This window comes from Blennius ocellaris (assembly GCF_963422515.1).
Source record: "Blennius ocellaris genome assembly, chromosome: 18".
NCBI classification, from domain to species: domain Eukaryota; kingdom Metazoa; phylum Chordata; class Actinopteri; order Blenniiformes; family Blenniidae; genus Blennius; species Blennius ocellaris.
Window position 1 is genome coordinate 10,742,197 of NC_137667.1, and position 72,089 is coordinate 10,814,285.

At 40.9% G+C, this 72,089-nt stretch overlaps 2 protein-coding genes across 2 annotated transcripts; one reads left to right on the forward strand and one right to left on the reverse strand.

The window, feature by feature from the left end:
* Nucleotides 1-10,222: 10,222 nt before the first annotated feature.
* Nucleotides 10,223-49,115, forward strand: slc24a4b (solute carrier family 24 member 4b; the record flags this gene model as incomplete). The annotated part of the gene is made up of 17 exons (XM_080513655.1): nucleotides 10,223-10,379; nucleotides 17,327-17,431; nucleotides 30,752-30,828; nucleotides 33,178-33,252; nucleotides 33,334-33,418; nucleotides 33,514-33,617; nucleotides 34,973-35,047; nucleotides 35,148-35,173; nucleotides 35,731-35,784; nucleotides 38,157-38,308; nucleotides 42,803-42,972; nucleotides 43,225-43,366; nucleotides 44,409-44,575; nucleotides 45,912-46,026; nucleotides 46,647-46,759; nucleotides 48,012-48,077; nucleotides 48,966-49,115. 17 exons carry the CDS (start codon nucleotides 10,223-10,225, stop codon nucleotides 49,113-49,115), a joined length of 1,833 nt encoding a protein of 610 aa, XP_080369781.1.
* A 21,172-nt stretch (nucleotides 49,116-70,287) lies between these two features.
* On the reverse strand, nucleotides 70,288-71,232 carry tmem121ab (transmembrane protein 121Ab; the record flags this gene model as incomplete). The annotated part of the gene is made up of 1 exon (XM_080514473.1): nucleotides 70,288-71,232. The coding sequence occupies one exon, from the start codon at nucleotides 71,230-71,232 to the stop codon at nucleotides 70,288-70,290; it is 945 nt and encodes a 314-aa protein (XP_080370599.1).
* Between the last annotated feature and the right edge of the window lie 857 nt (nucleotides 71,233-72,089).

Here is a 72,089-nt window from a genome sequence, read left to right on the forward strand (position 1 = left end):
CTGGAAGTTCATTTTGTCCCTGGTGAAATGCTGTGTGAAAAAATTATGTTCTTCATTTGGAACTACATCCCACAGTCATCATTAACAAATAGGTAAGTGGGGAAGTTTCCCTTTTTCCCTGATAAAATAAGACTTGCTTTATTCTGGAAAAGGTCCCAACCATCATGATCGAGTTAGCAACACAACATAACTTTGTAACAACAACAACAACAACAACAACACTAAAGATGGGACTCTATTTCACATCTCGTTCTTGTTTATTAGATATGTATGTTATACATTTACTTAGGAAATGCGCAATTAGGGCTAAGACCTTTCTTGTTCCTTGACCCAAGGCTTTTCTTAGAGTATTCCAGATTTCTCTCCGCAACCTTGTGAGGTTGTTTTTGTTGACTCTTAATGGACTCGAGGTGTGATGCACCTATGGATGATTGACGGTCTCTATATGACAGCCTTGGATGGACTTGCAACCTGTACCCCGTTTGTCCTCCTTTTAGTCTAACACCATCTTGGATAGGTTTGAGCTCTCCATGACCCCTAGTCTGGAAGAACCAGTTGAAATGGATGGAAAATCCAATAAATCAAACTCTTACAAGGTTCTGATGATCAAGTTGGCTGTTGCATACTTGACCGTGGCTTTCCATTCACCTTTTTGTTTCGGGAATCGAAGTAAGCTCTACTTACACTGGAAGGGTTTTGGAGATTGGAATGAAGTCCTTTGTCTTTACTGGGATTGTATGTGGCCAGAATGATGAGAAGGTTGAGTCAGAAATACCAAAGTAATCTTGCTCTCAACTTTCCCCATTTTGGTGACACAGTGAAAATGAAACTGATCGGTGAGGCAAACACTCCTCAATTCAAAGCTATGAAAAGGATGCCTACGATGATATGCCAAAATGAAGCAAACAAAGCAGCTTAGTCTTTGGTGTGTGAAGAAGTGGTCCATCATGTCTCCTGAACAGTGTCCCATTCTGATTATTCATGCATCGTGAACGTTGTTGCACCAGGACACAGTAATGAATTTAGTAACAGTGTGTTCTGTCTTGTGCCTTTGTGTATGCTGGTTAAAACCCCCCATGAAATAAAAAATAGACCTCTCGGTTTTTTATTATATGATGGTCTGACAAATAAATTCCAACATATCAATAAACATATTTTTCTCCTTTTCTCCTCCTGTCAGGTGGTGTTAAATATCAGATGACTCGTCTTGTACTCAAAGACATTCATTCATTCTGCATCCAATAGAAATGCTTATGCAGCCTTGTTGCCCCTCTTTGCACCAACAGCAGCCTCAAACTAGCAAAACTATGTATGTTACTGCACAAACAGCCTAGTTGGGTAATTTAGAACATATCCACTGTTCTATAACACATTTTGACCAGCGAGTAGTTAGCCCACATGTATGGAAATGAAATTGGTCATAGATAGTTTTATAAAGTCAATGTGATGGTCTTGGTGTGTGTCTTGTTTCTAGTTTTTCGTAATGGCTTTGTTCGTGCCAAGCTTTATTATCACGGCCCCTGTTGGTGTTCTTGTGTATCCATGAGTCATCTCTCATCTCTAATGTATGAGACCCTTGTGAGTCCTCTGTTCTCCTGTGTTTGTTGTTTCTGCTTTCTTGTTAGAGGGGCCACGAGTTTTTGCATTATCTGTAACATTAAAGACCCTAAAGGCCCCGGATCCATTTTTTTTTCTACACCAGAAAACACGTACACCACAATAGCAAACTTATTTTATTTTAATTTCAATTATCATTCCTTTTATGTTGGTTTTTTTTTAAATATAATTATTTTTCAATCAAATATTGAAGGAGATTGTTTGGCGAACTGTCCAGAGTGTACAATACTTTTCAACAAATATTGGCTGGCATCAGCTCAAGATATCTGCCAGCCTATATTGGATAAAGTGGGTGTAGTTGATGGATGGATGGACGGACACATTGTAGGAGGCATTATTCAGTCACTCAATATGTCTGTTTTCTGGGATATAATGACATGTGTGTGAGTAAAAATATGTCCTGCACCTTATACCATAAAATGGGATTTAGAAGAAAAAGCTACGCAGGAGATCTTTCATGTAAAATGCATGATATGTTGGCATAGCAAATACTCTCAACAGTGAGACATGGAACAGCTGCCTCATTTTAAAAGTTGCCAAGTAATAGAATCAACGGCCTCAAAACCCTACAAGGAAATAACCAGCAGTATGTGATCACACGCGACTTCACTTTGACTTTCTTTCATAGGTCAAGCTTGATTTTAAAGACTCACTGCCTAATATTTGATTCCACTTGGGTCTTAAATGGCACTCCAAGAACTGAAACAATGCAGCAGTAATTAAAACATCTTGACAAGTTGCACAAGATTGAGAAAAAAAAACAAAAAACAGGTTTGTGCCATTCCCACAATGCAGAGGCAATGTTCCTAACCCTTTTTTGTAACACCGTGGCGAAGAAACATAAATTCTATCATCGGGGATATTTGCTGAGACTTTTAAAACTCTCCCCTCACAGCCACAGTAGAAATTATAGCTAAATGTGCGCTGAGTGCTCTCCATGATGAGTAGGCTGATTATCAAGAGTAAAATTGGTCAAGAGCTCCTTTAAAAAGAAACTTTTTTTTATGCCAAAAAGCACATTGCACCACTCAGTGCCTGCCTGAATAATAAGACTATGACATTAACAACTCCTACTCATTCTCCTCCTACACTGTGCCTATAACTTTTGTGTCCAGTACGGAGGTGTGCAGGGTGATGAAATCACACAGCAGGGAAATCTACTGGCTCATTGACTTTATTGAACCCCCCCCCCCATCCACCCTAGCAATGACTGAATGAATTGGAAGAACTCACCCTCACTTGTCCTCTGTTTCAGAGTACTGCTGCCTGCATTAATATAGACTTTGGAGTCTGTCTCCACAGCTCTGATGCTATCTTGTCAGAATGAATGGGCTGCATGTTTCTGCTGGCATAACCTCTGTGGTCCGACTGAATGGGACTCTCCACTCTTTTTTGCAAGGGGAAAAGGTTGCTCTTTGCCTGCCTACCCATCCTTTTCTGCTCTGCAGACAAAAGAATAATGAAGTTATTTATGTGCAGCTCATTACTAAAAGGTTGAGTCTCTCCAAGATACAGCCAGCCTGTTTCCTCTGGCCACTGCGCTTTGGACTGCGATACCTTCATCCAATTTCACGCTACTGTGATGCTTATTTTAAAAGGAAGGAGCTGGATTGAGGTCTTAGACTGAGAGGATGTGGTTCCCATTTTAATAGATAAACAGCAGATTGTATGTATGAGTTTAGTAAGACAGGTGGAAAACAAGGAGCTTGCCACAAAAAAGGTAAGAAAACATGAGAGAGAATAATTATCATAACCCTTTAACATTCCCTCTCAAAATCCAGACTCTTAAAAAAAAAAAAGACTTTTGACTGTTTAAACACATGGATGCATGGACGGAAGACTTGAAAGTAATTATAAACAACTTCATATGCTATTCATATATAACATAGTCTGACAAACATGTACCACTTTCTCAATTGGAAACAATTCTCAGTGAATTACTGTTAAATAATGACTTCATACCTTTGAATGCAACTATCCTACTGTGGATTGGGCTTTTTTTTTAAAGAATTACTTACATCAGTCATTAGAAGTAATCAATGTATCCTAGGAAATTGGCACATTAATGACAATATTGTCACTTGCCCTGCTTTTCTGTGGACGATGCAAATGTTTTATTTTGAAAAATAAATCACATTTTGAATGTGGCAGGAAGGGATGTTTGCCATAGCTAGGGGTCAAAACATCAACACATCACTCAGTTTGATGCTTCTCCTCACCATTCAATCATGTTTTCAAGGATCACTATTATTTTACAATGAATACTTTGGAAGAAACAGAAGTGACTAAATATGATCATTGGCCCTATAAAGGAGTTAAGAGTAAACCCGATGTTTTTGAGAGAGTTAAAAAAAATATGGGTAATATTATGTAAAGTTATGCTCATCATATAAAAGGGTAATTTCCGATCTGACTTTACTTTTAGCTCAGTGCCGCCTCACAAGCTGTTTTGGTTCTTTTGTACTACCTCACAGGAGTTTCCTCAGAATATGGGCGAGTTCACTGGATTGAAATTTCTTTCACTCTGCTCAGCTATCAGATTAATACAATAAAATCAAGGTTTTTCTTCAATACGTAAAAAACAAGTCAGAAGTCACCTTCTGTCCATGACTTTGGCACCCATTACGTGTTACGTAACAGATATTTTTCAAAAGATAGAGAAATAAGCTGGGCTCAGCAGGCATGGAATACACATAAATGATCAATTAGCTGTTTTCTAGAGCATATGACCTCCCTGTATGCAGTATATGAATCATTATGTTTGGTACTGATGTTGTCCGGGGGTTGGCTGAGTTGCCTCATGTTGCTGACAGCTGTACATGTGAGTTTTCATGTCCTGGTAGATGAAGAGAGCAGCACAGGAGATGACTGCCGCCTCCAGAATACACAGATTAGACTCTCTGTTGCTCATCTCTGCCCTGTTTACTCTTCACACCTGAGCAAGCATACAAATAAACCTGCGGTGCTGCCACAGAATGCTCAAGACTCATGATGAATATTTTATTTTTCCTGCAGCTGGCTGAGGAGCCTTTGTAAGGAGTAAAATCAGCAGCTCTCCAGGGACTCTCTCTCTCTCTCCCTCTGTGTGTTTGTGTGTGTGTGTGTGTGTGTGTGTGTGTGTGTGTGTGTGTGTGTGTGTGTGTGTGTGTGTGTGTGTGTGTGTGTGTGTGTGTGTGTGTGTGTGTGTGTGTGTGTGTGTGTGTGCGCGCGGGCGTGCGCACGCATGTGCACCCACACCAAGCTTGTACTGTACTGTTAGTACCAGCCGTTGGCTAAAGTGGGCTCAGTGGTTGGCAGGTTGTGTAAAATGACAAAAAAGAAGGGTTCAGAGCTGCAGATATTCATCCCTCCATCTGTCTACTAGCTTCCGATAATTAGTAAAATAAGAGTAACAATGCCAGGAAATGCTTCACTGGAAGGTGCAGGGACATCCTTCTTTGGCAAAGTGTCAGTTGGTCATTTCTGTCCACCATATGCACGAAAACACTTCAGCAGAGTCAGCTCGGCGAGTCCATGGGACATCCCAACACAGTGCAGCCATTGTGCAAAACACTGTAAAGGACATACTGTATTCCAACCGCCCTTCTCTGTAGTGTATTGTATTGCATGGAAAAGGTTGGAGGAGGGGTATATTTAAAGATACATACAAAAAAGGAATGCATGCCTTTGATAGACATAGAGATAACATAAATGTTTTTCACCCGTACTTATCAGAGAGACCATGATAACTGGAGGAAACAAAGTCTGCTTAGTGATAGTTCTGAAGTTGTTAAATCATCTCACTCAATCATTGATGAATCAAATGTCTAAGTCCTCATAATTGAATTCTAGTAATATTAAATTACCCTGATTATAGGACGACCACCCTTTTACGGGGCTCATATTTGGAAACAGATCCTGTAAAAAGCAAATCTTGTTTTTATGAAGGAAAACATTTAGTTTTCACCAAATGCAGATGATAAAAGCTCATCAAATTAAACCATATATGGCACATTTATAAATACCTCTAAAGAGACACAGACACACGCACAGACTTGCACAACTTTGCCAAAGTTCTCAGATGTTAGTAGTATACAGGTATCTTGCACAGATCCTCGATCTTTCTTGTTTCTCTCCTGTTATCTTTGCTCTCATGATCTGGTCCTACCTACTTTTCCCATAGTTACCCTTTTCCCCTCATGCAAAAAAAATCGAAACACAGCATTTTAAAACTTTAATATGGCTTACTAACAACAGCTGTAGCTGACTTGTCATCACCACCAAGTCACTTTGGGCTTGACTGGCCCAGGCATGTGGATAACAACTAACACACTTAACACCATGGAGAAAAGTTGGAGTAATGAAAATCTGATTGAAAACTGAAAAACGTATTACTGAGAATATACAAGTGAACTAGTCCATTTTAAGTGCAATGAAGGGGCAAGTAAAGGACAATATATCATAACAGGAAGTGTAAAAATGGGCTTTGAAAGAACGATTTGATTGTGCGAGCCTTATGTCCTTAGGCAGGTCGTTCCAAAGTCAAAAAGTCCTGATGGCAAGAAGCTGTATTTACTATATCCTCTGCTCCATTCAGTCTCTATTATTGTATATAAATTGTTTTTGATTGTCCATACAGTGCCTTTAAATGATCTTGTGTTTTTCCTCTGTAGTTAAATGACTGAAATGCTGGATTACATTAACTCTCACATAGAAGAGATGGAAGGACAAAAACAAAAGCAGCTCCATAAGTCACACATTTACCTGAGCTCGGAGACATTAGCAGCCAAGATAAGGTTAGGTGAAAGAAAGCTCTAGTTGATGTTTCATTCAGAAGAGAAACATTGAATTATCCAATTTTTTCTAAATGCATGTCTTACAATCTGGAAATGACTATCAATGTGATCTGATCAAAAGAGATGGAAATGCTTCTAAAAGGCCCTCTTGGTGAGGTCAGCTTTCAACATCAAAGACGAAACTGTTTCATTTCACATCTCTTATTCCCATATCAGCATGTAGAGGTACTCTAATGGGACTTGGGTAATTTTGGTTTCTCAGATCTTTGAAAACTCACAACATGTTACTATTACATACAGCATGAGATGATAAACTGTTTAATGCTATAAACTCAAAATTTGGCTCTTGACAGCTTTGGGAAAGTACATTTACCGTACATGCAGTGGTGATTTGCAACAATGAACTGGAGGCTCTGTCTTTAAAACAGCTTCATGGTTACAAACACATTATGTAAAGTGTGCTTCGGGTGTATTGCGCTAACGGTGTGGATCTTAATCACTGCGTTAAACTAGTCAATAGACTGCATGAATCACTCCTGCAATAACAGCTGAGAGCTGAAATGAGCAACACAGAGGCAAATGACTATTGTTGTGCAACAAAAAAACACAGTTCATTGTGAACACACTTGACACAAAGTCATTAGTGATCTGCAGTGCAAGGACACGACTCATGTTTGGCATTTATATCAAACAGCACATTTACATTACTCTGACTGCTCCTTTTGACATCTGCCCACATTAAAACACTCCCACAAAGCCAATCTCTGACGGTCTCCCCTGCAGCTAAGACCACAGTTCTCACTCGTCATTATCTCAGCTGATCAGCCGCCATTCACTGGGACCTGCAAAAAAGGCAAAGGAGGCCGTGTGTATGTTTGACCGAGTAAAGCAGTGGCTAAATCTCCGTAAGCAGGGCCTGGCACTGCTCTCCCATTGCCTGCCTGCTGTGTGGGCAGGGGCCTGGAGGGGACTAATCCCTTGGCATGGGCACGAGTCACACATGGTGTGTATGTTTCTCTGTGCGTGCATGCATGTGTTTGTGTGTGTATGCAGACGACCCAAGCTCCGGGATGAAAACGCGACCTGGCGACAGTCGTAAAGACAAAAACTAACAACCCACAACGCCTTCCCCATTTAAATAGCAGCCTTCATACAAGCGCCTTGGAGGCTTCTTAAGGAGGACGGGTTAATGCTTTTGGAGGACTGCCGCACTCTGTACCGACAGCACTGATCTTACATAACTTTTCAGTCTGCTGGAGATTGCATCGGACTATGGCACCTTTGACCCCAACATGATGCTCAGTTTTTGCTTAAGTGGGCAGCAGAGGCGATGGTAGAAAGAAGACATGCTGTTTCAGTCTCGTCAACCTGGGCATAAATATGGCTCTGAGGGCACGGCAGCTTTCCTGTCTGTTATCCTGGCAGCCAGGATGACCTGCAGCGGGCCCGGAGGCAGTAAGGGCAGTCTGTAGCCACACAAGTCCTCCAATGTGGCTCTGCTCTTGATAATTGCAAGGTACTCAAGTGTCAAAGCAGGATCTTCACATTATCGGCGCTGCCCTTATTTTCAATCTTTCTTTGAGAAGGTTGCCACGTCCTCTCTCATTCAATTTATTTGACTTTTTTTGGAAGCAGCTACAGTGCTTCAGACCTCTATCACAACAGACAAAGGTTACTTCATAAAAATTGATTAGGCTTGTAAATTACTCGGGTTTTTGTGGGCTCACGGTCATGATCATTAAGTATTTTACACATCTCATAAGCAAAGCATGCATGGAAGAGTGCATCTGTGAAAATGCTGTTTAGCAGAGGCCCAATTTCACTTGATATATGTTTTCTGTTTTAACAAAGGCAACTGTAACCTCTGGATTAGAACCACCACTTTCACAGTACCAAGCCAATGACATTGTATGACCTTGATGCATTATAATCAGGGTAATCTAGTTCTTACTCGAAAAGTTGAAATTCTTGCATAAAACCACCAACAAGAGCACTTGTAGAGCTGACGGAAAAAAGCCCCAAGCAACAATAGTGGTGGGATTAAATTGGATAAGCTAATTTTTTAGATGTTTTCCTCATCAATCTACTGTAGAAAAGCAAAAAGGCATATTGTTGAAAGTTAGGAAGTGCTATAATTTATGAAAGATGTTGCTGAATGGCTTTCAATCCAACACATTTTGAAAAATAATTAACTGTTCTTTTTCTTGAAAGAGAATAACTCTGGGAAATAGTGTGGCGCATTATCCCAGCCACAACATTAAATTACATATTGATCTGCCCATGCAATGTACACTTCAGAGTCCAGAGAATAACTGTCTTCAATTATTTCCCATAACACAAAATGACAGCTCCAGGTGAGACAGCTAACACCAAATAGGTGTTGGGCAAAACCTGACCTTCACCACCAATTGCCTTGCAGGACTCTGCAAGTCTTCAGTTGGCCCATGTGAGTGACATAAGTTGCAAAATATCACACACTAATTAGAGGTGAAGCTGCAGACAAATCCAGTTGAACTTTGTGTTGTCTATCTTCCCTGCTTTGGTTTCATCCAATTCAGAGTTGGAACCCAGTGTACCCTGCCATGACAGGGTACGCTCAGGACATCACTGGGAAAACAGACATACATACTCATACAGGAAAGTTAGGGTCAATGATCAGCTTCAAATTCATGTTTTGGACTGTGAACACACAGGGAGAACCTGCAAACTCTGCACAGAAAGGCCCAATACCCTCTTTCTATGACATGAGAAACACTTCATTATCAATCATAAGCCAAAAACAAATTGTTTCATTATTGTAGAATTGGAGAATGCGTGCACTGATGCAGCATGGCAGGTGACTGGCAGACCACTGAGCAGAACGACTGCCCTCCGCAAAGATGTTGAGAGATGGTTTCGTAACAACAGCAACGTGGTGGCATCACAGGTTCGCTTGTATTTGGAGAAGCGTGATCAGGCTTATTAGGTCACTGGGTGTTGGAAAAAGAAGTAAAATATCGCACGAGTCCAGGGTCCAGATCGATGCGCAGCTGCGAGCCACCCCGGGGAAAGTTAAAAAGGAGTGCGGATTCATCGGAGAGGGACGAGGAGGGCAGCTGGCTGAGCAGCGAGCGGACTGTCCGCTTATCGTCAGCTCGGCTTTTCTGCACCGAGAGAGGGATTCACGTGAAGGGGGAGGCGCCCGAGCGAGGCACGACCGCCATCCCAATCCAACAATTAACCTTGATGAACACAGATTGGTTTCACTTATCCGGCGCAGGTGCGCGTAAGGGGGGGTGAGGAGGGGGGTGTTTGCGCAACGACGCAGCTGGGCGACTCCACGTTTGTGACCGGACTCTGACGCATTTTATGCAAAACAGAGAAACTACTGCTTACTAGAGAGAGAGAGAGGGAGAGAGATAGAGGGAGGGAGTGGAAGAGAGCGAGGGAGAAATATTGCAGCTGATCTTTATTCACGGGACAGGGTGGTTTTTGAAATGGGAGCGTATCCGGCACTCTCCTCCATCTGAATTCAGGAGCGTCGCGGAATTGATTTAGGGAACTACATCGGAATTTGACCGCTGTGTCATTGCCTAATTCACCAGTCCCGGCAGCTGCAAGGCATCTCCTTTAAGCACCGAGGAGGAGAAGAGGACGAAGGAGGAGGTAAAAGTGTCCTCTTTGCGCACTGGACGGCTTGAAATGAGGACCATATCCCGGTTGTGTTCCGCGTGAAGAGACACAAACGGGGCGGCAGTTTTTTTTTTTTTTTTTTTAGTTTTTTTTTTTACTCCTTCTCCCGGCTCTCAAGGACGTATAAAAAAAGTGGCCCGCCGGCCGAACTGTGGAGCATGGACCGGGACGACACCGTGAGCCCGTCCAAAAAGACAGTCATGTCTAAGATATTTAAAGTTCGCAAGAGGAGGGAGATGCTATTCGTCCAGGTGTGCTTCATCTGCAGTGTCCTCTTCGTGGTGTGGAGCATGTCGGCGGTGTTGACCAAAACAGGTGAGTGTAAAGGGGGGAGTGAGGGAGGAGGAGCGGGGTGGTGGTGGGGGTGTGTGAGAGGCGATCCACCGGAGGACGGACAGAGTCGCTCGCAGATCTGCAGTGGAATCACGCACCCACATGCACAGCAATTATTGTAATCACTGGAAATCTATGTATCGATCAGAAAGGCTCCAACGACACGCTTTAATGTCAAGGGCATCGCATTTAAACAGAGGAGGATCAGCTCCATTGGAGGCAGCGGCTGTTTCCCCCTCTGTTGGTGAAGTGTGCAGCATTTTCCATCAATCTGAATTGTACGCTGCGTTTCTGGCCCAGTTCACTTCTAGAAGTCGGCTGCACGTGTTTTTATTTTTTATTTTTAATTCTCCATTGGAGTATAGGGTTTATATGCGTCTCTTTGACCGTGACTGCCGCAGTGTGCGCGCCGTTGTCGCTGCACGTTTTTTTTTTTTCTTCCCCCAAATTGATGCCCAGAATTACTGCACAGCACATGCCCCACTTGCAACAAGATGGATCAGGTGTAGCTTGGCACGCAAACGGGCTGCGGGGTGAGCTCGCACCAAGTCAGGGATCCTTTTCTCGTTTTGCCTTGCAAAGCCTGGCTGTTTGACGCCGGGCGCGTTGTCAGCCATACATTGGAGCTCGGGATCGTGGCTTGATGCTGGAATCATCGCGTCTGGCCCGGGGCTGCTCTCTCTCTCTCTCTCTCTCTCTCTCACACACACACACACACACACAAGCGAATGTAGGCACACTGGATCACGAGCATCATTACGCTCGCAATTATAATTTTTTTGCCTGGCGATCGAGGGATGCCGATTTTTACGCAGAGGCCACCGAGGATGATTTGGGGGGTGGGGGGGTGTAACCACTGGGTAGCATTCGCTCGCGGGATGCTGAAATATTCATAGACAATGTTCGAGTTTTGCGCGACTCTGGTGATCGATCATGCATGATGCGTGCGATGCTCCCGTGCGCGCGCCCTTGCGCGCACACACACTTCAAACAACATGCACACATGTGAAAACTCTCACCGCCGGCCCGTGCAAACACTGACACGCAGAGCATCCCACACAGGCTCACACACCGTTATGTAATCTAGCGGCCAACCTTGACATTTTGCTGCTGAAGAATGATATCTGACACACCACTGGGATCACAGGTTAACTGCACAAATCACATCCTCGGGACAGTGGTGCTTCATGTGAGGGGACTGTACAGGGCCTAAATGAATGTTAACACTCAAGAGACATGGTGCCGCATCCAAAGGTGCGTGTTCTTTCTCATGACGAGGGCTCGAGTGTTTGCCTCCTATAACCAACCTATGACTCAACCCCAGACCCAGTTGTGGAATCTGTCCATCTGTACCCACTTAGGCTTCAAGCTTGAAAGCAGCTGTAAATTCACTACCGCTACTGCTTGACTGTAGATCTCCAACAGACGTATTGGGAGTTTTATTAATTACATTAAAAACAACAAGAGGCTTAAAAGATTATTCTGGAATGATATCATACAGGCCAGTACAAACCTCTTATCTCCAAAGGCAAGCTGTGGAAGCCAAAGTACCTCCACCCCTCCCCATGGTCACTAATAGCTTGCCTTTTTTTTTTCTCATTTAATCAAGTTTTCCTGACCCACACTGTCATGTGAAGGCATTTGACAGAAGGCTTTCTCATGAGTTTCAGCTGGTTTGACCACCGGCTGCAGTACTGGTGGGATTTCAAGGTGACATGCATGAAAGGGAAAACCAGAAATCCCCTTTGAACCACGAGACCCAAAGCTGAGTATAATCAAATCTAATTGAATAGCTGTAACCTTCTCATTTTTCAACCATCATAACGGGCAAGCATTTGTCATGTCAAAGTAGAAAAAAAAAAAAGGCCAAACTGTGGCCTGTGCTTGCTACTCATTTGATTGATAGTAGTCTGGAGAGGGAGGGGGGGGGCAATGATGTGCTGAATGGTCCAGATGGATGGGATTTGATGTACTACTGCTGGGTTACGTCTCCATGAAGAGGGGTGGGGCGCAGCATGCTGTCATGCATGCTGATAAGGCTGTGCGTATGTGATGGAGCTCCACACGGGAGATGAGAACAGGTGTTTTTGGAAGCGGGGCAGGGCCGAGCTCTGACAGGTAGCTGCAGCAGGCTGGCTGTGACGATGAAGGGTGGCTGTGGGTATGCGTGAGGGGACGGAACGAGCTGGAGGAGATCTGTTTGACAAAAGGAAAGTGAATACTCGGGGCTTGTTCACAGTGCGGAGGGACTGATGGATGGTTGTCCTTGGTCCATCTCCCTCCTGAACAGTGCTGGAGGATGACATTACCACTGTGCTGTTATTGCGTGCCCACTCTGCTGCTCAGTGTTGCCAGCGAGACATGGAGTTTCAGCCGTTTATAAACCTAGTCTTCCTTTTGTTTTGTTAAAAAAATAAATAAACGGGACAACCACAGTTTGTGCATGTGCTTGATTCTCTTTAGATTGCAGTGAGTTTTGCACATTTGCATTAAACTCCTCCCTCCCTGTGCACTAAAATATGAACACATGCTAAGATGTCCTCACCCACAAGACTGTAATCTCTCTACCAAACGGCCACTGTTTCCGCACGCTAATTGTGGGGACACATGCATGTTTTTATTTCCTCCAACACACCCTTTTCAAATGAACTGAGGGTTATCAAGCTTCAGCAGTGCTTGCTGGTCATTCAGTTGAATCATTTGTGTTTGAGCAGGAAGACGCAGAGACGTGCAGAGCAGGGGCACCTCTGGAATCTGTATTAAGAAACACAGATGTAAGCTGTCTCTTGCTACCTACAGGGTTGTACAAACAGAACATGTGCGGCTGAGGTGTTAGGGTATTTTGTTGAAAAGGTAACAGTGCCAAGGTTGGCAAATGTAAAAAGAATCGATGCAGACTGTCACTTAAAAAAAAAAAAGACCCTCAAAATTCAGCATTTTGTTGACCCTACCATCCACCCTAATGATGACACTCGGTCTTCAGAAGAAAGTAATATTGACTATGCTAATGCCAATATTACAATCTGGAGAAAATAAACAGAAGTTGTTATGAAACGACAAGGTCAGTCTTTACAACATGATTAATGAACAAACTGTAGCCAATTGATAAGGGATATCTTCAAATTTACAATAGATAACTCTTAAAGTCTTGGACCATTGGTGTAAAACATCTTTATTCCAGCAAATATGAATGACCTTCAAGAAATCTGTGGTGTTAATTCATCTTCCTTCTGTTCAGAACTACTATAGCCAGAAGAGGAAGCTGTATACATGTCTGGCTCCTCTGGATTTTGCTATTTCACTTTAAGTTCACTAATGAATAGGCCCTTCAGAATAAACCTCTTTATTTGTAACTCCTGTTTCCATTTACAGATCAGACGGGGGTTCTTGAACAGTGCACAGTAACTATGGCTGAATGTTTTGTACAAACAACTTAGGGGCTTTTCTTAAAATGATCATACTTGTAATTTGTGAGAACTGTTGCCTTCATCAAAATAGTTTTCAGTGCTTCAGTTAAAATCCTTCATTCCCTTAAGAAATGCCTTATTTTTTTGGTCAATAATAGACAGAAGAAGGAATGAATTGTAATCTTACTACAGGGCTCAAACTAATTGTCTTTAATCATGCATTTTTCAAATTTAAATGCCAAAATGAATAGCAAATGTGGTTTAGCCTTTTCTTGTATTCCAAAGTGACCACTTGTTTGAAAGATCAGTATTTCTCACAAACAGAAACGGGACAACTTGTAGTTCACTTTGTGAAGGTGAGAAAGAGGATGCAGAAGTGTGAAAAACACATCCTTGTAAATTGTTGCATGAATAAAGCAGTTGATAATTGATTTCACCTCAAGACTGTCATCAACGACAAATCAAATTAATACCAGTTTTATTTCTCTGTCCACAAAAAAAAAAAAAAAAAAAAATCTGAAATTAAATTTCCCTAAGCAGGGGAAGTGTGTGCCTTCAAAATCTTTATAACACCAAAAATGAATTTCTGGACATGAAAGATGGAGATGATTAATCAAAACAAGTCATCTGGGAAAAGAGTGTGGATGGTTGAGCCAGCAGCATCATGCCCACAACAGACTGAGGCTCTTATTTTACCCGCGGTCTGCAGCGTAGTTCGGACAGCATCATGTCTTCATTGTTTTTTCTCTTTTTGGATGCTTGGCAGCGGGAGCGCGGTATCCTCATGGGCACGTGTAGTCATCCTGCAGCGTGAAGCCTTCCAGGAAATGTTTGACTCACCCCCCAAAAAAATTAAATTTTCATAGTTGTGGTCAAGTGATTCCACTCATAACTGCCTGTATAAATTGTATTTAGAGGGACTGTCATGCACAATTTCCGCCTAAAAGTTTATTCTCCCCTCTCTCATCCAGTTATTGTACGGATGTGAAAGGTCAGCCCATGTGACTTGAACAATCCCTTCGTTGTTGGTCACGGTAAAAGCAGCACAAAGTCATCGCGGTCCACAAAACAGTCACATGTCTGATGTTTACAAAGTGGACTTTTTGCCCTCTTCTTGACATCAGATGGGGCGGCACCATGTTGTGAGCTCACGATTAAACTGAAGAAGGTGAAACAAGAGGCGGTGGAGGAGTGAAACGGAGCTGGTGTGTGAGATGGAACAGGTTGGAGTGATGACTGGAGGGTTTGGTCTTTATGGAGTGAAGAACTGTGGGAAGCAGCTGCAGTCTCCTTGCATGCAATCTGTTTATCCAGTGCCTGCTGATCTTCAGGCTGTCTATAGCGAAGGCCCTTTTTTGTGGAAATGTTCCTGTGACCGTTTGCATTGAAAATCCAACCTGTGCCACGTAGCAGGTTTGGGAAAAAAACAACAAACAACAAACATGAGATTGATGTCACTGGAGTAGAAGATGAGTAACGGTGCATAAAAGAAGAAAATTCAGCATGAAAAATTACTCCGGTTAATTGCGGAGTTTATGAAACTAAACCTTTTTATTCTTTCCAGACGACAACCGACAGACACTGAATTGTAGTGTCGGTGCAGTTTCCCGTAGCTCCAGAGAACATTTTAGCTTCTGTTTCCATTTTCCAGCTCACAACCTTTAATGTTTCGATGCTATCGTGTGTGTCTCTTCTCCTCTGAGGCAGATGTTTTGGGCTTAAACTGCTTTAATAAACAGACTGCATGCAACCTGTCGTACACCTGAAGTTAAACTAAAATGGCAAGTAAATCCCAGAGTTCCTGAAATTTTGACGTCCTCTTGGTGGAGACCTCACCTGGAGGTGAATGGGTTAATGAATGATGCATCTCTAAATAAATGTATACGTTTCTTTGCTGGCATCAGCTACAGATTCACTAAACATTTGACATTAATGATATTTCACAGCTTGTTCCACTCCAGCATGACCAGAATAATCAGTTTTTGCAGCGTTCAAACATTGCAGGATATAAGTTGGACCGCCTCTATATGCACATTCTCATTTTCTTTGATGTAACGTCGGTGTGAATAATCAGTTTAAATCCATTAACTGCTTACTTGATAAGGAAAGGAGAACACCATCTATGCCCCTTCATTGAATTCACACTGTCTGTTTTGATATTACACTAGATTTCTTTCCAACAGTGTTTTGATAAATTTTCTTTGGGTAACTTAATGAGAAATGCATGGAAGGCCAAACTGTGGTTTACATTTTTATGAACCCGCGATGGTGCTTTTTATTTCAAATGCCTGTTGGAAATAATGCGATTTCAAGCTGAATGTGGACTTGCAACTTCTTTATGAAAAACATTGGAGATCACAACCTGCTGAAGTAGTCAAAACTACAGCTCCAGATGTAAATAAAAAGCACCTTTTTTTGGTTGTGCAGACCTGGGATTCTTCCTAAATTTTGACGCGTCTACCTTTTTTATGCTGAAGAGCGTTTGTCTACCAGAATTTGACACTTTATAGGTCTGCAGCCTTTCTCGGAGGCACACTGGGGGGGGGGGGGGCTTGCCAAAAATATTGGGGAAACGCTTGATTATTCCATAATTCAATCAAGTGTAAAAACTATATTCAACTAAAATGAAAAACATAACATGTTTATTGGTTGGAAAAGTACAATATTTCTATCAACTACCAAGTATTTTTAAACCTTTTCTTTGAGGCTAACAAAACTATCTTCAGAGTCGCACTCGGCTCCGTGTTTGTCTCCATATTACTTCCCCGACATTCCCACTGTCGAGGGAAATTGTGAATTTACTGCTGCGATAAGTCTTCCACAATCATAAATGTGTAATCCATATCTTTAAGCCAGACAGTGGTGGCCCAATAATAAACGACCTGTATATGGATTAAACTCAGACCATTGGTCCTCTGGGTATTCTCAAGTGCCCGCTCATAACTGTGCATACAGCAGCGCTGATTAATCATGCTGCTGTGATTTGCTGCTTCCTTGCCTTGACATTGTGCTTGTTTGGCAGCATTTTATGAAAAGTGAAAGTTTCCTCCTCTTAACGGTGTAAACTTTTTTTTTTTTCCTCCATAATTTGGGAGTGCTGTTTTGCCATTTTTTTCTGTCATTAGAGGCTTAAGAGCAGTTTAATGGGGGAAAAAAAAAAGAAACTCTCACCACAAAAACATAATGGCACAGCTGCATTTTCATATCGCATTGCTGCTGCAGGATGAGAACGTCATATCTACATAAATGAAAACTTTTAAGGGATTAAAGGCAAGCAACGATTAATAATCGTGATCATGGATGTTTTGGGTCACAAAACATAACAAGTCTGTGCAGCCATGTTAGCCGTGATTGCAATTTCTGAAAATGTGCAAAATGGAGTTTCGGCAAAAGAAAAGGCTTTCAGGACTGTTCCAGGAGCTTTAACCTCCAGCATGTTGTGTTCTGTGGATTTGGCTACAAGCTTAGCGGCTGTATTTATGTAAATGTTTGATAATAAAAGCTGTTTATATTCTGTTTCAGGACATGGGATGATGGTGGAGGGACATCCGGACGTTGAACGCTGGGGGAGGCGGCTCATGGCGTCCACGTTGGAAAACGGAACTGACAAGAACTGCTCAGAACCAGGTATGCCGTTTCCAATAACATGCTCTTCACTTTAGTTTTTTTTTTTAATTAATGACTTACCTTTTTGTCATGAGTTAGAAGTTTGGACAAAAAAAGCATAAAAATCAGGTCAAAGCTTCCTGTTTATTGCCAAATCATTGAAAGAAATTGCCCATTAGTTATTGTCTTTCGTTGAGCTCTTACTTCCAATAGTGTGGGCCGGGAACCTCAAGGGTAGATGAAGCAAGACGAAATGTAAACCATGGAAAAAAAGGATAGCAGAACTCCTTAGTGTGTAAACAATCTTGTCGAGGTTCAGATAATGTTTTTTTGCTAGAAATCCTGAAATGGATTTTGGGCAGTTGTATACGCCTTTAAATTGATTTTTGTATGTATAAATAACTTGTCAAGCTGTACCTTTGAGTCAAATAACTGTCTGGGGTTCAGTGAGTGCCAATAAAGGGTAAAATGACCAAAGAATGGAGGAAGTGTGAAAATTACTTTATATTCAGCATCAGGACCAAATCACAAAAATCCAAACTGCCACAGTGATTTGAAAGGGACGTCTTGCTTAAGGGTCTGCAGCTCCAGAGTGTCTTTGTAGTGTCTTCTCATCAAATGACATGCATATGGTTGTTTTTATTTAACTGCACAACAATTCTTTGTAAAAATCTCTGATCAGATGGTTTGAGGTGACAAATAGGACATATAAAAAGTATGCGACTACTTTTCATTGCAGGGGATTAATGTCTATTGGACCAAAGTCCTCAAAACACTAACCACAGAAACTTGTTTAATTTCATGTGGCGTTTCACTGCCAGTCATACCCCATTGCCTGGGTGTTTAATGTGTGAATAAAAATTAACAAAGAAACAATAAATGCATATGAGCTAAAAATGGGAATCCTAATAAATTCTTTTGGTCTGTGGTGTTGTCTACTCTGGTCCTAGTCATTGAGTTTTTTAGAGGGAGCTACACTCCAGAAAACTGTTTAGACTTTTATTAACGAAATTAGCAAGTGGGGCATTGGGTTGTATTTAACTGCACGTAGGTGTTGGAGTGACATGGGTTAGAATCCAGGATTCGGCAGGAAGGACATCTGGTGTAAAAACTTGCAGTCTGTGCTGCAGTGTTTATGACTTTCAGTGGCAAACACTGTAAAAGGGACAGCTGAACAGACATTGACTAAAAAGAGAAGGTAAACTAAAGCATTGTGCCATGTTGTCTTCTCGGTTATAAATGAAAATGAATCCCACAACACTGGCAGATTACTGCACTCCTTCTCCCTGATGCTAATGATCTGTTTGTAATGGTGGCACTGCCAAACTCAACTCAATCCCACTGTATGTCAATGCTATGCAAAGCCTCATGTCAGACATGGATATCTTATCAATGCCACCCAGATACTAATGGATTATATGATCTCATTCAGTCAGTCATAATAATTGGAGGCAGGGGACGCACAGTCTTTCATGCTCAGACCTGTAATCGAACATTTACCTTTTTTAAAAAGTGCAGAATATTTCAAACACTCCTTCAAATGAATCCTAATGTTGCTTCTTTGTTGTAAACCAAGAACTGTTGGCAGACTGCTGTTAATGCCTTCTCCTGCTATAACCAAGCAGCTCCCCAAAAATCAGCCAGTACTCATGATTTGCATTTTTCTACAATTATACTGTCTGCCAAGATCTCTTTGTGTTTGGACAAAGTGGAACCATACAAAGTCCTTATTCAAACAAATTCAACACTTTCCACATGCAAGTTTGACATTGTCAAAAGAATAATTGTCCTCTCTGCAGCAGCTCTGATTGGAGACATTTCACTGGGTATGACTAATACAGTCTGAAGATAAATACCTTAATTCCTGTCTGTAATTAAAATATTTTTACAAGGAATATTAAAATGGTGGGGAAATGTTGGGGAGGTGGTGGCATTTTAGCTAATTTATTGTATAAATTCCATAGTTGATTTAAAAAAAAAAAAAAAAAAATGTGTGACTCAGTTTAGATCATAAATAGGGATATTGATTATGTTATTGCCCCTTAATGCATGCCATTCTCTGTAATTAGTTATATAGGACTGACGCTGCTGACATCTGCATCAGGGCCCAGAAAACATAAAAAATATTATCCTTCATGGCATTATTGATTTGGTGCACATGCGGCAGTGGAGGAAAAGTTGCGTTAAGCCATAATGTGTATTTTCATATCATTTGAATGGCCTCAGCCTGACGAGTTTCCTTTTTTCCAAACACTGACTCACATGGGCTCTCTGGGATCCTGCATGACTCAGTTTAAGAGCTCCAGAGCTGCCAGAGATAGTTCAGTCCCATTTGACCGTGTCTTATAAAATATATATACATGTGCCACTGTGATATTGCCAGCTGTACAGAATTTAGGCGTTGCCTACATGTCAACTTGTGGCTTTTCTACGTAGAGGGTTATTCTGCTAAATATGAGGATTTGTAATGGCATATGTATTTGACAAGCGCGTGGAGGATGAAAACCAGGACACGGACAATTTAGAAGTAATTTCATGTGTTAAATTTACTCTTTACTCTGCTGCATCACAAATGACTCAGTGAGGACGACGAGGCTATTACTTCATTACTGGTCACAGCAGGCAGAATCCCTCGGGGATTAGTGAAATCATCAGTATTGCAACCTGTTATTTTATATGTAAACAAGCATTTATGCACCACTCGTGCTGCACTTTTCAGTCAGACTGGGCCCTTTTTTTTTTTTTTTTCAGTGTGAACTTATTTCAAGTGCCAAATGAGAAGATTGGGTGCTGGAAGTTTTCCTCCTAATCCCTTAAGAGATTTTTTTCCTTTTTTTTTTTTTTTTAAACATTTAAACGTCTTCCACAGTGAAGTCATCAGACAACACTTGACGTCCCTCACATTTTTCATGGACGACACACTCCTCTTATCCCACCCGGGTTCTGCCTCGTCAGTGTAAGCTGATCATATGACCCTTTGTTCTTGGGTCTTGGTCTCGACATAATCCTGTCATAGTTGCACCTCAGCTGACACTCCACACTAATTTGGACCTCTGAGGGCAGTTTGTGCCGTTCCCAATGTAGTTGTGAGAGACTTTTGTCCTTGAGTGCACTTTCAAATTAGGTCAGCAAAAAGAGGCTTTTCTGGAGGTCTTAAGTTACACCTTTTTTTGGACACTTGGCAGTGCTATTTTTACGACGCTTGCAGGTTCTTCACCAACAATTCAACCTTGGTCTAAAAAGCTGGTTCTCTTTAGTGTTGGAGTGTCAAGATGAACTGAAGCGACTTGTCGTGCACAGCATTATGGTTAACTCAAGCTCTTGGTGCAGGACTTTTGCTTTTATTCAAAGCCTGTTGTCCATTTAGTGTCGACTCAGCTTTTAACCCACATTCACGAAGTGTAATTACATCATTTTATTCATAGGCACTTTAACTGTGGACTCATAAATGTCTAAACTCCTTGAGATGATGTAACACATCCGTTTTAAGTACATGAAGTATTCCTCATTGTATGCCCGTAGGGATTCTTTTTTTTAAAGCACCTTTCATATTATCAGAGGATTTTTGTGAACAGGGAACTTGAGGAACTTGATAAATTAGGCCAGCGTAACTCCCAAGTTGCCCATGCCACGTTTTTTTTCTGTGATTTTGTTCCATGCCCGTGAACATCTGACTCTCCGTCTGTATAAAACTGCAGTCAGTGGCTGAATTTACACAATTAAACACAAATGCAGTTTTTTAAAGGTTCGCTGGATTTTTTTTCTTCCTGGTACATTTACAGGGCATCCGTAATTACTCATATTTGTTGAACTTGCTCCTGGTTTATTGAAAGGTGATGTACAATATTTATATATATTGTAATGATGACACATCGGTTGCAAAAATCAGGAATAAAAGTGCTATGGACGTATATTCAAATCACACATGATTACGATCTTGGGTTAAAGTAAAAGTGCTTTAGTTGCACTTAAGAACAAGTGTTCATGTCCAGGAGGAAAGCCAAGAAGGTGTATTCTGAGTTGTTTGAAATGATCAACGTTGAGAAAGCGTAATGTATTTAATTTCCCATTTTCTGATGAGGTCACGAGCAAGCAGAGACTGATTCCACTCAAGGTCTCTGACTACTTGTGTGGTGCTCATGTGTGCATCATGTGGCTATGGAATGTTTTTCATAAAAAAATTTTGTACACTGCATTTTCTATTTGAATTGATCAAAACATGTTGACCGGGGGAGTGTTGTACTTCATTTTTCTTTTTTCCTCTTTTATTTAATTCAAATTTGTTTCTATTTCTGTGGGTTTTTTGTCATATGCCGTTTTATTTGACACTATTTTTTGAAATACCACTATTTGTAATAATTATGTCTGTAAAAACTCAAACTTAAGCCAAAAATAAAATCTGTAGGTTATGCTGAAGCATTTATGCATATAGAATATAAACTGTTTTCAAATAGTGTTTTTTTTTCTGCCCCCTGTGCAGCTAGTTTTTGTCAGCTGGAAGTATCGCTAACTTACTCTGGTTTAAGAATCAAATCTTAAGCAGTTTGATTATTGAATCTTCGCTAATCAACACATTTCTGACCTGGAGCACCATCTTGATTCATGTTGAAGGCAATCTTTTAGATGAGGCTGCAGTTCCTTTAATTAGTGAGTCTCCTATCACCGAGTCATGTGTTTTTCTTGATTCCCAGAGTAGTAGTTTGTTCACTGCTGAGGATCCAGCAGCAGGCCGGTGATGACACCGGTTCACAGCCCTGCGGGGGCCAGTCATGAGTGGAACTGGACTAGGCTGGTTGAGCATTATTATCAGAGGCTTACTCTTTATGCTGAGTGTGTGCAACATCTGAAGCTTCGGTTTAATTAGGACCCAGTTTGAGGGCTGCATAGATTACACTCGGCCAGCTTTGGTCTGTTTCCCCCCCCCCCGCCTCATTATTTCTGTAATCAGCGAGGGAGCCCTTTTCTGGATTCGTGGGGTGCTAATGTTGTTTTGCTTGTCCTGAGACTTGCGCTGCTCAGGCAGCCATTCATCAAAAGCAAGGCACTTTTATTAGCCAATCAGTAATAACTCTGAGAAAACATAAGGTGTAGTGCACCCTGCTTTGTGCTTTTGCTTGATCATAAACTTATGCTTCCTGTCTACAGTGAATTACATCACACGCTGTGGCTGGGACCATGTCTGAATACTCTTTAGTGAAGTATCACATGCATGCTTGGAGTCATACCACCCGGTGAGATCTTGCCTTCAAGCAGTGCCATAGTAAAAGGAACAAATTCACTCTTATTTCCCTCCCAAGTTTAGCAACTTGCACAAAAGTATTGGTTTGTTTAGTGTTGGACTGCAAATGCTTTGAAGCTGTTCCATGCTCTGTGCAAGGGACCTGATCAGACTTGTCACCTGAGAAATAACTCGATACTTTCTCGGAGGGCACAGAATATTAGATTATTACCTCTGATGTATTCCCTTCTTGTGTGGGATGGACTGATGCCAACTGTAGTGCACATAAAACTGTAGAGGGGGCAGAGCGCCGCGGTTAATGTTGTGTAGGACGAACAATTTTCCTTTTGATAAATGCTGTTAATAATGTATTGAAAACTCCCACTTGAGTGGCGTAATTGTTCTGATGGAAGCAGATGAGATTGTAGTGCAACTAAAGTGAACAACTATGGAAAGGGGTTTAGAACAGCTTGGATTGTACTATGATTTAATCGGATGGGATTTCATTATAGTTGTTTTAGATATGCCACTAATCTGCTCACAGGCAGGGGATGCGCATGTTTTTATGTATGGCATAAGATGTAGACGTGACATTTGTTAGCTTGAATATTTTGTTCCTGGCAGAACAAAAGGCAAGATTTCAGGATTCTGCTATTGGGCGATGTGGGCAAGGAATTTGGCGGCAGTGTTGACGGGTTTAGCAGTCCATCCATGTTGGAATGCAGGTTCGTCAACTCGAGGGAAACACCAGAAGGAGGCTTTTTAAAAGGGAATTACACAAGCTGGGATTATGCTGCTGTGCATAATGGAAACTGACCTCGCTTTGCTTCTCGCTTGCATGCCAACGATGGAACAATGCAGCAGAGAGACACGAGCACCTGCACTGAGCACTTTCCTGCATCTGACCTCTTTTAATTCATTCACATCCTGTTCTCTGTCAGCTTCACATTCGCACTGTCCTGCTTTTGGCAAACAACTGGCACTTTCATTAAAACCAAGGCTAGAAATGGGGGGGGGGTGGGAAGAAGAAAAAACACACTTGGCCAGCTTGCAATGCGCATGATTTTCGCAGAGCCGCGTCTCACCTCGGGGGAGATGTTTACCTATTTGTCTTGTGCACAGCTGAACGCATATGCTTCACAGCGGTGTCCCCTTTAGGTTATTGAACCAACAGCAAACTCTTGCATGTAGTTGCGTTCAAAACGATTGGAATTCATGCTTAAATCACAAGTGTAATCGGTATATATGCGAGTGTGTTCATGCAGGTGAAATTGTCTGCGTGTTTAAGAGCTTACATGAGCATGTGAGATCACTTGAACATGTGACGTGTGAGCATGTGAGTGTTGCCCCACAAGAGGATAACCATGCGTTTTGGGTTAGCAGCCCCGCTGCAATCTTTACAACTTATTGTTTGACGTGGAGACCCCCCCCCTCCCCAAATAAGATGACTCGTGATGTTTTTCATCATGTTTACAAGAATGGCTTTTAGTCCTAGCCGAGTCATGTGGCCCACTGTCTGCTGAAGCAAGCTAATTATCTAATAGGCTAATAATGACCCAGAGGAATCATTCTGCTCTGAAGAGTCTCTTGACTGCTGTACTGGAGTGTCAATTGTACTCGGTTAATGACCTGGCTGGTCTGTGGGTCGGTGCGCAGGCTGTGGCAGAAGGTAGCACCAGGCGCTCTGCCAAAACATCTTGCTCATGTCACATTTTTATTCAGTTGTGTAACTCTATAAACTGTAAATTCATCGCATCAGTCCATGACCCTTTTATCAGATTAATGTGTGTAACTACATACCCTTGGTGTGCCTCCATCTTGGGGGGGTAAATTGTGATTTGCCAAAGCCATCCCAGCAGGGGTCTTGGGTAAAAACTGCTATTCTCTGTGCACCATCCTGCCAGTCATCCGCTCTCCAGTGACAGAAGGCACCTGATACTGAGCGCAGTTGCATAACGCCACCATGGCATCTGGAACTGAACCAGATAGTGAAATAATTATTGCAAAAAAATTAAAGACTGACTTTAGTACATCAATAAAGGTTATCAGATGGAATGCATTTTTGTTTTAAGCTGTGGATAATTGCCTTTGTACAAACATGGCAGGAGTTCAGCCCTGACATTATGAACTGAATTAGTTTTTAAAGGTTACTTTAGCCAAGGAAGTAAATACCCTTGGAGCAAAATCGATAAGGAGAGCCTACATAAGTCGAAGAGCTGCTGTTTACAGGTGTTGCTTGTTGATAGTCTGTGACTAACCTACAAGCCAACTACTAATCTAGAGGAAGTATGGTGCTTTAACTCTCCTCTGAACTCTGTTCTGCTCTTCAGACTTGTGTGATAACATTCTTTTTCAGTGGAGAATTGGTCAAGTACTTCTTTCAAAAAGATCTGTGATTTAACAGGTTTGTCCTATTAAACCACATTAGCTACATGGAGGAATCTGTGGTTCAAGCTCTATAAGGTGGAGGCTCATCCTTTCATGCTTGAAAACAAACCAAATAAAACATTACCCTGCTTTATTAGATGTTGTTGAAAATCAGCTCTTTGGAGTTTTTCTAGCCCAAGTACAATTGTCAGAGCATGAGGCTAATACTAGTCTAAAAATAAGGCACAGCAAAGCTTCCAACCTGTGCTTTGATTTCTACAAAACACTCTCCTTGTGGTGTGACCCTGAACGCATAATAAACCTGAAATATTTCGTGTGGTACTTGGAATACTATGAAAAGGCTTTCTCTGTGGGGGCAAACATCAGACTGCCTCCATTGTCCCTGTTGGCCACTTGTTGGCACTCAGCCTTAAAAACCAGTCTTGGTGGGTTTCCTGTCTTATCAGATACATTTTGAAAGTGACCTCATGAAAACTCCACAAGCTTTGATGCAAAGATACTGTGAAAAGTGCAAGAAAAATTTATTATTCCTGGGTTTTGGACTAAATCCTGTGGCTAAATTGGTGAACCTTCAGTTAATTGTGTTTTTATAATAAGCTAATCATTTCTGAGCCAATCGGTTGTGCTGACATTTAATTGTATAATAGGCTATACATAAATGCATACATATCCCCGAACAAACTGCCCTTAATTTAGGTGATGCCCTTGAAAGCATCCGTATGCACTGGAGCGGCAATGTCTCTCAGAAACTCCCTCAACACATATTGTGGGGACCCTTTGTGAATTTGTAATTACTTGTGGGGTTGACAAGAGGAAGGCTGTGGACACTGAACAAAGATGTTGCCAGTAATTTTTTTGCATAAGCAGCACAATCAGGTGTCCAAACAGTTTATTTATAGATTGTTAGCCTCGCTTCTGAAGAGGACTTTTTTTTTTATTAGTTTCCCGCCCGCAGCGCAGGTCCAGAAGTCATCTGTTCACGCTGCCCCTCCCTTAGCTGCCTTGAAATACACAATAGTACTATGCAGACACATGAGCTGCAGGACAAGTTTTGGTTATTTCTTCATATTTGTACAATGCCCAAACCTTTGTTCAGCAGACTTGATTGACCTTTGACAGCTGAAATGATTCAATCATAATTGTCCCAGGTATGATGATCAATCACTAAAAGCTATTGCTGGGCTCAGCCCTAAACGGTTAGCCTTCATGAAGCTGTAATCTGTGAATACGCAGCTCCTTTTGCTTGATAAATCATTCAAATGGTTTCCAAGAAATATATAGGCCGTTTATTTCTGCAGTAAAACGCCATGCTTGCAGTGTATCAAAACACAACGCCATCTCCATTTTATTTATTCAGCCTCTGTGAAAGAAGGCTTCAGCCGAAGTGCGGAGTATTTATCACTCCATTTATGAGCCTCAGTTCAGATGCATCACTTAAGCAATCTGCCTGTGGTCCCGCTTGCACATCCTGTCCCCCTCCTGCCCTTGTGTGGGAATTGGCTGTGGAAGCATGCCCATGTCCGGGGTGACCTCTGCCGCGAGGAGACACAGATGAACCCTGCAGACACTGTCTGGTTGAATGTTTACAGCACGTGGAGGTGACCCCTTCCTACCTGTCACCACTCTGCTGTCCCAGTGCTGCTGTCCTTTAAACACCTTTTTGTTGTCGCCTATTTTTAACGCCCTCTCAGTCCAAGCTGATTGCATACAGTGGCAAGGGACATGCCAAGTAACTAAAGAACTGGAATGGCTATGGCATTTAATTATTGATTAATGGACGACCTCCAGGGCAGTTAACCGAACATGAAGGTAGGAGGGAAAGAAAAGGCTTGGACCGCAGGAAACTTACACCTGATCCCTTTTCCACATTTTCTCGGCGCTTAACAAGTAACCTTCTGCAGCTGCAGGGATGTACCTTAGCGGGACTGTTTGGCCATAAGGTATCAGTGGGAGTTTAGCCTTCTGTATTGGCATCGGTTTGTTTTCAATCACCTCTGAGGGCACAGCTGACAAATCCTGTAATTGATTGTGCCTTCACCTCGGGCCGTCGGCTTTGCGAAACGTTTCATTCAGCAAATAAACCTGTCAAAAATGAAATGAGCTAAAGTCGCCTGCCACAGTCAATGTTGCTGTAAGATTTCAATGTCAGCCAGGTGTTCCTCCCTTTCTCCTTGCACATCGAGGTCGCAGACTGTGTACCCGTATTCAGCTTTTTTATTATTCTGCTCCTTAATCTAATCAGGTGCATTTACCATGTCAGGAAGTGCAGTCGGGGTACTGCTGTGTTGCGAGACATTAAAACTCAAATTAAGCTCATAGTAATTCATGTCCCACAGCCAGAAAGCGTTGCACTTTGTTTTTGCTGCTTTTGGTAACGCATTGAGTGACACGGTGATACACAATGTACCATATTTCCATTTGTTTGATGTAATTGAGTGAAATCCAGGGGGCATGCAGTTGATTAAGTGGTATTGGGTTACATCCTGTGGAGTGTTTGATTTGCCTGTGCTGGGTTTTGTAAAATGCCCTGACTCCACAACATCAAATATTAAAACAGACTTTGAGGATGAGATGAGGGTAGTTGGAAGGCTCAGATGAGGTACCCATAGATGTATAATATATATTGTTATTGTATAGCTTTGAATTAGTTTTCTGCAGAATTGCACAACTTATCATTCTATGTGCAAAAACCACCTGTACACCTCAGTAATTCATTTAAAAGTGTTAAAAATGCATCTCAAACTCTGCAAGCTGTATTTATGTATACAATTGTTTTCAGGTGCAATGAAACAACATGCCAACATAAGAAGCCGAACTACCACCTCCCCTTTCTCTGCTTGTCTTGATGTGATGAGTGGAGAGATGGAGGAGGAACAGTGTTTGAAAGTCCAACTGTAAACCCTCATCCAAAATGTGGGCAGCATTTTTTTTTTTATCCCTCCATATTCTCATTTTCTTTTTCATCTTTCCATGCTTACAGGCTTTCTCATGGTGTCTGGCAGAGGGAACTATCACAAATGCCTCAAATCAATGTTTTCTTTATAGTGGGGAACGGATATGATTTCGATATGAGTAATGGAATTGAACGATGGCTTGCAAACTATTGAGCAAGTTGGTGTGAGGCAACTGATGCATTTATGAGTTAGGAAGTTTGTTTGTTAATAAATTTGTTAAAGGAGAAGTTTGAAAACAAGATTTTGACTGAATCATAACGTGTAATGCAACTCGGCAGTTCTTGGTTGTTCTTTTGCCTCGTTGTTTTCGTGGCATGACTGAGAGATGCCTGTCCAAACTAAACAGATCCTGAGCAATATCAAAATTTTGGACACACATTAGCAATGGGTTCGATCCAGTATCGGGTTCCGATACAATGTAATTCACGGATCGAAAATTTCCGATGCAACCGACAGAGATTTCCATTCCATGAAGCCGTGTCTGTGGTTTTCTGTTGCTAAAATGACTCTACAAAGTGTTTCCGTGCCGGCTGCTCTGCTCGCTGGCTGCGATATGTGGAATGGATTTACTGACGGAAGGCGGGTCTCAATGAGATGCAGGGGAATGATTCAGGAGATCCATTCCACAGTTTGCAGCCAGCGAGTAGGCTAGCGTAGCAGCACTGCGGCTATTCAACCTTTCATGACATGTCCGCTGTTTGGACATGTTTTACACTCAGAACACCGCAAAGCATCGACGTTGATGGTGCATCCTAATGCGTGGCTCTTTTAGTGCACGTGATGCATATTTCATTAAGCACCTCTTGATAAATGCAAATAAAGAGAAGTCATTGTGGACAGGCTCTTTTGTTCTCACTGTGGGAGGTGCTGTTTTACATGTGACTGTTGTGGGAAACTAAAAAAAAAAATGTTTCAAGGCTTGACCTAAAATATCTAAGATTGTGACTGTAACTGTATTATCATTATTGACAGAATATATTTATTTGGAGAGTGGACAAATAGCTAAATTGGTTTTAAAGGTTTCAGACCCCTGCAGTGGCAAATTGAATTCCAAGTATATGCAGTTAAATGAGTCCAATATTATTTAGATAAATCTAGAAACAATTTTGCCCCAAATTTTTAAAGTACGTTTTGCTGGTCCGGCCTCTTCAAGGTACAATAAGGCTGTGCGACAACCCTGATCTAAAATTAATTTGCAGACCAAACCTTGTTTTTAAATGCCAATAATGGATCACGGATGCATCCACACTTAACAGTTGAACTTTCCTAAAATTCTCAGATGTTCACATTTTGTACATATTTATGTACAGTCTTACAGCAGAGATTGACTGTCTTGATCATGCCAAGTGCGACAAAAATTAAATGGGGTTACATGACTTTCCTTCCATCTCCATTTTGCGACTGGAAGGCAGCAGAGAAGGCAGATGTGGGGCTGCAGACTGCTGGTTGATGCTCTTCAGTGTCCTCGGTCTATTCCTCTCACAGTTCTCCAGCTTTGCTTATTTCCCTCTAGCTATTGTCTCTCATGCTCTGGTTCCACCTGCTCCACCCAAAGCACATCAACCGTATGACTGGCCTAGTTAGGTATCTGCGGATTACATCAAATATATTCCTCTCGTTTCTGAAGCCCCCCACCCCCTTATGAAGTGTGTACTCTGCATACAACTGGGATACAAAGATAATATGACCCCACTGAAACACGCTCTGATGGTTTTCAGTGTAGTGTCATTGTTTTTTTTCAGAGCTGTACAACTTGTAATGCCTGAGTGTTACTGTGATCATTCACATGAATCTTACCATAACTTGAGTCCCTGGAAGCTCACGAGAAATAGGTCCTGTAAATAAAGTAGTAACTTTCTTCCTTTGAGTTAGTGTTTACGGAAGAAAAAAAGTGTAGCATAAACAACTCTTTATGAGAAGCAATTCTGAAAAATATGGTTTTCATCAATATTTTTGTATCGACCTGCACAACACTGCAGTGCACCAGTGTAGTCTCACAGAGCTGCTGGTGGAACTGCTGCAGTACATGTCGAACCAAACCTCTAACTACATGTATCTTAAGTAATACAGGTGTAATGCTGCAGCCTTGTTACAAGGGGAGTTGAGCTGTGGGCCTGCAGCTCGGGCGCAGCAGGAGCAGGTCGTGCAGAGGCCGCTCCCCACAAGTGCCGCGTCTTGTCAGGGGGACGGCCGGTTTCTGTCCCCAGCCAGGTGCACCGTGGAATGGCTGTGCTCACCGAGATCCGAGCCGTATGGTGGTATCGTGATAACGGAGAGTTCCAGCTGGAGCTATGGGTGATGACTTCTCAGCATGGGAGACGTTTCTGCCTGCTTGCTTTAATCCTGTTTGACATCAGATTCCTAATGTAACCCACGATTTTTACATCTGCTTTTGAGATGACGTGATAGCTGCCGTCCTTGTTCATTGTTTGCTCGCGGTGTCACATACTGCAGTTTGAATATGAGAGTTGGAAGAATTTCTTTAACCTTCGACCTCCAAATTTTTTCCCTTTTTGGCTCCGTGGCATGCTGCAGTTTAACCACATTGAATGTGACATTTTTACCATGTTAGATAACGTAGAGAGGAAAAAGATGGAATAGAAATAACACAACTAAACTAATTAGCGTAAACTCTGTGAACCAATGGGGCTGCCTGAGGCTGCGCCTAGAAGACTGATACCCATCATGGAGTCACTCGGTGCTCTGTGGGTGGGGTGGGGACGTGTACCTCGCAGTCATGCTGCTCGTGTGTGGTGACCGTGACATTTCCTCTCTCCTCAGCAATACACGAGTTCCCCGATGACCTTTTCACCAACAGTGAGCGCAAGAGTGGAGCCGTTATGCTGCACATTGTAGCGGTAAGAGCACTTTTTTTTTTTTTTTTTTATTATTTTGCACCTATTAGTCAAATAACATGGCTCTCTTAATCTTAAGAAAAGCGGCATAGGACAATTTGTGTTCTCCAATTATATATATATATAAAAAAAAATTCTAGTCAAATTAGTGCAATAATGGATACACATGAGAATAGGAAAATAAATCTCTTTAAACAATATGGACCATGGAATTTCTTTTTGTTTGAGCATGGCGCATCCCTCTGAACATTTTGTCCATCTCTCGAGTTTATTCCCTACTTGTGCAGAGGAGTAAGAACACAAATCGATAGATGGTACAATACAACACTGCAAGTGAAGGGAACACAAGTAAACCCCTTTGAACCATGTACTAAACTCCATATATATTTTAATCCTAAACAACCAACAGGAAGAAATGTCAGAAATCTGTGCTGGTCTATTATGTTTGCCACAACTGTCAAATGTGACGGCAGATGTCCGACACTCAAGTCTTCTAAAATGTTTCTTTTTCCCAGACAGACTTGCATTTTATAGTTATTGTAATGTTGTAAACAAAAAGACTCGCAGGCTTACCGGCTAATGATCAAACATAACGTATATGTGCAGGGATCAGCCTCTCTCTCTTTAAATGTGTCAGATGCACAACAAGAACCAGAATTAATGTCATTTCAGTGTTTCCCCATGTCATAAAACTGTCTTTCAAAGGAGATAATTTGTTGAAATCGTCATTAATATGCTAATAAAGTCCCAGTTTAATGTCACTGTGATTCATCGTAATGACGCTAACTTTTTTCCCCCTCCATTGTCTGAGTTTATTTTCCAAATTACAAACCATTAAGGCCATTTGTGTTAAGCGTCATTGACTTGACAGCACTAAGTTGTTATTGTTGGTTATATTGCAGCTTTGCGAAAAACTCTCCATGCAGGATTTTTTGAAATCCAATGAAGTTGTAGGAGTTGTGGCTGAAGTAAGATTTCAACCTGCTGGGTACTAAATTGAGGAGCATCTGAAGTGTTTGTGGCAGGACCTTGTTGCCATTAGCTAAAGTTATGACTCATTGGGTTTTTATCGATTCAAAAACTTCACAAGTGGAGAAAAAATATTCTGGACTGTTTACGCTGTAAGCTCAACTGTGGCACAATCACATTTTAATGTTTTGGAAACTTTAAACCTATACATTGCGCCATACAAAGACTACACAAATCAATGAATGCTATACCAGTCTACTCATTTGTATCCTTTATTACATTTAAAAAAACAAAATAGGACAGTTGAGCAATGATAAAAATATGTCACAATGAATAAAACAAATTTTAGCATGGAACTTCTTAAATCTTATTGTTCTGCCTCCTGTGTTCTTCTTCCTCAGAGTAAACTTACTGCATCCATGCACCTCCTCATTGGTCTTCATCTTCTCTCACCTGGCATCCTTTTCCCTACATTCATGAGAAAACCATCTTGTCTCTCTCGATTTCCCTTCAAAGTGTCCAACATATGCTGTCCCACTTATGTACTCATTCTCAACTGTCCAGTCGGCTCATTCTCGGTGAAAACGTCAACATCCTCCGCTGTCACGTCCAGCTTCCTGTTTTTCTGTCAGGGCCTCGGTCTCTAAACGATGCATCAGAGCCGGTTTCACCATCCTGTAGACCCTGTCTCTTTGAACCTCTTTTATCTGGGAACCGTTCATCGCAGATCTCTCCTGAGCATCGTCTCCATCCATCTATCCCTCCCTGCCTGCAGTCTTTTCACCTTTCTTTCACAGTTCCAACAAGAGAAATGCATATCTGAAATCCAACCAGACCTGATGTTTGTGTCGAGCGCCTGTAAACTACACCCACACTCCTTAACCGTGTGCTCAGTTGTATGCTCCACTTGTGACTTAATCTTGTCCTGGATTCATGGCTGAGGAGAGGCCACAATGCTTGCGGGTTTGGTGTGCTTTCACTGTGGTCCTGCACTGCCCCCTGTGGATAGCATAGAGAAGAGCATGCCTGTCAGGACTGTTGGGCCCTGGTGATGTCACATCTGATCTATAATTTATAGATCTCTCTTCAGCTGCTGAAATAAGCTTCCTCCTCCACAGCGACTGGAGTATGCAGATCTTAGATTTACCACACTGTAAGGGGAAAGTGCTCGCTACTAAATTTGAATTTAATGCAGGTTCAGTTTCAAATGGGCACTGGGGTGCGAGGAGAATCCCCTTCACGTGTCCTTTTAGCTCTACTGAGGCACATTTAACTCACATTTCTGCTGATTTAGAATGTATTCATACAGGAACCCGCACTTGTGTATTTCCCTCGTCCTTGTTGCAAACCCTACTGACAAGTAACCTCTGATTCTGTCCGTAGACACTCTACATGTTTCTGGCCCTCGCCATAACATGTGACGAATACTTTGTGACATCGCTGGAGAAAATCTGTGAGGTACTGCAAAGGTCCAATCTTTTTGAGCTACACCCAAAGTGTTGTTTTTGTCTAAGAAGCTTTGCTGTATTTTTTTTGCAGAAATTGGATTTGAGTGAAGATGTTGCAGGAGCAACCTTTATGGCAGCTGGCAGTTCTGCACCAGAGCTTTTTGCATCCGTCATTGGTACACACTCGCACAAACACACTTGCACGTGTGCAAACATTTCCCAGATGGTTGGTGTCACTGCTGATTCTGACTGCTTGCCTCCTCCTGTGCAGGTGTCTTCATCACACACGGAGATGTGGGGGTGGGGACCATCGTGGGCTCCGCCGTCTTCAACATCCTATGCATCATTGGGGTCTGTGGGATCTTTGCTGGACAGGTGTGTGAGAGTGTGAGAGGGAGTGATGCTCTGCTGCGGCTGCATCATTCTTTTTATTTATAGACCGCGGAGCAGCACATGTGTGCCTGAAGTTTTTCGCTGTGGGGAAACAAAGCCATCTGCTTCAATTAGTTTTCTCAAAACTGGTTTGAGTGAAAATGGAGACGTAAACTCTTGAGGTGTCAACAAATCATGATTCATGTTCTCAACGCTTTTGCAGCCAGTTCAATTTGCATATTAAGTGCTTTTAATGATGCGCATTAACAAAAACACCCTATAAAATTCTCTGCAGATACAAAATAACTCCTAAATGTTTACTATGGTTTCATCCAATTTTAACTCATTAAATATGTACCAACTATTTCAGGTGTGTGTGTAAACTACGTGTAAACACTCATCAAGCGAAAAAGACGATAACGATCGGTGATATCGATTAAAATCTGTCGTCTTGAGTAGTGTAGGCTGAGGTTTGCAGACGACGGTATGTCTACAAACAGCCCGAGATTAATTTCTGACCACTGCAAAAATGTCTCACTGCATTTGAATGCTGTTACCAGCTACGGTGAACAACCAATCAAAATCCAGCAGAAAACCATGATCAAAACACCTGAACAATAGAAACTGCATTAGATTCCCAAGAATGTAAAATTCTTGCTCATAAATATTAATATAACAACTTGTTTGTCTTTGCTTACTGGCAGCACATGTAGATGATTTACATGATGATCCATATTGGTAAAAATGTTAACATCTGGCATTCAGGGGCCATTAAAACAATATAATATTGAAATAACAACTCAAAATGCTTTTGTTTGAGTGCAAATAAATAAAGAGTACATTCTGAAATGTTCACGGTTGATGCACATTTCAAAACCTGTCATGAATAACCTGAAACAGTGATACCTTTCAGACTTATGTTCGAATGAATGGGATGCTCCTCTAGTTTGGTGCAAAACTGCAGTTCAACTTTGAGCTCTTAGTTTATGAGATCGTATTAACGGTGTGTCCCATGGTGGACATATTAGAAATAGCAGGCTTTTTTTTGTTGTTGTTGCAGTATTATCACTCTGCAGCGTTATCCTCTTGGCTGAATTGCAGTGGTGGAGCATATGTTCGACATCCCAGGCTGTAGGGCAAACAGTATTTCACACAGAGAATACCTGTGATGTAATGACTGAAGAAACTCTGACATTGTGTTGAACATTTAACATTTTTTGCAGGTTATGGCTCTCTTAAAGTCCCTATATGTAAAGTTAATGATGCACCATTGCTTCTTGGGTTTCCAACATTATTTACACATTTTTAACAAATCCAGGAAAGGATGGAAACGTAACCATTTCCTGTGAATTTCTCAGGTGGTGGTGTTGACCTGGTGGGCTGTGTTTAGGGACTCCTTCTACTACATCCTCTCTGTTCTGGCTTTGATTGCAGTAAGTTTGCCAAATTCACCAAGTACATTTAATGGCTATCAGTTATCTTTTGTCATCCCAATTATGCTTTTTTTTTTTTTTTTTACTTGAAATTTTTCAGTTCATATACGACGAGAAGATTGTTTGGTAAGTTTCAAGTCCACTTCCACTCTAGCCGTATTTCACGTCGAGACTGTTTAACCTTCTAATGAAAACATGATAGTATTTTGTCACTCATGTTTGAGAAAAACAAATCACTAAACGGGTTGAATTGGTTAAATGATTTTCCTGAGGTGGTCTACCTGCATGTGATAGTGTTTAGCATAGTTCTGCTTGAAGCTGACCTTGCGCCGTACGTCTCTGCTGCGGTAATTTTCCATTATTCAGTAACTGGCTCATGGCCACATACTAATGGTCACTTTACAAGAAAAATTATTGTCTCCGCTTTAAATATGAAATATGCAACCTTGAAAAGACTTGCAATTTGGAAAATGATCATTTTATGGTCAAGCTTTGTTGGTTCCTTATTGCAGATGCACGGTAGCTTCTGCTTTACATTCTTTCATCAGCTGCTGCCAATGCTCCCTCACAAGGTTTATCATTTGCAGACAGGACCTTGAGTCTGAAGCTGAAATATTCAGAAAAGTTTTAAACTTGCCTGTGAGGACTTGAATTTGTTGTTACCGTGTGTTTCTCTGTACCAGGTGGGAGAGTCTGGTGCTGGTGGTCATGTATGCAGGATACATTCTCGTCATGAAGTAAGTTGTGCACGCTCTTTTTCCAACTCTGTTTAATCAACCATGATGGCACATTTGGCTTTACACTCTCCCACGCGGCCACCTGTGAGCAGATGAGTATCCACGACTCGCGGCGCTCACAAGAAGACTGGTGGGTTTCCAGCTGGAGGGGAGTGTCTCGCTCAGGTCGCCGGCCCAGATGTTAACGGCTGAGTCAACGCAGGATGCTCCTGCTGGGAAATCTTGGTCAAACGGCTAATTAAACTACAGCAAAGTGCACTTTTAAACTGTAATTCTGGGTTGTTTTATCTTCTGGCTGCCGGTATCCAGTGCTGTAGTGATTACGTTGAAACAAATGCATCATGTACGTTATGTTCTTACAATATTTTAGTCTTTTATTGTAAAAGGATTGTAGTGGGTGTGTCTGTAATCTTTTTACCGAAGGCCTGTCCATCAACTTTTAGTCCAGCCACACAGACTCCATTAAGACCACATTTGTGTCTTTACAGCCCAAACGGAATAATACTGACCGCGTTGCCCCGTACTGATGCTGCTGTGTCTGTCCAGCTGGTAATCTGTGTTACACTCAGCAGCAGTCTGCTCTCTCCCCGCCATAAGGGTTTAATCTTTTTCCCTCTGCAGTGGCTAAGAGCACAGGCTTAACTGGATCACTCCTCTCCTTTCTCATTTGGAGGGAAGAAGTGCTTACTGTAGGATATGCTGTCATATGTCTCCCTTCTCCCAAAAATATCCGCTGACCATTTCGGGCTGTTCCAGTCAAAATGGAGTAGAGTGGGTTTTGTATGACCCCCATCAGTGCTCCCGCGGTGACCTTCCAGGGCTCAGACCAGATATATTTTTTCTCCCTAGCAAAACAATCTAATCACGAGGAAATATGTAATAATCCTTGAATGACTTTTTTGTCGTCTTTTTTTCAATTCTTTGGATTAGTGAGTTTTGGATTTGGTCCTGATTAGTCACAAATTTATAAAAATGTGTTATTTCTACATTTATTTATTACACTTTGATGCATGTCTGGGCTTGGTCCAGTGAAATTTACACAGTGCTAACCACTACGTTATCGGTTTTAGATTTTGGAATTTAGACTTGCCTTTTTTCGTTGAATTTTTTTGATGGAAAGTTGAAGTACATATTTTGTAATTGTCTTGCTCGCCATTAGTCTGATCAGCCATGTTGGTCATTGATGTTGCTTCGGATCTTTTAATTATAATTCTGCTCTTGGCTGCACAATTTAGTCAAATCTGCCTCAAGCAGATCTATATACAGTGTGTTCGAAGTGAATTTGGCGGTCTTGGATGAAAGAAGGGCAGTAGTGATGAAATCTTTACTCAAGGCCTAAAATCAGTGTTCCCATGTTGTACAGTGTGAGGGGGTTGAGGACGTTTTTGCTGTCGTGCGACCACAGTCCGCCAGAAATAATCGGACGGCACCAGGAATCAAGTTGAGAACAGCATTGCACCAAATTGTTAGTGTGCACATTCTCAAATAGCTGAAATGTTCTTCACTGAGCGTTTGCCTTGCATTACAACACCCTGATTGTGTTTTTTTTTAGCTTTTATTAATCCCTAAAGGTAGTAATGGGTAGACAATGTACTGCATGAATTCCTTCTTGCACATAGATGTACGTTTTTACCTTTGTCGAGAGAGATTGTGTAGTCAGACCTACTGTCATGCCCAAGTTTATCCATGTCGCACAGGCTAGCAGCTGCTAGATTTTAAAACGCTACTAAAATCTTCTGTTGAAGCCTTTATTCTTCAATCAGATGAGAAAAGAAAAATCAAGCCAAACGGTGAGACTGAAAACCGGAATGAAGTGAACTGTACCCCATCAAAAAGCTGTTTTTGAAGTTGAATGTTGGTGCATTGAAAGGTGCTGAGGGGATAGAGTTGGCTCTTGCTCAGCTGAAATCACCATGTTCAAAGGCAGTGCCGGTGTTTGCAGCATTTGGTCCATTTTCACGTAATGGCACTCAGATGGTCTCACTGAAGGTCTGTGTGGCTGATGAAAGCTTTGTGATTGCCTTCTGGGAACTTTTTAAAATGTATTTCTTTACTTTCTCCTCCTTTCTGCTCTGATGCAGAAGAGTACACCCCAGCCAATTTAATATAGTGTAATGCTGATGCAGTTTTTTTTTTTTTCTTCGTAAAGTAGGCCACCTGAACTGTAAATTCTATAGAAGTAATAAGAGGAAGCAGGTTCTTTTGGCTAATTATGCAATATTTTAAACGTACTGCAGCCTTTGATCTAAAGCGTGTTCGGAAATATGAATCCCGACACTGAATGTCCCCTCTTGTTTGTTCTTATTTTGCCCAGTTTGGTCTCCAAACTACTGGAGTACCTCGAATTTAATTATCTTCCATCTGTTCACTAGGTTCAACTCCAGCATGCAGAAATTTTTCATGGGGAAATCGAATAAAAACGTGGCCAATGGTAACGCTGCTGCCAGCAGTGAGATGGAGGACGGTAATACTAGTTATGATCATGTCTGGGATGACGACCCGTCATCACCTTTACTCTCGGCAGGTAAGGTTAATCAGACAGGCTGGTGCCCCGTGAATACTCACTGCCAGGAAATGCAGATAATGTGTTGAAAGGAGGTCCTGAGCCATGAGATAGCTGATCCCAGTCTAATTCTGTGGAAAGATGGATATTTCCTCCTGCTGAAGGGTCGGTGGCTTTGCTTCTTTCTGCTTAACTAACTCAAACTGCTTTGACTTTCACTTTTTGCTGAGAAATCACCTGAAAACAATAGTTGAACATTTTTGGCAACATTTTGCTCTCTCTCAGCCATAATATCACCATATCCTCATGTGAAAACTGTTTACAGGTTGCATTTATAATTGGATAAACATATGCATTTAACTAAAGAGTGGCATGTTAAATTTAGTTGCCTACCTATGGTGGGAACAGAAGTGTTCTTTTGCGTAATGCCATTTGGGGCGACTTCCCAGTCCTTCAGATGGTGCAAGCAGTGTTTTTGGATCAATAGTATTCTCATATCTAAATATGTACTGTTGAATACAGTCACAGTTCACATAGGGGAGAAAACCTAATTTCTTATGTGGCTTTATACTGAGCTTGCTGTTTGTTGTTTTTCTAGATATTAATATACCACAAAATCCCCACGTTTGCTAAGTTGGAGAACGCTAAGCTGTATATTTATCTGTAAATATTGCATCACATTTATATCTGAATAGTTGGCTGTAAATAAATCTTTGAAGCACCATGTTTTGCCTGCAACAGTGTGCTAAGCTTGCTAATTTGTAGCTGTAGATTCACATTGAGCAGTAAATATAGCTGTCAAACGTTTGGACGCACCTTTTCATCCATTGTTTTATTTTCATGACTGTTTACATTATAGATTCTCAATGAAGGCAACAAAACTATGAATGGACATATGGAATTATGTGGTAAACAAAAAGGTGTAAAATAACTCGACAAGTTTTATATTTCCTCAAAGTAGCCACCCTTTGGTTTATTGACAGCGCTGCAAACCCTCGGCCTTCTCTCAATGAGCTTCATGAGGTTGTCCCTTGAAATGGATTTCACTTCACAGCTGTGCATTGTCAGATTTAATTTGTGGAGTTTCCTGCCTTAATGGGGTCGGGACCATCAGTTGTGCTGTGCAGAAGTCGTATCGCTACCCAGCTGACAGCCCTATTTGACAAGTTAGAATTCATAAAATTGCAAGAACCAATCAAGTTGGTAAAGAGAAGCGACCGTCTATTACTTTAAGAACTGAAGGTCAGTCAGTCCAGAAAATTGCAAAAACTTTGTCTCCGATTGCAGTCGCAAAACCCATCAAGTGCTACAGTGTAACTGGTTCACATGAGACCAGGAGTCACCTCTGCTGCCGAGGATCCGTTCTTTTCTGGTGACACTGTCAGGGATTTGTTCAAAATTGAAGTCATTGAACCAGCACGTGCCATCCCATTCGGTTTGTGTTTATTTGCACCATCATTTATTTTTCTGAAGGACAATGAGCCCAAATACACCTCCAGGTTGTGTAAAGACTGTTTGACCAGGAAGAAGTGTTATAAAGTGCTGCGAGAAGACCTGGCCTCTACAGTCACCTGACCTAATGGAGATGGTCTGGGACGAGGCGGACTGCAGAGTGAAGGCAAAAGGGCCAACAGGTGCTCGGCATCTCCCCTTGGAACATTTCAGGTGACCCTCCTCAGGAAGCTCCTCCAGAGTGAATGCCGAAAGTGTGCCAATCAGCAATCAAAGCCAGTTCTGAAGAATCTTGACTATAGATGTTCGAAGTTATTTCACACTTTTTTGTTTACTGCATAATAAGAAGGTGTGTCCAAGTTTTGACAAGTAGGGACTGTTTATATCCCCATTACTTCTCTTGCCACAGTATGCTGAGCTTGGTAGCTATCTATAGCTGTATATGTAGCTTTATATATAGCTGTACAACTGTTTCTCCTGCTGCAGTATGAAAAAGCTCCTGGTTGCTCACTGTAGATATTTGACATGAGGATGAGAGTGGCATTGGAAGCAAAAATATTTCCGAAAATGTCAAACTATGTGTTGGATATAATTATGGAGAAACACAAAAAGATCAAGAAAACATGGGTCCTTTGATCTGGGTGAACTGCACTACCCAAAAAGACACTTTGACAGATTTCCTTTTGACATTTTTCTTTTTCTTATGGTAATTTCACAAAGTTATGACCCTCGCTTCCTTTTCGAAGCACCAGTGCCTCTGTAGGTGATAAGCAACTGCAGCTTGTCTGGGAACAAGAAATGCTCTGTTTAATATTGGAGTGGCATAATGAAGATATTCTTTAATCTTTTGTGGTAATGCAGTTTTATACCAAGGGACTTTGTTGTCTTGGGTCTAAAATTTATTAAAAACTCAAACAACAACAAAAAAAAAATACCATCTTTCAGTGTTTGAAATTTCTTCATTGCCACAGTACTGCCCTATTGCCTTTCTTGCATTTTTGAGCTTTCGTAATCTTTTCTATAATCGACATTGAATCCTCCTGACAAATTTAACCCTTTCCACTCTGGCTGCATTAGTATTAAGTGTGCCTGTCTGTTTAGCCTTACTAAACGTATTCTTGCTTATTGTCAACAGTGTTGTGCTGCTGTGTGCCAGTTCTTTCTGCTTGCATACTACTTTTCTCCTGCCGGTCTCTGGGGAGTAGACCCACTCCTGAAGTGGTAATGAATTTCACAAGAGGAAATGTTTATACCAGCTCTGTTTACGCAGTTAATTTATGTGCATTCTTGCATGCATAATAAATAAAATTAAGGCCGAGTTAAACTAATAAGTGTAGGGTACAACTTTCCTTTTCCCCCATGCGCTGCATCTTATAGCTAAGCAAAGAGAAAATGAGGAGCTGGAAGCTGCCGATAAGGCTTTTTATAACCGCCGTCGATGGTTCAGTATGTGACCATCGATACGAAGGTACCAGAGGTTATATCTTCTAAGTTGCAGATTTTGAAATTGATCTCAGTAGGTCCATAAATATTCACAACTGGTAGGCAAACTTCAAAGCTGCTACAGGCAATTTGGGGAAAGCTATTTGAAGCCCATGTGTGAAGTGTGTGCAAAACCCTCGTATTGACCAACTCTGCTAGAGTTTTCTGCTTTTTACCCAACGGATGAGGAGCGTTGGCGGCACACAGATTTTTTTCCCCCCCATTATATATTCCTCTATTCCTCCTCCATAATTGACCACTTGTCTTTTACCAGCAAGTAACTGTAAAGGTTGTGGCCTCAACTTACATTTTAACGTCAAGTTGTAGAACAGACAATCTTTTGTTGATGTGTACTACAAATAAAATGAGGCTTTTGAGATTTTTATCCTCATGATTACTATTTTTTCTTATTAGACTAAAAAATGAGAGCTTTAATCTGTCCAGATTGTGGGCATTGGATGCTGACGCGTTGATAGAACTGTTCCATACCAAGTGTGTTTATGCTTATTCTCATTTGCCTCGGTCGGAGTCGGCTCAAAGCAAATGGATCATGATAAAGTTACTTGGATAAGGGGAGAAATGTCTTCCAAGACAAATAAAATCCACTGGTCCTGTTTCAATTGCTTTAAGATGTTTTCAAAGTGTTGGGCAGCCTTCCACCCACTACTGAGACCTCTCGGAAATATTGATCAAATGACTGGATGACACAAATCATAACTGTATCTAACAGTTTTGAGAACTGACTTAATCTTAAATATAACTCTAACAATATAGATCTTCTTTCCCAGATATTTCAATTAAAAGCTAGCGGGAAATGAGTTGAGCTGAGTTTTGCTAAAGAAATTCACAAGTTAAATAAAGATACCTTGTGATGATAATGAAATGACATTTTGCCAATTGATATTATAAAGCTTCAAGTGTGTTTGCACGCGTAAACTTTCAGTTGCAGTTTCTATTGTGTATGGAAAACGGCTACTGTTGAAAATGTTTCATCACTGTTGTCAAACATACGGCCCTTGGGCCAGACTTACTCGTCTAAAGTGATCCACTGCTGGTAATGCATTTTGAGCGAGATTAGCAGACACAGCAAGGCAGTCCTGAACTGCAGCATCAAGCTTTTTGTGAGAGAAATGGCCTTTGTGTCAAACCCAAACTCTGAGGGCAAGTCATGCAGCCTGTGAAGTGGCAGGCTTTATCAAACTTAAACTTCTAACAGAATTTCTTGTGACATCATTTTTCTGATCTGGACTAATTGCGATCAAGTCGCACATTATATATGGCCCCCTGAACTAAAATTTTACCTTGCGTTTTGTAATGTGAAAAATGTTAGGAAGTCTAACTTTCAATTGGAAAATCTGTTTTGTTTCGGGGTAGTGTGTGGTGCAAAGTGGTCAAGCTGGAAGGGCTAATGCTTCTACACTTTGAAAACTCCTGGTCTAAAGCAATAATTGGAACAATATGTTCCATAACTTCAGACTTCTACCCCTTTTAAGAGCTGTTTTGCATTCGAGCATGCTCGTATGAGACTGTAAGGACCAACTCATTAGGATATGTGGTAATTATGTGTAATTATCCCTTCAGTCAAGCCCACAAAACCTTACAGCCGTGGCTCGGTGGTGATGGTGGACGAGATCATGAACGCCAGTCCTTCAAAGTTCAGGTTTCCCGAAGCTGGACTCCGCGTTATGGTCACTAGTCATTTTGGACCCAAGACACGTCTTCGTATGGCCAGTCGGCTCATCATCACAGAGGTACAGCACCCCGTTTCTGCTCCACTAACCGTGCTTCCTCTATATGAAGTGTGCGGAGTGTGTTCAGCTTTGTTTGAGTGTGGACTGTGGATAGGAGTTCAGAAGTATTCAAGGGTTTCCTTATCTTCCTCACACATGTACCATTTCTATTTTTGTTGTTGCATTTAGAACTGCAGAAGTGAATCAGCAGTCACAAGCAGTGCTGGTGTGTCTGCTCATGTGCTCTTTGACTTAGTTTATTTTTTCTGAAAGCGTCAGAAGTTGGTGCAAGCTGCCAATGGAGTGGAGACACAAGTGATTGATGGGAAAGTCGAAATCGAGAATGGAAACGTGCCAGAGGACAAGCCCACTGAGGCCAAGGAGAACGACACCATCTCTCCGTTTCATCTTCCAAGTACGTGACTCGCACAGCTCCATGGTGAATGTGTACAATTTGACATGCATGGATGCAAGACCTAATCTTGACCCGTCGGTCATATTGCACATGTTTACACCCTCCTGTAGGTGCTGATTTTTAGGAAATGGTTTCATTAGTGCTGAATAGAGTTTGCAGCTGATCAGTTCTGTTCCAGAATTTTAATTCCTCTTCACAAGTTATTGATGTCCTCACTCGAGTTACTCACTGCCTTCTGATATACTAGCTAATGATCCACCCTCTTTGACAGCTCGGAGCGAGCCTGCCCTTTTATCGTTCAGAGACTACTGATGTGAAATGTCTCTGAATCCGAGTAGTCTGATTGATCATGAAGTAGACCACGTCCTCTCAGTGGCTTGAAGTGTTTTTCAGCCAAAACCGACACGTAAATGAAAAAAGATTTTGGTGTTGGAGGTTCTATGTGAAATTTTCACAAACAGGCTAAAAGTGATGCCTGTTAAAAAGTTTCAGTGCAAGAAGAGGGGGGAAAATCTTTGTGTTGGTAGCAAATGACAGATGGAGGGATGTTTTTTCCTTTACAGTAAAGAGGATGTCATTGCAAATGGAGTCATGATTCAGACACAAGCTGTAATCTCTTGATTGACCCTAAAGTTGATACGAGTGGATTCATTTACTTGGCCTTTTTTTTCTTTTTTTTTTAAACAAAACTGCATCAACAGTACTGCCACACAATATACATTTCACTGATGGAACTGCAATAAGTTATTTATATGCCCTGTGTATTTATCTTCTGAAAGTCCAAAATGACTGTTTTAAAAATGGAAGAAAAGTGTGAAGGATTTGCGATTATTTCATAAAAATTATACAATCATTTAAGTTTCAATTGATTGCCAGCCTAAATTATTTCATAATCGTGAGATCCATTATGCATCTGTACTTTAATTACTGTTACTGGAAAATGTGATTAGGAATCCCAAGTTATTTTGAAGCAGATTTTCAGCTCTCAAATTATAATTTTTTTCTATGTGATGTGTGTTGTGCTCCTCTCTTGTGACTGCAGAAGGCACCGGCAGCAAGATCAAGTGGCTCATCTCATGGCCTCTGCTCCTCTTGCTGTTCTTAACCGTGCCAAACTGTGCCAAGCCTCGGTGGGAAAAATTCTTCATGCTCTCCTTCCTGCTGTCAACTGTCTGGATTGCAGTCTTCTCCTACTTGATGGTGTGGATGGTGAGTGTATTATGTTGATACTTTTTTGTTGTTGGTGCAACATTTAGATTGGCTTCAACCCTCCAGGGTGGTGTTTAATTTTTACTGTCAAAAAAGTGAGAAATGTTGAATTTTTGGAATAATTACTTGAAGCACCGAAGGTCAAACATTTTTAATGAGGTGAAAATTGTGTTTTATTTCCTTTTGTCATTCCAAATTTGATACTAAAGGGTTGTGGCCGCAGGGAAATATTACACACTATTTATCGATAATTACAATGGGTATTATTTACTCTTTTGCGAGAGTTAATTGTGAAAGTGAACTGTGGTATCTAATGGTCTTTGTTAGTATTAGTGGACAAATGAAGTCTAAAGCTACATTTGATGATGGGGCTGAATGATGCATGAGGTAACGCATAAAAAAACTGATATACACACATTAATGTCAATGTACAAAATACAGGAATTCAACATCCTCAGTTGTGTAAAAATGGTTATACCAACTCTAAAATGCACTTGAAGTATAAATGTAAAAAGCAGTTATTTTGAAGGACATTTCTGTCACTTTTCCTCAAGCATTTATTTAAATGAGGACATGGATGAGGAGAGTGTTGCTGCTCCACATAACTGCGAGTTCTCAATGTTCAATATTACATTCAATTCATTCCCTTTCCTGTCTAAGTAATAGTTGCACCTTTGATGCCCCTTTTGTGCTTCTGCATCCTTTTTGCGAGAATGAAATCCAGCTAAATTGGCAGAAAAATTTATATTTGTGGTTTAAAATGTGAAGAAAAGGTACAGATATCTGTAATGGCATGTTGATCAGGTATAGAAACTATCAGGAAGTATTTGAGCTGGCTGACAGCCATGTTGTGAGATTGGTGAAAGTAAAAAGAATGTGTGGACTCCCGACGTTAGCTGCTCATACTGGAAGAATAAGAATCCAGCTGCAGGAGCAAGGTGTTAACAAGCTGTAAGAGCGATTATAGCTGAAACAAAAACCTGCAAGATGGGCGATCTATGCAAATAACAGACTACGCAAGACAGAAGTTCAGTAAAACTGTACTTGTACTTCCTGGCCTTCCATTTGTCAGTCTGTGCGCTCCTGTCCCATTATGCCGTATAATTCCAGCTGTTTTCTCTTTATGATAGAAAATAAAAATTAGGATACGAGTTGGTTTGCAAATTTTTCTTTTCCCCGTCAAAACGGAACCTTGTAAAAAGGTTGGCGGCGTCTCATATCCGGACCCATTCTGTATTCTCTGAAAACGCATAAATAAAGAGTATTTAACATAAATGTTTCTTTTCTCATTTCCTAAGTGCAGTTTCTGAGCTCTGACCTTCCCCTCTGCTTTCAGGTGACTATAATTGGCTACACTCTGGGAATCCCTGATGTCATCATGGGCATTACTTTCCTGGCAGCTGGAACCAGCGTCCCCGACTGCATAGCCAGTCTCATTGTGGCTCGGCAAGGTACACCTTTCCCTTTATAGCATTATTCAATTCCACATTTAGATGATGTGGTTACATGATGTGCTTTTGATAACTCAAGTCCACCCCAACATCCTCCTTTTATTCTCCTAACTTTGATGTTCCCTGATGGTTAGTTGTACAAGCTTTTCACATAAACAGTCAGTCTTGTAGTTTGAAGTGAAATCAATTTCAGCAGCCTTTTTTTTTTTTTTTAATGCAGTAACATAAAAATGTATTGTAAATGGAGTTACTATTAGTAGTGCATGCACAGATTCAAAGCTTTATATACATTTAAAAATGGAGCGATTGTACGGATATGTACTTTGATGACTTTCAAATAACTAGTGCAAAGACGTGTCAGTCCTCTTGTGTGTACAAGGAAGCACATTGCGAGTATTTGTGCCAAGTACTCCAGATCATTGGAACAAGACAAAATAGTGCAGAGCTGTTTATAGATATTGCAGTGCATGCCTGCGTCACTACTTTCCCAGCTGAATAAGGTTAGGGCCCTGGTGGATATCAGAAGGTACAGATCTGCAGAACAGTTGGAAATAAAAGGGTTTCGTTTGACCTGAAAGTCGAGAGGGAGGCTTTTATTTTTGCTCTGTGTTTTATTGCAGGTTTGGGAGACATGGCCGTGTCGAATACTATTGGCAGTAACGTGTTTGATATCCTCGTGGGTCTCGGGGTTCCCTGGGCGATACAGACCATGTGTGTCAGCTATGGGTCTGAGGTGAGGGTCATTCAGTATTCCAATGGTCCACTTTTAATATATTACTTATGAGTCATGCAGTATCAGCAGGAAGGCATCTGATTGACTCCAAATGTATTCAGCAGCAGAGGAAACGTCTCCAGACATACACTGTTTATTACCAACTACCGTCAACATAAAGAACCCGGTGCAAACCCTGCAGGGATATGGTATAACATAAACCAGACTGTCTGGGTTTAAATGAAGACGTACGAGGATTTGAACCCGACTACATCCAGAAGCAGACTAAATGATCTGTGCTCAGTTCTCCAAGATGTTAAGATATTTGCTAAAACACCCTCTGTGCAAGTTCCTTCCGAGCTTGCAAGTGTGCAGAGAAGCACTTGTTCTGCTTTAAAGGCAAAGGGTGGTCACATCAATAAAGATTCCTCTCCTGCTGTTTCACTTTGCAGTATGCATCAAGAGATAAAAAAGAGGAAACTATTGACACAGTATTTGAAGCACAATTGCTTCCCCACCACCAGCAGCAGCCTGAATCTTTTGCACAGCACTGTATGTCAAGAGGCCAGGAAAGTAGTTTATTGCAATCTCAACATTATCTCATGTTTAAGTACAAGATAATGTCTCTGCTTTACATGTTCCAATAACGATGCTCTTTCATCTATTAGACTTTATTTTAATTTGATGCTACTGAGTTTTTTTTGGTTTAATTACCTTTCCCCTCAACATTGTTTTACTAAAGAAGCAGTTACTTTTTTGTTTTGTTTTGTGGGGTCATTTCTACTTTTTTTTTTCTAGTACTGGCCTATTGCCACCAGATTTCATGTTAGTGAGAAATAATGATTTGAAATGTGATCTATTTCCAGTTAGTATTGTGCAGTGTCATCAAAAATAATGAATGAATCCATAGGGCTTGGAAACATGAAATATATTTTAATTCAGCTTTGCAGTCCGTATATTGCAGATGTTGACGTCGCAATGGCGGTTATTGACAAACATTGACTTAAGTAGGGATTTTTTTTTTCTTCCACTTTGTAAACTCTGTTATTTCTGATTATTTTATAGATATTGTTCTTGATTGTTTAATGAATATGTCTTAGAATTTTTTTTAACATAACTTATTTTTATTTGGGGGAAGTTATTTCTTGATTAAAAATGTTCCTCTACTATTTGTACAACATGACCTCTGGGCACCTCGATAGGGGCAGGGGGGTATAATGAGAGTAATTTGCTGTGGATGAGTAGCTCTTCTCACGATCTCTGTTTGTTTCAGGTGATGATTAACAGTAAGGGGCTGGTGTACTCGGTGGTGCTTCTGCTGGGCTCTGTGGCCCTCACGGTGAGCATATAATCTCTGATCACGATCTGATGCTGCTGAACTGAACACTTTGAGAAGAATAATGTGGTCTATTGTCACACTGCTAATGTTCAAAGTGAAAACCCATTGCGTTTCTACACAAGTAGCATCCCAGTTTGGCTACACTTATCACTGTTATGCAATAGTGACTGCACCAAGTTATGTAATTGGTTCATAGAAATGTGAAAACGCTGCATTGTTATTGAAAAATCCCACTGCATGCACTGAAAAACTCAACTGTGAGACACAAACAAGACAACATTTTTTTGTCTTGTTTTTTGTCAAACAAGACAAAATTGATGCTTCATGGCAAGTTGAAGCTGGCATTGGACAGCTGGACACAACAGCTGTTTCACATTGCGACGTGAAGTGTGTGTGTTGCCACATAACCAGCCGCAAACAAACACACATTTTCACTGAAACTATTATGTGCAGTAAGAGCTGCCAGTTATTTGTGTGATGGCGAGTTCCTGATCTCATCTTTTACTGAATGTGTCCCAGCCGTTTCCTGTCTTAGCAACTTAGAAGTGACACATTTGCCACCTCCAGCTGTAAATAAATACATAATTTAAGTGGTAGACGTGGCAGGGAGTAAACAGAGAAGAGTGCCTCCTTACAGGAGCTTTGACTTCATGGGTGGTAAACTCGAAGCGGTGCTGGGCTGTAAATGCTCACATTGAATCTTTAACGAGACAGTTTTATAGAAAATATTAGTATAAATGTGTAACACTTTTTATTAGTTTTATCCTAATTGTTCACATTTTAGGGGACATTTACCATGGAATTGTGCCAAATTAAAAATTGCTTGCTCACAACTTGCTGAGATGTGTTTTCATTTTCTTTTTCTTTTTTTTATGTCTGTGTGTGCAGGTGTTGGGAATCCATGTGAACAAATGGCAGCTGGACTTTAGGCTGGGCGTTTACGTCTTGGTCCTGTACGCCGTTTTCCTCTGCTTCTCCGTCATGATCGAGTATAACGTCTTCACCTTCGTCAACCTACCCATGTGCATAGAGGATTAGAGCACAGCAGAGAGCTTCAAAATACCAAAACCTCAATGGCACCATAGAAACCCCGACTTATATTTCTTCAATAATAGTGGACCTATGTGCAGACTGTTTATCTTCTCCCTTGCACAACTTTTTTTTTTTGTGATCCTTTATCATTAAACATTAATCTAAGTTGCTCATGAAGAAGTACGCTGATACAGCGGAATATATTTTTCCCCAATTTGTCCTCTTTATCACACAGTGCCACCCCTTAATGCTCTTATTTTGTGGGCATCGCCTGTTACTGCAGTAAAGTCTTTAGTTCCCCTGTGCGCCTGTTAACTTTCTACCCATATAGCATGCCTTTTAGATGTCGGGGACCTTCAGAATCATAAGTGCCCCTGTTGATTGTTGATTTTCAGTGTTGACGTTGTAGATTTACACAGATCATTTCCAAAGCCTTTTCACAAACCAAACCAGAGAAGAAGAAAAAATCCTGTCATGTACTAATCAAAACTCTCACATGGGGATAGCTTTCCTTGTCACTCCTAACCGATCCACCAAGTTTACCCCCCCAGCACCCAAAGAAACACGTACATTAGATTTTCCCTCTTGACCCTCTGGAGGAGGGTCTTGTCCTTGGCAGCTCCCCTCCTCCAGCTTGGCCTGAACCCACCCCGGCATGGCCTTTAGCATCACAGAGCAGATACTGTTATTGCTCCTCTTCACCCACCCCGTTCAACTACCAACGCTCATCTGCTTGATCAAGTCCGTTTTGTTTTCTTAAAAAAAATAAATAAAAAAAGACAATTTTGTCAGGACGCTTTGCGTCGAGATGTATCACAGTCCTGATCAGTTGACTGTGAGCGTGTTATGCATATGCAGCACTGCACAATGTAAATTTGTAAACACTTTTTTTGTATTTATTTTTTCAAAACAAGGTTTTGTCTAGTATGAAATATGGTGGAGAGCTTGTTGCAAATATTGGACATTGCCTGTTTTTTCACTGAAACAAATTGCACATGGAAATGCTTTTCTTGCTTTGTGCTGTAAGGAGATTTGACCACTCAGAGGGGAATCCGGCTGGTGGTGGTGACTTCCACTCCAGCATTATTTTTTTCGTTCAGCGATGAGTCGATCCACTTTTCCCTCGGCACAAGTCCAGAATTAAAGGAGAAAAAAAAAAGAAGAAAAAAAAAGGAAACAAAAACTGGCTCCAGATCTGTGGGACACGTCTAATCTTTCCTATCATCAGGTGACTTTTTCTCATTTTGAGAAGCTGCATGAGGGAAGTTGTTCAAAATAATGCAAAGAAACCTGGCGGTTCTCAACACTGTCTGCTATAACACCCCGTGGCCAGCAGGGGCTACTGCAGCCCTTCTGCCCAGTTCAGGGGTGTGACCACAGCCGTCGGTTATCAGGGAAACTTGGAGATGGACAACAGATGTTGGTGTCGTGATTTTTGAGTTACATGTAGATATTGCACTTTAACAGCCGTCCTCTCATTCTGAATCAACTAGTGCTTCCTTCTGTGCGTGTGTATTTTCAGTGTATATGTGTCTGTGTGACTGTGCGTGCAAGAGAACATTGTGTGTGTGCGCGCTCCAAAGCGGGCCCCACACTACATTTGTCACACTGGGCCCTGGACTCTCAAACAGACTGGAAACTCGTTAACAACATGAGCACATCCGCCTCATGTCTGCAGTGCATGCTGGGACATAAAAACGCAGCTCCTCCACAGCACAGCAAAAGGCTGAGGGCCTCACGGGCAGTCTCAATGGACACTGCCCCGCCCACTTTACAAAAACCGGCAGCTATGAGCTACACTGCAATCCAGACGTTTTGACATCATGCAAAAATGCCTGTGAGGAGTCCACAACTGAGGTGCAGAGACCGAAGTGGGGTGTTTTTGAGTATTGAAATTATTCCTCTGCCACACTCGGCAGCAGGCTCTTGTATATGCAATCTCAATGTGAAGAGTTTATGTGACGGAAGGCCCCCTTTCAAGGTTGCCATATAAAGACGAGGGGGGATCCTATGGAGATGTGACGTCAGTTTGTCTAGTAGTACTTGATGTGTGAGCTCACAGGTGTGTGTTTGGTGCAAAGGATAGGTTGTGTCCAGAGCAGTGGCATTGTGAGAAGTTTGATTTATGCTCAGATACACACTTTTTTTTTTTTTTTTTAAATGTTTCTCTACTCTTGCACAAGGGCATTAACACTCGAACCAACTGGAGCTGACCGATGGACACGGTGTGGATGAATGAAGGCTTTTCTGACCCGCCCTCTGGACATTGACATTTTTCAAAAGCCCTGATTGAGAGCAGACTTATAGGATTTTTTTCTTAAAAAAAAAAAAGAAAAAGAAAAAAAAAAAAGGCGGGGCCCTTAAAAGCTGCTCTTCTGTCAGGGTTCAAATGGTTGTGTTTATTGATTGGAGGTGACCACACAGGGCCTACAGACCTTTCCTCGCACCCGCTGACATCTTGTACAACATCGCTCTTCTCTCTCAATATATTTCGGCGGGGACTTCTGTACATAAACGGCCTACTTTTTTATGCTTTCTGTGAAGAAGGCATGTCTGTACTGTACTTGGGTTGATTCGGAATGTGCAGTGTTGACATCTTTGTGTATATTTTTGTCTTTTTGCTCTGTGTGGTCATGTCCTGGGTTGCCAGGTTTATGTGGTTTTGATCACCACAGCAGGGTTCGAACACTGCTCCTCTTTCGGTCCTAGTCTTGGCACGCAGCGTACGTTCTCACCGGTTCTTTGAGTCTTTACCAATTCATCTCTTTCGTGGAAGAGGAGGAAGAAAAACAGAATTCAGATGCCATATTTGTTGTAGCTCTGCGTAAATCCAGATTGTATGGCAATCCCGTGTAAAATAGAAAAAAAAATAAGCGCACACACTTTAGGACACACACATTAGAAATGGCAATTTAACACGAGAGGACCGGTATGTATTTCTTGATTGAATGCGACCTGATGCACTGTGAGCTCAATGTGATGTGGGAGTTGTTTGTCAAGAATAATTAATGATTAAAAATATATTTAATGTAAAGTTAGTTACTATAAAAAACATTATTGAGGACATCTGTATAACTTATATGAATGTATTGTCTTGCTATACTGGACATATCCAACCAATGCATTTTACTGTAAAGCAATAATGTGAAGAAAAAAAAATAAAATGGCAAAATAATTCCTGTAAATTTGTCTCATAAGTTCTTGGATTGTTTGTGAAATACTGAAATTAAATGAAGCCATTTGTACATGTATCTGTTGGTGGTGCGGTTTATTCCCCACAGAATGAACTTATTGGTTCAAATACCTTTTTCCTGCTCAACCCCCTGTTTTGTAAGAATTAACTAGAAAACTTAATTTGTGTACATTTGATTTTTTTTTTTTTTTTGCTCCATCTGCTCAGGTTGTCAGGAGGGGAAAATGTGCACCAAATCAAACCCGATTGTCTCAAGGTAGACTGAAGTGCTCCAGCTGTGGGGATCATGGCTCTTTGGTGTTCCTCCCCTGAGCCAATTCAAAATTATAAGTCAAATCAAATTCAGTGTCTTGGAAACCCCTTTTATTACAAAGTTATTTTTATTCTGAAGGTTGGCACCTTATTTTTGCTCATATGCATTTCTTGCCTGTGCCTTTCCTGTGCCTGTGCCATTCTTGCCCATAACAATGTTGACTCATAAAATATGATTGAAGGAGAATATTGCATTTTAAGAATCTGGGCAACTTATTTTCTTCACTAAAGTCGACTGTAAAGTTTGTGAAGAATAGATGCTTCGTCTCATCTATATTCTCTACTGCTTTATGCGATTTTAGAATTTCTGGGTGATTGAGCCAATATCTGGTAACTGTAGGTGAAGGCAGAGTACATCCTTCACTGGTCAGTCTATCACATGGCAAACTCACTGAGTTTCCCTGGTTACTCTTGTCAGGGTGATTTAATTCTCTCTGATCAAGAGATAGAAATGTACAGTTTAGACAGACTGTTCATTAATAGGGTTGCACCACCATTATTTAAGAATGATTTTTTTTTTTTTTGAAGGGCCAGTCAAGTAATTTACATGATCTGATTTTAATCAGATAATTTCTCAGACTATTTATGATGCATAAAATCACAAAACTGATAATCTCAGACCTTTACACGACGGGCAACATTTGACTCAATCTTGAACACATCTTATGTGGTGCGAGGAAACCTTAATACCTGAGAAAAACTCTCTCATGCACACAAAATAACATGCAAACTCTGCACTGAAAAGTCCACAATTAAACTCAGACCAATAAACGTCAGTGAGATGGTGAATGCTACACACCTAACATACTGAAGAAAATCTGAATATTTTTCCTCACTGGCTAAAAGAATTGGTGTTGTATGTATCAACTGTCTTCGTTTATGTACTTTCTCAGTTAAAATGTATTGAGAACCCCCCCCCCCCCCATCTCATTCAAATCTCTGCATGTAAGATTTCGTTAACTGGCAATAACAGTGTGGTGTTCCGGGCATGTCCCTCTGGTAGGAGGCCTTGGGGCAGACCCAGGACACGCTGGAGGGACTATGTCTCTCGGCTGGCCTGGGAACGCCTTGGGGTGCCACCGGAGGAGCTGGAGGAAGTGTCTGGGGTGAGGGAAGTCTGGGCAACTCTGCTCAGACTGCTGCCTCCGCGACCCGGCCCCGGATAAGCGGTAGTCAATGGATGGATGGATGGATGGATGGATAACAACACTGGAGGATAACTTCAGAGGCACCAACTCGGTCTAATCAAAGACAAATGAATCATTGCAACTTTCAGATATTTGATATATGCAATGTAAAATATGTAATTAATCTTTCTTGGTGAAATAACCCTCAAGGCAAAGTAAATGAGTTTAATGTCCTCCTTATGGCTACTTTGTTGCACCAGCACTGATTAAAGTTATTTTCAGGAACAGCAGTTTATCTACACTTAAAAAAAAACCTCTTTAAATTATTCTGGGTTGATTGCATCCTATTTTTCCCCCTCATTCTGCTGGCTGTGTTGTTCTTCAGTGCAGAAATCAGTGATTTTTAATTAACTTTCAGCATCTTCCAATCACATCACTGGTGGATAAATTCACACTCAGTCAATGCTCGATGTAATGCTATGCAACAATACTTTTAATTTTGGGATGTGTGTGAAATTAGATAGCAAATAAATCATCTGCTATTTGGTTGACGCATTCCCTGCAGAGAGAATATCTAAATGAAGGAGGCCCACTTATAATTTAGATGTAGCTGCAACAGCGCGTTTCTCCTTGACTGAAGGATGAGTAATGATTTATTGGTCCTTACTGGAAATGTGTCTTCTTTTATAATCAAGCTGAAGAGCCCCACACTTATTGAAACATAGTGATTGCAAACAATTTGTTATTTATACCAACAGCTGGCAACATGCGAAGAGTACACTGAGGGGCAAGTGATGGGAAAAATCAGGCTCAAGCCCCTTTCCGTCAATCATGATTTGCAGCCCACCAGTAGGGGGCAATGTTGCGACAGGATTCAGCTCAGACTGCCATCAAACTTTGCTATAGTTCAGGATGAAGTGAAACTGGAGCTGCTTCACCCAAGTGAATAACACTATCACTTTGTGGCAAAAAAGTTTCAAATATCAAAGTATGACAAAGTCAGATCCTAACTGGAATGAGTGCTTCCTGAATGGTTTCAGGCGCAAAAAGCAGAATGCACATCAATTCTTAATGATTGATGTCCATAACCTTCATCAGCCAGACAAGCAGCCATCTGGTGAGACCAGCATGGTCCGTGTAGGTTACTGGTGCTTCTCCCTAATGAGCCACCCTCTTGGCTACCATGCTGCAGTTAACAAGCTTCTCTGTCAGTCGTGATCTTGTGCACTGATGAGTCCCCCCCCCCCCCTAACAAGCCCGTTTGGGCAGCAACTGCATGTCTCCGGTGAATGCCGGCTTACCTCCCCTCCACCTTTTGTTGTGCCACATCAGGAGACAAGGCCCACGCATCTCGTCCTGGACATGTACAGCACCGTAATCCAGCTTTGAAAACTTGTTTATCTGCTCACCCACCGCCTCCACAGTTATAGTTTGGGGACATATTCCTTGCTTGTTTGTGCCTTGCCAGTATTTCTGACACCACTTTGCTGTTTGGGTAAATTGCGGTTCTGCGGTGATGGATGGTGAGTGGACGGGGTTGTTGCTGCCTACTGCAGTCCCCCATAAGGGCACCCTGTGCTGCTGAGCACCAGGTGTTGTTGCTTACCCCGGTGTCCTTAACGACTGGTTATGATTTGGTGTCCTCTGCAGAAATATGACAAGATGAGATGCATCACCGTGTCGGTGCACTCAAATTACAACATAAGCCTTGCATCCGTAACCTGGCAACATTTTGTATTCTTTGAGATAATTTGGGCTTGACCCGTCCAAGTTCTGATATTTATTTTTTTTCTATTCAGAAAATCCCACCTCAGTGTATTGAACTGTGATAGGACTTTGCGGCTCCACCAGTACGCTTCAGCAATGGCATCTGTTCCCTCACCCAACATTCTTGATAAACTCTTATTTTCAATAATTTTTTTTTTTACAGAAAATGTTAGCTGAGTTAAAAACTTCTTACAAACTCCTCAATGTAAGAATGTCATGTCCATGTTGATGTTCAGGTCCTTGTCTTTGTGAAGTTTTCATGTTTTGCCTGTATGCCTTTAAAATGCATAGGGCAGCAGAGAAGCTGGATGGATGGATTGATTGATGTAACATGCTGATGTCTATTTGAACATCATGTCAGATACTTTACTGGGCTCGGTTCATCCAGCCTGTCATTCAAAATGTAGGACGTATGCTTGAACCACTTGTGTCCCCTTGTGTTTGTCATAATGGTTCTCTCTGTGTAGCTCCTTTAGATATCCCTTTCTGTTTGAGACAAACTCCAGTCTGCTCCAATCAGAGTCACATCCTGAGCTTCTGAGTAGCATCAGAAACACACAGCAACATTGAAGAGCTGTCAGATAATGAAAGTTAAAGGCATCTTGGAAAAAGGACCAGCTCACTTATTGCATATGATGTTTTAAATGTAATTGGAGATCTACAAAACTAAAGTAAACCCAAACGTTCTTGTCACAAGACGGTTGAAGATAATATATGTCATTATAATTGATGGACTTGTCTTATGTAGTGCATTTTACTGCTTTATCCGCCTCAATTTTCTTTACGTGATCAATTACATTCACCATCTCGCTGAATCATATCCACAGCAATGGAGGCTGCCAGTCAAAGCGCTCACACACCATCGATGGCAATTTTGAGGTTAAGTGTGTGGCCCAAGGACAAGATTACACTTGGACAGGTGGTGGAGGATTAAACTGTCAACCTTGACACTGGAAGGCGACTCACTGTAACCTCGATACAATTCTAGTGTTGCGTTAGTTAGATTTTTTTTACCACAGTTCTATAGTATTGTCCTGTTCTACCTGGTTTTGAACTCCATCACTGAAATCCAATTGGTGAATTCAGTTAAAATCTAAAACGGTCTGCAGTCTTTAAGAAATACATCGCTGTAGTACTCTATTACTACTATGTGACCTTTTCTTGGTATCTAAACCATCGACAAATTTTTATAACTGGATAAAATTACAATAAACGGAATAACAATGAAGACAGTGACATTATCAGAGCCCTAACCCTGTGGTCAGTGTCTTTTCTTAAAGTAAGCCAACTGATAATGAAGCCACTTTTAGGTGAGCAGAGAAATCAAGTCATGAACTCAGAGGACAGTCAGCTATTTTCACAGCTAAGAGCGGGACTTTCTACCACGATGCACGCTCAGCTTTCATTTATGCTTATCTGTTTATGACAGCTCCCACAGTCTGTTCCCCTGTGCTTTGTGGGCTCAGTGATTAATCCATTCTGCACACGCTGTACAGTTCATGAAGGTAACACAATACCTTCTTATCTACGTGTGTATGAATATTAAGTAGTCTGCCCTGGTGAAGTCAGCAGAGTGCAATGAAGAAAGATAGTTCTGATTAGACTGTCTCGAAAAATACGCTAATGGTGAGTCACGAGTTGAACCCTGTTAATCAAGGTTAGAGTTAGGATGTGTGGCGTACCATAGATCACTGAGCGTGGTGAACATTTGTAAGGCTATTCCACAGACATTCATCATTGGAAGTGCACATTAGTGTTGGAAAGAGTTCAAGGTTGGTATTTGCAGCCAGAAATATGGATTCATATGCAGAATTATTCCCAATTTTATATTTCAATAAAAGAGCCGACGCAGATAAATGGCTTGCCTTTCATGAGAGACCACAGCTATAATTTAGTGCATCAAAATGGGAACCCTAGTCCTTTGTAGGCAAATTACATTTTGTTAAACTTGGTAAATGATTAAATAATAAATCACTGCTGTCTTCTGTATTCTGTGTGTGAGTGTAATTTAGGCAAGAAATGTTTCTCACCACAAATAATACTGATATTTGAGTGATTTAACAGGATTTTTGTTTAATACAGTTTGTTCTCTTTACATCTGTTTGACAGAATGTTCAATTTTTGTTATTTTCGTTCTTCATGTATCTTTAATATAAAAGATCTGTTTACCCCACTGACTTTTTATTCTGCTATTTACATTATTTCAAGAACCTTCATAATTTTCTTAACTTGTTTAATTAATTTGTTTGTTTTGCACTGTTTATAGATTGCAACATGGCAACATTTACATATTCAAGAGGTAAAGAGAATCTATGTACCCGCCTTATCTCTCACTAACCTACCCACACTGCCAGTTTCCTAATCTCCTGCTTGAGGTTAAACTTCAGGTACTGAAGGGGTTAGATTTAAGGTTAACTCCCCATCCAGGGTGTTCTATTTTAACAATATCATATATTGATTCTTAAAACAATTAGATAAAAGCTATGCACTTCTATCCTCAGTGTAGTGCTGCCATATATATGATGGTTTGTTTCACTTCTGATAGTAGCGTGAGTGGTATAGGGTGAAAGGACCAATGATGCAATTCTGGGCTCCATAAAGATTTTCAGAAGAAGAATGGATGTGTTTTTCTTCAGGGCCTATTTTTTCTGTAGTGTACTGATTAAGAAAACTAAAGATTGTAGTTGGTGCTTGGCAGAGCTCAGTCATCATTCAGTCTGATCCCTTCAGCCTATGGGACAAAGCAAAAGAAAATTAAATAAAAAGTATTTACTTTACTATTCATTTGATTAGACAAGCAGTTTGATGGTGTCTTTGTTGTGTAGTGGATAAGACCAAATGCTCCGGCACTTACTAGGTTGAAAGACTGTGTGGTTCCATCCCCATCCAATTTCTAGCTTTTCTTTTTTTGCCCAGGCTTTTTTTGAACAGTGAGCCAACTGCTGGGTCACTCCCCAAAAATACATTAGTAACTCATCTGCGAGGGGCAAGCCTTTAACTGTGCAAATGACCAGGGGTCATCTTAATCAGCTGAACCTGCTACAATGGCTCCTCTCAATGTGGAGGTGAAGTGGCTCAACTCTGAGTCTCTCTTGGATGGCTGAACTTCTCACTGTATCACTGTGCACCCATCACCCTGCAGAGGAAACCTCGTTCAGCTCCTTGTACTTAACATTTCAATTCTTCATATAGGTGAGAGTGAGAATGTAGACTGACCGATAAACAGAGATCTTTGCTGTATAACTCAGCTCCGCTGATTGCTCCTCTTATCGCTGGTGAATAAGATCCCAAGATAGGTTTTAGACCACTTTTTGCTCAGTGGGAAGAAAAAACACGATTTATCCCCCCTAACAGGTCTGTTGCACCATATTATGTAATAGTCCTGCAATATGTAATAATGTAATACATTTTCAAGTCATTATGAAATGTAAGAAAATTATTCAGCGCATTTTGTTCCACATTTATTTTCCAAAGAAAATTAAATAATTTGATGCATTATGTAATAAAGTTTGCCCTTTATCAGTGGACATGGCTCTATGTTTAATAATGAGGAAAACAATTAAGATTCAGTTGTAGTAGAATTGTATGCCACTCTTTGCTTTTGCTCTTGTCCCACCATGGGAGAATGCAGCGCTCTGAATCAGGTTGAACTTTTTGAATCACCGGTCATTGTGGCTGGTAGATTTTTAAAGTTACAAGCTAATCAGTATTCCGAAAAGCCATTTCTTTTTCTCTTGAGGAAATTAAGGTTATAAGTGCCACTGAGTGCATTAATTTAACCCGCATTTTGTAAAAAAAAAACAAACTGTTGCAATATGTAACAGGTCATTACAAAATGTGGCAAAGTTTATTAGAAATGCGCGTTATTACATAATGATTGAAAATGTACCACATCATTATATCTTGCAGCATTATTACATGATGCAGTGCTGCAAAAGCCATTTCAATATTGGATATTGCAATACGTTAAAAATCAAATCCGTGTTATTAGGTCTGCTAAAGACGTAATAAAATAATCAATGCAGGTTTGTTTGTCTGTCTGTATTAGCTCGATCCAGTACGGATTTTGTCGAAATTTTCACCACAGATAGATATTAGACCATGGAAGATTGCTGTAAATTTCGAAGGTGATTTTGATCGCATGAAATTGAAGTTGTTGTTGTTGTTTTTTTTGTTTTTTTTTCTTCGGGTGTGTAATTTATTGACGGACCCTGAGCCTTTCTCAAGGCACCAGCTGCATCGGGCTCACAGCTGATTAAACTAACACGGATGTTTTCGATGAACCGAGGATCATACTAATATGTGCAATAAGTATAGTTTTCTTTCATGTTTAAAACGTAATGATCCACAAGGCTCGTATCATCCAATGTCCACTGTAATGCCGACACGACCGAGGAGTTAAACAGCGTAAGTACAAATATTTACCTTATCTTCACATTGCTGAAATGAATCCTAATCCGGTGACTGACTAAAATACGAGGAAAGGTGGTCAGACGGTAACATTTACACCAGCAGCAGAGTCACAGCTATTCCCTGAAGTCCTCATCAAATCTCAACTGTGTCAATCTGAAACGGTTCATCAAACAGATTTTAATTCAGCACTATAAAAGCATTGTATTTGTTCAGTCTGTGTACACATTGGAGCAACTAGGTGTCAGTCGCCAATCACTTTTAGTATTTTTTTAGTTGAAGCTGAAGATGGAGCAGGTTACTGCAGAGGAGACTTTCACCGAATCTCCAATTTTGTTTGGGTACTCCTTGACAGGTAAAAAAAGAAGAAAGAAAACCATGTGTGAGGGTAACTGGCAATGCTTTCTGTGATGACTGGACCTGCACAGCAGCAGCCTGGCATGGTTCTGACTTCTCACTGCTAGGACACAATCAATTGCACCAAGAGACTGCTCCTTTTTTTTTGTTGCATAGCTTCATGATACATTCATTGAAAATAGATGTGTTCTTCTATCATCAAAACTGAACTCATGCAGACTTGTGTTCCTCCTCCACCAGAACGACCCAACTCTGGGAAAGGGTGTACCCTGCATCCTTTCCAATGAGAACTAGATTAAATATCCATTTAAAGTAGCTATTCATGCAAGTTAAACCTATCAAAAAAAAAATTGAAGCGTTTCCCAAAGCTAAGATATGACCCAAAATGCATAATTTTGCCTATTTATAACAATCCACAGCAAAAAGATATGCAGCTCGTCCCAATTTAGAACTATCTGAGCAACAACAACAAAAAAAGAGCTGAAACAAGCTGACTGTTGCAGCTCCAGTCCCGCCTTCTTCAGTCTAGAGTGGTGCCACACAAATTGTAGCTGAGAGATGCTCTGCTGGCAAATGCCAAAGAAATGCCATTATCCCAAAATACATTCTGTCTTGCTAAGTTTCTGTCTCACTCTGTGGGAATGAAGGTCATTGTTTGTTGTTCAGTGGCCGGTAAATACACTGCAGTTGGATGCTGGAGTCGGTGAGCAATTTCCATATAGATTACTGTGCGTAGTGCAGTTGAAGACCTGTGTGGCCAGTGAGGTGATTACAGAGACATTTACTAACAAGTGTGAAACACAGAGGGAACAGAGGGAACTACCAGTGAAGACAGACTTCAGTCCAGTCTGCAGATACAAAGGTAGTCAGGAGGAATTATGGGAAGGGAAGGGGCACCTTTGTCTTATTGATCCTGATTTAAATCAGCTGAGACCAAGTCTTTGAGGAGGATGGTTCCACAGGAAAGGTACATGGAGAGAGAAAGAGGGGGGTTGGACCCCCCCCCCCCAACCAGCTTATTACATATGGAGAGAGTAGAACATTACATTTCCTGATGTGCAGCGCTGGTGATTTATGGATGAGTCTCTCTCTCTCTGAGGGTCTCGGAAAGGTGATCTGATGCAGAGGCCACCACAGGTAATTTATTCAATTCCCAAGTTTGCCATTTACTTTTTCCCCTTCAACCACTTGTGCTGACAAGATTTATTCAGACAATAGTGGCATTATGCTGAGAGCCTCCCAATGAGGAGAAAATGAGGTTTTGTCTTGATATCACTAGCGGTTGGAAGAATACTGACAAATTTCCTCTCCAGTAGAAGTACCGCTACCAAAATTGTACTCATTTACCAGATGAAGTACTCTTGTTAAAAAGAGTACTCAGCAAAAGCTCAAAGTTCACAGCACAAACAAATGAGTTAAAGTATTTTTTTAACCTCCATCATCACTGGCAGGCATTGCATTCATTGTAGCCATGTATAAAAATGTTTAATAATTTACTTGCTTATTTCAAACAAGTATACAACAAAAAAGATAAAAAAAAAAAAAAAAAAGATAAATGTTCTGTTCAATATGAATATCCAAAAAAGATATAGATAAAGATATAGACAGCGCAAAAAGAAAATAACCAGATAAGTGTTGGTGTACCCTGTAGGAAGAAATCTACTTAAAAACTACAAAAAAAATTTAAAATCCATCACCCATTTTTAATACTCGACTAGTTTTGTACTATATTGTTAGTTGTAAAAAAAAAAAGGTTTCTCAAGAAAAGTGGCTCCAAGGTTGGATTATTCTGTTTAAAAAAAAAAAAAAAAAAACCGATGGGCTAAGTTTATTCTATGGGCCACAAATCAGCAGTGACTTATCAAAGTGGATTAAAACTAATAGTAAAGTTTATTACATGGTGTAAAATGCACTTGAGTATCAGTTAATTAATGCATTAGAATGGAGTTTTCCAAAATGGCATACTCATCAAAGTACAGGTCCGCAAAATATGAATACATTGCAGTCATATTATGATATAATCTCAACATACTGTACCAAAATGCAGATTTAAAAGTGTATTTATTTATTTGTGTATAGAAAATGGCATCATTTCGATAAACCCACAACAATACAAGTAACCCAAAGGTTACCATTTAAGTATATTGTGTATTTTCAATTTGTTACGTTCATCCCTGTCTGTCACATATGCGAAGGCTATTATTGAAAAGTGTTTTGTTTTGTAAGGTGTTTTAATCCCGAGACGTATAACTGGGGAAATAAATGGCAATGATAAGTTTGCTTTTTAGAAAAAGAAAAAGTGACTGACCTTTTTAAAATGTTCAGAAATATTCTTCAGGTTGATTTTCACAACTTATTGGCAGAAAAAAAAAATTAAACACAGAAATCTTTGAAATATTTAATTTCATGTATAATAAATCTGAACAATATGGAAGATTTACTGTTTTAATTAAATTACGGGTAGAATGAACTTTGCCATTATATAGTGATTTTCTGAAAAGCGCTTGCAAATGGTAATGAGCTGACAGGCGCCTGGCCCATTCTGTAGACCGGCTCCGGACGTTGCACTTATTGTTGCAGTAATTGGGTCTGCTGCTGGATAACTTGCAGCCTTAAAATGAAAAGCAACTTGCAGCCCATTGTTACAGGTTGTGCCACTCAGTAACCCATTATTTTCCCATTACACACTCGCACTGACAAGATTTTATCCAACAATTTAAATGAAAATGAGGGAAAGAAAAAAAAAATGGTCTTGGTTACAGATGTAGAAGTTCACTAATGACCTGTTCTGTAGCTCTTCTTCTTCTTTTTTTTTTTTTTAATGCAGAACAGGGATCCTCCTCAATTGAATACAGTCAGATGAATTAAATAAGGAACTTATTTGAGGTAAATACAAAATTCTGATTTGGAAGAAAATAGTGAAATAAGCTTGATATATCAGCTTTTATTACACTGAACCAAAAGGTGAAAACTATTGGAAAATAGATCACTGTGTTTGAAATACAACAAACATTTTGAACCAATATTTATCGCAAAAATCCTGAAAAATACAACAACTTGAAAACAAGACTGATGCTGAAAAGGAACAGTAGGTTTTTCTATCATATTTTTAGCTCTATAACCGCAACAAAAAAAGTGTAATCCAAATGTGCTTCCTCTTCTCTCTACAAGTTTAACTTCAACTTTCATGTTCGTGTTTCAACTTTGATGTTACTGTGTGTTTTTCAGAGTACAGAGAAACTAATGTGACAAAATCCTGGAGACATATGGCCATAGGAGTTCTGACTCTGAGAAGTAGGCATGACGAATCCTGTCACTGCTGACAGGAATAAAAGTGTATTTATATCGAGCAGCATTACCAGAAAGAGCCTCTGTCTCGACCATCGGAACACAGTTTTTCATGTGTCCACCTCGTCAACGAGCTCAACGTAGGCACTAGATTTCTCAACATTTGTCACCTCATGATCATCTCTACTGGAATCTGTGAAATGCCAATAAAAAAATTTAAATAAATAACACTGGCACAATTCCAAAAGATTCATCACAGATTATATAACCAGTTTTGTGGCGCATGATTATTTCTTTTCAAATTAGATTCTTTTTTATCTGCTCATTCATGTGGAACTGTGTCACTCTCAGATTAACCACTGTGAATGCAAACTGTGACTGCCTGGAAATAGAGAGCTGGATATGACAAAATGTGTGAGGTGACATGATTTTGAAGGATTGCACATTGGGGGAGAGTTGCGTCTTCCTGTGGGTGAGAGATGATTGGCAGTAAGCAGTCTGTACATCTATGTAAAAAGAAAATAATAAAAAAAAGTGGTTTTAAGACAAAGGGAGAAAATAGATTGCAAAGTAATTGCACCCTGGTGCCCAACAAATGTGGCAATAACAAAACACTGATGCGCTTCATGATGGTGTACCAGAAATGGTGTAAGTAGAATTATAGAATCAAATTACTGAGCATGAAAGTAAAAAGTAGCCTTTAGAAAGACAAGCTGTTTCAATGCTTTGAGCCGGCAGCTTCAAACATTTCTCTAAAATCAGGCTGTGTATGGGGAATGTGTGGCTGCTCTCAATCAGCTCCATCTTCAGTGTTATCTGGTTCACGTTCAGCCATGTTGCTGCTCACTCTCAATGTTAGAGATATCAGACGAAAAACACACTTTTTTTTTTTCTGCTGTGGTCAAGTCTCTCTCCGTCGTCTGTTCTGCACTCTGAGGTCTTTTGTGTGTTTTGTGTGCACTGATGGCGGCAAAAAGAAGCATCTTTTATATGTTTCTGCTTCAACTATTTAGGTTGAAATCGGTTTAATGTCGGGAGCAATCCAGAGAGAGAGAGAGAGACACACACACACACACACACACACACACACACACACACACACACACACACACACACACACACACACACACACACACACACACACACACACACACACACACACACACACACACACACTTTAGAACTGTATGTATATGTACTACTGTTAATGGTTTGACATCTGTCAAATCTTTTTTAAAGTTATTTGAAAGTAATACAAATGCACAGATGCTCTAGTGCTAGCTTGCAATAAAAAAAAAAAGTAATTTATACTTGAAAGACGTAGGAGTGTAAATTGCAATTTGAAATGTCTTCCGATTGAACCAGATGGATTCACAGTACAGAAGAATTACGACAACGGCAAAAACACGCAGCAGAACTATTGACAGAAATGTAAGTGAGGATCTAATGGTTGCTTTCTCACAGATGCACCATTACAACCACTGGCTGCCAATTATACAAACATGTCTTCTGCAAAGTGACATACAACTGACTATCTCTTCTTAAAGGATGCTTATACATGATAGTATTGCTGTTTTCCAATACAATGTGTTACTCACAAACAATGCACTAAATTGACTCATTGGACTCATGCTTGCATATATATATATATACAGTTTTTTTACAATAACTTGGAATCTGACATTTTTTACTTAAGCAAATGTGCCAAACACTGTTTATGCTGTTCTAAAAACAAAACAAAAAAACATGTCTCTCTACACATAATACATTCTACACTCTAGTATTTCCTGCAATTTACCATTACGAGTTCAGTTTGTTTGCATACAAACTAACAGATACGGCATTGAAGGTTAATTCTGTGTTTCAAAATGTATGTTTCTGTGTGTATTGTAAAAGTCAATTCCCACGTTTTCTGCTCACAAAAAATAAAACAACCACAAAAACAAAACAATCCTTCAAACGGCTACAAATGACTTTGCTATGTTTGAGAAAATTGGCTGCAAATTGAAGATCTCTGCAATTATCACAAAAATTGGCAGCAGGATCAAAGCTGGTTAATGCTGTTTCCCTACCAAAGATGCAGAGCCGAGTTTCTACGAGTTTCATGAAGAGCAGCCACAAAAGCAATCCGTTTTCTAACATAGTATGTAACTGCATGATGTACTTTTTTTTTTTCTGAGCAGGATTGTGTGGCGCACTGAGATGCAGAGAATTAACTTTTTCTTCTTTTCTCCTTCGACAGTGTCACAAAGTGAGCCGGCTGTCGGTGCCAAATCCCTTTTGGACACGTTTCGTGGAGGTGAGCATATTTAAGATCAAAGTTCAATCAACTTAAGCTTTTGGTGCTAAACCTGGCTGCAAATCAGGGCAGTGTGTGCTGCACTGGCTTGTGCTTTCCATTAGAAATAATTGGATGGCTGTGTTGAGTTTCCCTTCCTGATCCCGCCATAGACGACTTTGTTTTCTCTCCCAAATAAATTTGGCTGTCAGAGGTTATCTTTAGAAGAAAAAAAAACATTTGGTCTTATCTCTATTTGATAATGCAATCATATTCCTTGGGGAGTTTAAATACACAGTAGGTTTTCTAATGTAAAATTAAAGAATGGAGAAAAAAAGATAAGGCTCCTGACGTTGGCATGCCTTCCAGTGGGCCTAAAATCCAGCATCAAGTCTGTCCTCAGTTTAAAATTTAAATTGCAGATTGACTAGTAAACACACCAGAGGCTCTTGGTAATTACTAAATGAAGAAAAAACCTGGAGTGCAGTCTAACTGGATATTAGAGATGCTCGTGGACTGCAACCGAATGCAACATTACCTATATTATTTCTTTTAAAATCGTAAGCCCTGATGAATTTCATGGTTGTGATGAAACAAGATAATCCAAAAATCTTTGTTTTTTATTGCACTTTGTCACTGGTGGATTTCTAGTGAAGGCAACACATTAAGAATAAAATGGATAACCTTAAAACAATGAGATTCGTCTCCAGTTATGATTATGGTGGGGATTTAGGTGTTTTATTCGGATGCTTCGGAGTGAGACGGGAGCTGAACTGACAAGCAGAATGAACGAGATGTGCTTCACGCTTCAGAAATATTTAATACTCCACCAGCAAGTACAATCAATATGTTTCCACAGAGGAGATTCCAAGAGGAGAGACTGGCAGTTTGTTCGAATGCTGTAAGCCCCAAACTGATCCTGCTCCCTCTGTTAAACGGCTGGCTGTTTGACGAGCTTACAGCAACAGCATAGTGGGCAAGAGGAATAAATTAAGCTGTTCTGCATATATTTTTAGTTTCTTACTGCTTCTCCGTTGATTCTGTATATTTTGCACAAATCAGCCTTGGCGGGAGGGAATTATACAGCACAACTTGGATTGAACTGCAAACCAAGCACACATTTACTCAAATTTTAGAGAATCTAGTGAAATACTTCAGCTGTTGTTGGGAAGGTAGGGTTTTGGAAAACTATTCAAGAAATCAGAGTCATATCTACACTGAGTCTAGTTTTATCAGTAGATTCTAGCTTAACTTTTGTACTCCCATTGTGGTGCGACTGACAGGATTTGGCATTTACGTCTCATACAGTAAGTCCTAGACAACAGAACCAACAACAAAAAATGTTTGCTTGTCCACATACTTGTCATACTGGTGTCCAGGATGCAGTAAAATGCAAGATTTAGGAGCTTGTCAAAAGTTTACAACATGAGCTTTTCAGTTTTCTCATAAACACAGAAATGCTGCCCGATACTGCAATACTGGAAGCTACAGAAGCACTCAACTTGCACATTGTACAATTTTGACCTTTCTTCAAAAAGAAAATGAATTAAACTGAAATATAATCGAGAACAAAAGTAAAGAGGAAAAACGTACTTTTAAATGATTTGCTGAACAACACCATTTTTGTGGTTCTGGTAATGGTTAGGGTCACATGTGCCGATGCACTATGGTCCTTTTTAATAACTCTACCTATTAGAGCAATAGTTTGTTTCCAGTGCCACAATTTGAAGGAACAGGCATTTCTGGGACGCACTGCAGGGTAGTGAGCACCATGAGTGAGAGGTGCCAGGCTATGGTGGCTGCATATGCTTCTTCTACACACTTGGAAGCTCTCGTTTGCTAAATGGATATGTTTATATTGCTTTGACATTTGTTACTTTTCTCAATCAACGGAAAAAAGGCTGTTTTGCATTTGCAGAGTAGATTTGCCAAAATATTCATATATTCAGCGCAGCGGCTCATCTCACAAGTGCACATTCCTTAGAAATGTGGCACCATAAAAGAAGAGAAATTAATAAGAATTCCAATGTCGTATGTTTTATTGCTAAAAAGCATAGATAAAAACATAGTAAATGATCTACCAACAAAACACAAAGTTTCTTAGTATATGTTTGTTGGCATGGAGCCCCAGCTTAATCGTTGTCAATTAAACTTTTATTGTAGTTTCGAGTCGACACTGGAAAAAAAATCTCAAAAAAGGTGATAAACCTTATTAATATTTAACACTAAGAGTTTAATTGAATTCCTTCTGCTTTCAAGGACTTACAATTTTGAAACGGATAGGGAAAGTTTTGTCATTCAAACTTTGTTAATGGGACTTGAAGACTCTTCAATTCATTGGACGTCGGATTGGCTGTTACAATCAGCTGCTTTACAGCTTTTACTTTAACGCTGAATCATCTTCAAACAGGTTGAAACCAGGATAAACCATTTAAAAGTGGAGGAAAAAGTACAGATATTTGTCTGTTATTTGGGGAGCAAAAGTAAAAAGTGGCCAGAAAAAAAGGACAGATATGTGTAAAATCTAATCCTAAGTACAGTAAGAAACTTATTTTTCACCTGCAAGTTACCTTACGACACCAGTCTGAAAGAGAAGAGAGGAAAAAAAACTAGTAGATAATACTTACACAAAGTAAAATGTAATGTTTGCTTCTTTTGTTATCCGTTTTCCTCTTTGTGACTGCTGCTGACAGCTATTGTTAATCAAGTGTGGCCATTCAGTTTCTGAGTGTGTCTTTTTAGGCTGAGAGCAGCATTTAACCTTGGTTAACCTCAAGACAGTGAAGTGACGTTCCTCCTGTGGCTGACATGTCCTCCTCAACACTCGGGCCCATTTAATACACTTCTCCATGGAAACTTGAAGGCAATAGAAAAAAAACCCAAGAAAAAAAAAAAGATTGTCTTTTTGATAGCTGATACAGGGGTCGGTACATAGAAGATTCTTGTTAACAGAACAAAAAAACCAAGTGGGAAGGTGATAATGATAACCGGGTGCAGAGAAGGGGAAACTGAGGAAAAGTTCATACATTTTTATCACGTTTTGAAGATAAATTTACTGCTGGCGTTCCCCAAATGTGGTAGCCTCAGTGGAAGAAAATTAATGCTCTAGGCTCTCTGGAAAAGGCTGCTCTGTCTAAATATTTATATGCTGCGAGGATTCTCTCATCCCAAACATAAGAAAGAAGGTCTTGCTGTTATGTTTTTGTTAAGTTGTTGTCGTCACGAACAAAAGGGCAAAAACTTCTACTCAACTGAACTGAAAGGTTAATTTATACAATCTTAATCAACTGGATAGAAAAACAAAATCATGATTGCAATGATCTTCTTTCATTTATACTTTTATTAAAACATCATAGACCTCCAACATGTAAAGAATGTACATAATGATAATAATAATATTTATAATATTAAAATGAATAACATCTGAAATTTCTTATTTTCTATGTTATTGTCTCTATTTTGTTTCGTCGATTCTTGATTGAGGCTTTTTCTTGGGGCTGGTCGCTGCATTTTCTGTCTTCAAGGCTTGAGCGAGGCTTAGAGGAATGTACAGTACAGAAATTGAAGAAAAAAAAACACATTTCCCTTATCACCTTGTTTGACGTCTACATTTTTTGTCGCAATTCACAAAATCCATCAGCCTCTCGTATATGCTCCACAATGATTTAAAATAACATAAACCACCTGAGGCAGACACGTACGTGTTCAAGCACACACTTTGTAGAGGTGCATCTTGTGCGCACAGACACACACAATGAAACGCACACTGAGATGTCTGCAGTGGACGGTGTAGTGCTGTGCACCGGTGCTTTAATCAGACCTTCAGTTGTAAAGCTGGACGCTGACCGAAGCCGCAGCCTCCCCAGAGCATCTTTCTCAGCAGAACCAGATACAGAAGCCACCCACCTTGCTTTAACACAGTACAGATAGCCTCTCATGACCGACATTTGTCACTTTCTGCTCCTCCTCTCCCATCGGTGCTCAATGCTGAGTGGTATGTCCTTTGGAGCTGGAATTCAAAGGAAATGCCACGGACGCACTGTCAAAAAAGTGACCTTTAAAAAAAATACAAGATACTCACTTAGGGGCGAAGAGCTGTCCGTGTTGTTATGCAACATAATGTCACTGGGCTGCGCAGTGGCAAGATTGTCTCTAATAAAGATTGAACTTTTAAAACATTTGAAACAATTAAAAACACAATAGCACAATATAAACCTTTGTTTTGACTTCAAAGTCTGCACGCCGCAGTCAGTCAAGTGTAGGTTTACAGTATATTCTGACAGGCAGGTGATGCTAAAAATCTCTTTTTAGGGTTTAACAGCAGTTCATGTTGGCTTGACAAGAGCAAAAAAAAACATCCTGTCATGCAGCTGAATTCTCTGTTAGGTATTCTCCACTCCTGAAGCTTTCATTCAGTTTCTACACTTGTAGGTCCAACACGGATGGTCATGTGTCGATGACGTCTTGCGCTGGTGAAGGTTCATGTGGCAAACTGATGGCATTGGGCAGCGGCTGTGGGTGGCTGACCGAGTTCTGCTGTAGCTCCAGTGCCATGGCGTTCTGCGGATGGGGAAACTCCTTGACCTGTCTGCGGTATTCCAGGAAGGTGGAGGCCTTGGTCGCAATGGCCACCACATTTTTTCCGACAAAGATGGTGGAAACACGGCTATCCTGAAACAAAACCATGTTTACCCCACGTATAAGAATGGTGACCACGTTGATTGTGACCAGGCTGAGGACAGGGTACAGCATCATCTTCTGGGGGGACATGTGCTCTCCTTGCATGCTGATTTCACTCAGTGACACGCAGGGCAGAATGAGCAACAGGATGTAACAATAGAAGAACATCAGGCCCTCAGCCCAGATGGGCAGGCCTGTCCAATGGGGCTCCCATAAGTTGGCTTGGATATCCAGCAGGTCCAACAAGTCCAGAGCCACCCAGAACAGACGACTCCTCATGTCCTCCTTCTTCCTGAAAGTCCTCACATATTCCATACTGTCCAAAGCCACGAGGACCAAGTACAAACCTGGCACACATACAGATAACAGTAATGTCAAAGCTTTCCGTGCCACTGTCTCCAGACTCTTCCTGTCAGCTTTGCAATTCTGGAAGACAAAGTAGAGTTTGATTTCCAGGACAAAGATGTACAGAAACCACAGGATCATAGCGTATCCTCGTCGGGCGGTGCGCACTTCAGCCCCGACCCACACTGCCACATAACGAAGCACTATGAGGAAACATACATCCCCTACCAGCACTATAATACACACACCGATCTTCCTGGGACCCTGGTTCTGCTCCACCAGGTAGGCGTCCATAAAGGCCATGCTGGTCATGATGACAATGGTGGTCAGGCACACGTGGCGTTTGTCTGGGGGTGGCAACACCATGGCGAGGGCAACTGTCAGCTCTCACCCACAGGCCACAGCTTTTAAAAATTAAAAATGTCCAGAAAGTGATGTACACTCGGGAGCTTGAAGGTTAGATAAAAGTATATATTTACGGTGCCTTAAGAGGTTCTGTGTCCAGCAATGGCACGTCAGATATTAGAATAAAACTATAGGTCAGCGCAGTAATGGTTTTTAAAGGAGGACGACTGTTGTAAAAGCAGAGCACTGTGTGGGGTCAGTGGAGAATTGCCGGCTGCTGATTGCTCTCAGACCACGTGAAAACAGGAACATCACCTCGTTACTCAGCGCACTTCCATTGATCCCACTTTGGCCTGAGCATCAGCTACACCAAAGGGCTCTACAGCTGACACACCATGACTGATCGTAATCCACACACAGTCAAACAGACAACGCTCTGAGAGCTCGGAGGGATGGCTGAACACCGTGCTGGACTGTAGGAATGTTTATGGAGGTGTTTCTTTTTGTTGATAGCAGTCGTTTTATTTATGCATGTGCTGCAGCTCAGCATGTGCGAGGAATCCCTTTTTGGATACTCCTCCAGACGGCAATGCGGTGCGTGTGGTTCCTTGCAGTCCGGCAGTGTGCGTGGATGTGAATGGAGGAGAGAGAAGAGAGGAGTCTGCAGTGGCCATAGGCCCCCAGCCGCCATAAATCACGGAGACAGCAGGTCAACGGCCCATGAGGCCTTGCATGTGACGCCGGCTTCCCCAGGGGGAGGCTCTTACACAGGGCTGAAGATCCATCCTTCCACCTCCTCTTGCCACGTGCCAGCCTCTCCACTGCCTAGAGAAGGGAGAAATAAAGAGAGAAGGGGGGGAGGACAGAGGAGAAGGAGA